Source organism: Aotus nancymaae, unplaced genomic scaffold (assembly GCF_030222135.1).
Source record: "Aotus nancymaae isolate 86718 unplaced genomic scaffold, 86718_ANA_hifiasm-v0.15.2.pri h1tg000155l, whole genome shotgun sequence".
Lineage (NCBI taxonomy): Eukaryota > Metazoa > Chordata > Mammalia > Primates > Aotidae > Aotus > Aotus nancymaae.
Window position 1 is genome coordinate 3649269 of NW_026988570.1, and position 72089 is coordinate 3721357.

The 72089-nt window shown below is 42.8% G+C and overlaps 1 pseudogene; it reads left to right on the forward strand.

The window, feature by feature from the left end:
* The first annotated feature begins 4282 nt into the window (after positions 1-4282).
* Positions 4283-58656, forward strand: LOC105732234 (protein ILRUN-like; annotated as a pseudogene).
* Positions 58657-72089: the final 13433 nt, after the last annotated feature.

Below are 72089 nucleotides of genomic sequence, written 5' to 3' on the forward strand. Positions count from 1 at the left end.
TAATCATGCTCCTTGCAATATGTGGGCCATACTTCACTATGAAATTATTCCCAGTCTATCTGAAATTCAAATGTAACTGGGTATCCTGCATCTTATTCCTGTGTTACAGTAGTACCCACTGTCATAGTCCTTGGTCCTGTGGACAGTGGTATTTGAATAGTAGGAATTATGAGCTCTTGCAATTGTTGTCACTATTAGGCTTTTTTTTTTTTTTTTTTTTTTGAGACAGAGTCTTGTCTTGCTCCATTGCCAGGCTGGAGTGCAGTGCCGCCGTCTCAGCTCACTACAACTTCTGACACCCTAGTTCAAGCGAGTCTCCTGCCTCAGCCTCCCGAATAGCTGAGATTATAGTCACGTGCCACCATGCCCAGCTAATTTTTGTATTTTTAGTAGAGACAGGGTTTCACCATGTTGGCCAGGCTAATCTCGATCTTCTGACCTCGTGATTGGCCCACCTTGGTCTCCCAAAGTGCTGGAATTACAAGCATGAGCCACCGCGCCCGGCTGATTTTGCCATTTTTAAGCTGGGAAAACTGAGAGCCAGAGGTTAAGTAACCTACCTAAGGTCAGTTAGATACTAAGTGTCTGTGCTGGAATTTGAACCCAGGCAGACTAAGCTTTTAGCACAAATGTAACCACTATGCTATACTTATATTACTGCTTCTAATAATTTATTTATGCGATTTGCTATACAAATAATTTTCACATTTCTTAAGTCTTTCATGTGTTATATACAGGGGCTGAGAAACTCAGTAATGAGTACCACTTTGCCTTCAGACAATGAGATTTATGTATTCATTCAGCACATGTTTATTCAGGACTCTGTGCTTTATGACCATATTGTTAGATTTGGTATCATGTTTTCTTTGGTAAATCGGGAACAGAGATTAGGTAAATTGCCTTTAATATCAAGTATGTCATCTGAGCCAGCCCTGGAACTCCTAAACCATCTCCTGTGTCTATGACAGAACCCGGTTCTGCTTGGTGGGTATCTATTATCTATTCAATAAAATGAGGAAAAATGGAAATAAATTCATACTATGACATGATGATCTTATCATCCATGCCAAGTATAGAAATACCATCCTTTTAGATCTTTAAAAACAAAAATGACCTTCCTATTGGGAGAATGTGTTATGGTATGTGGGCCTCACACTTTAGTGTCCATCAGAGTCCCCTGGGGGCTTGTGCACCACAGATGTCTGGGTCCTGCCCCGGAGTTTCTGGTGCAGCAGGTCTGGGGTGACCCTGAATATGTACATTTCTAGCCAGTTCCCAGGAGATACTGATGCTGCTGGTCTAGGGACCACGTGGGGAGAACCTTAGGCACAGCGAAAGGAAGGGTAAAATCAGAAAGCCTGGGGTCTGTGTCCAGCTTCCAGCCTGTGAACAAGGCCAAGTTACAGAGCCTGATGGAGTCTGTTTCTTCATCCCGTTAGGCTCTTGGAGCCCTTCTGAGAATGAAATGGCATAAAGTAAAAACAGTTTTTTTCTTGCTTTTCTCCTTCAGAGACACTACAGTTGTGCTTCTGCCGCACTCACAGCATCGTGGATTGCCTGTTTTGATTGCTTCCGCATGTGCCCACTTAGAAGAAGGCTCCTGACGGATGATGGGGTAGTGCAGGAATCCTGTTTGGCCTGATGCTCAGCCCAGAGATGCCTGTGACGAGGTGAGATGCACATTGTCTTTACTTGGCTGTTTCTGTAAGGACTGTAGGACTATACTCTTGTCTTTACTTGGTTTTCCTGGAAGCAGATCCTGAGACAAGGTGCAGTTTGTTTAGGAGGCGATCCCAGAAAACGCCGGTGGGAGAGCGGGAAAGGAAGCCGGAGGGAAGCGAGGCATTAAGAACTCCTCCAGCACTTTGGGAGGCCAAGGCAGGTGGATTACGAGGTCAGGAGTTTGAGACCAGCCTGACCAACATGGTAACATCCCGTCTCTACTAAAAATACAAAAATTAGCCAGGCGTGGTGGCATGTGCCTGTAATCCCAGCTACTCGGGAGGCTGAGGCAGGAGAATCGCTTGAACCCGGGAGGCAGAGGTTGCAGTGAGCTGAGATTGGGCCGCTGCACACTGGCCTGGGTGACAGAGCGAGACTCCGTCTCAAAACAAACAAACAAAAAACCAAAAAAACTCCTCCATCAGGCCAGTTACCACAGTGGTCATGGTGGCCTGGTACCGCTGGGGGAGCTCTGGCTTTCTTTAGAGGCTTCCCGGGGATCTTTATCTGTCACTCCAGCTGCCTGAGAAAGCCCTCAGGTGGGAGGTAGTTTAGCTAATGCAGACAGCAGCAGGGCCTGGGGTCCAGAGGTGCCCATGGCAACCTCCTCCGTCGGCGGGCCTCTCGCCAAAGCTTTAAGGCACCCACTGTTAGTGGCCATGTGCCACGTGCTTCACGTGCGCCAGGCAGAGACGAGCTCAAGAGCCTCTGGTCTTCACTGCGGGTGGCGAGGTGGCTAGAATAGTGCACTTCAGTCGTTCCGTGTCAGCCTCCATCCCTGGTAGCGCCTGAGTCTCCACGGAGTTGCCGCACTCCGAGCCAGCCTCAGCACCCGGCGCTTTCTTGCCGTCGCCTGGTTGTTTCCGCGGCGGCCGAGCTCGGCACCTCTCACACTCCCTGCCGCCGGAGGAAGAAGACTCTGCTTGTTCTTCATCACAGCACGGTTGCTATCGCACCCACAGCGGTGTCCCCCACGCGCCTCACTCACCACGATTTCGGTAGAGATCTCCTGCGGGGTGTCCGGGCCTCAGGAGGGCATCGTGCATCTCCCGCTGCACCCTCCCGGACTAGCGCAGCAGGCAGGCATCACCTCCCGAGGTTTAGCCCCAAGTTTTATTGTTTAATGAGGCACATAAATAGAGAAATTATCTTCATCACGACAGCGATTGCTTTCCCTTGGCAGGAAACCCACATAATACTACACCTTTGGGATTCCCCTTCCTATTTCAGAGGCAAGCATCATTATCTACGTTTTACAAAATAAGAAGCACAAGCTCAGAGGGGTTCAGAGAAGTTTAAACATGTGTCTAGTGGTTAAATGGTCAGGTTAAGATGACCACTGAGCATTTGAGTTTAAGGATTTATAAAAGCATGCAGACAGCGCGGAGGTGTGATCTGTGCGCTCTGGTCCCCACAAAGGCGGCAAGAACCCGCCTGGCGGGGCTCAGCCACAGGGCGTGAGGGCCTAGGCTCTGCTGCGCGCTCTGGATTCAGCGGTTACCGTTTCGCTGAGAGGGCCACTCCCAGGGGCTGCTCCAACCCAGGGCATGACATTGCAAGGGTGAAGGGGCAGCCCCGCTCTTGGGAGAGGCGCGGAATTCCATCAAGGCCACCCCGGTAGATCGGGCCAGCCTTCTTGGGAGCACACAGCCGTCTAGGATGCTTCTAGGCATCCTTCCCTCTGCTCCACTCAGGGTCTGTTGGTGTTCCACAGGGAGTCTCGAAAGTAGCCCTAATAACCTAAAATCCCCACCTCCTGCTCTCCACATCCTTGAGTGGGCCCCTCCTTTTTACCAGAGCGAATCTGTGTGATTGTGAACAAATTATCTGTGTGAATGGAATATAGAATTAATGATAAGTGACTTTTGAGATTAGGTTATGAAGGACTACAGCTTCCTTCTTGAGCTGTCTCTTTCTCTCTCTCTCTCTCTCTCTCTGTTACCTCTTTCTCTTCTCTCTCTGTTTCTTCCTATGTCCCAGCCCACTTGCTCGGGGGCAGGCAAGTGGCCATGTTTGAAGAGCACTCAAACAGCTCTGTGGAGATGCTCAGATAGTAAGGAACTAAATAAGGCCCTCGTGGCCACTGAGACCAGCCAACAATCACATGAATGAGTTTGGAAGGGATCCAGGAGCCACCAAATGGCTGCAGCCCCAGCCTATATAGCTTGACTGCAAACTATAATTATTGTTTTTAATTTATTTGTCTGTTAAGCAATTGTATGTTTCTATATGGGTAGAATTGAATTTTGCATTGTAATATAATATAAAGATCTTTTGTGTTTAATAGGTGAATTAACTTGATAACTTGATAAGGTGAATTAACTTGGTAAGATATTTGCTCTTGGAGAGGCAGGAGGTGGAGGAGCTGGCGGGAGTGGGAGGGAAGGGAGAGTGAGTAGCAGAGTGAGTTTACTCCCATGAGACTGTGAGAGGCTCAGGGCTTACCTAAAAGGAGTGGGGTCACGAGGCTAACTAGCAATGGGCCCCCTCCCAGTCCCTGGACAGGGGGCATGCGGCTCAGTTGTGAGGAGGTGGGGAAGCGGATATCAGGCCTGACACCATGGAGGGCATGGATGTGGACCTGGACCCAGGGCTGATGCAGAAGTTCAGTTGCCTGGGCACCACTGACAAGGACAGGCTCATCATTGAGTTCCAGAGGCTACTCAGCTTCCACCTCAACCCTGCTGGTTGCACCTTCCTCCTGGGTGGCATGAACAACTGGAACCTACAAGCTGAAATTGGCACCTATTATAACTTTGAGAGCCCAAACATCAGTGTGTACCCTCTATGTCCTTTGTTGAAGATGTCACCATAGGAGAAGAGTCAATATCTCCTGAGACTCAGTTTGTAAAAACATGGTGGATCCAGAATTCTGGTGTAGAGGCGTGGCCTCCAGAGGTTTGTCTTAAGTATGTCAGGGGAGACCAATTTGGACATGTGCGCATGGTGATGGTGAGTGAGATGGCTAGAGCCCCAGGAGATTACAGATATCAGCATACAGATGTGCAGCCCCAGCAGAGCAGGAATGTATCAGGGACAGTGGCAGATGTGCACTGCTACAGGACTCTACTATGGAGATGTCATCCAGGTGTTTCTGTGTGGAGGTGGACGGACTTTTAGGAGTAACGCAGCGGCTGTCATCTTTTGAAACCAAGTTCAACACACAGCCACATCGAAAACAACTTAAAAGACCCTGGGAGTTCTGAGTTCAACTCAACCAGCAAAAACACAGGGACTCCTGCTACTGACCAAGCTGAGCAAGACCAGAATAGATTGTCACAGAACTCTGTAAATCTGTCTCCCAGTAATCACACAAACAACTCATCAGTAGTGACTTACAGTAAGGTGTTCCATGGGTCTTACCCTTCGGCCAATCTTTTTTTTTTTTTTTTTTTTTTTGAGATGGAATCTGGCTATCTGGCTCTGTCACCCAGGCTGGAGTGCAGTGGTGCAATCTCAGCTCACTGCAACCTCTGCCTCCCAGGTTCTAGCGATTCTCTTGCCTCAGCCTCCTGAGTAGCTGGGATTACATGTGTATGCCATCACACCCAGCTAATTTATTTTATTTTATTTTTATTTTTATTTTTATTTTTTTTTGGAGATGGAGTTTCACTCTTGTTACCCAGGCTGGAGTGCAATGGCGCGATCTCAGCTCACCGCAACCTCTGCCTCCTGGGTTCAGGCAATTCTCCTGCCTCAGCCTCCCGAGTAGCTGGGATTACAGGCGTGAGGCACCAAGCCCGGCCCCCTTCTGCCAGTCTTAACTGGATGTCAGCAAGAAGAAAAATTAACAAAAGACAGAAGGCCTGACTTTGGGGGGTAAGGCAAGGGATTCCTCTGGATTGCAGACCACAATTGCGCAGACCCCTGGCTCTGACCCCTCTCATCCCAGAAGCAGCAGCAGAACAGACTAGCTTTGAGTAAACTCAGTATGCGTGTGTGAAAAAACAAAAAGAGAAAAGGTATTTTCTCTTAGTTCTGTCCTTTTGTTTGTTGGTTTTTCTACTTTGATAATTATTCTTTAGGTTGTTCACTATATTGTTGGGTTTCTCTGTTTTTTTGTGTATGTGTGTAGTTTTGATTTTTAGAAATGTTTGTGTTTGTGTTGTGATATCTGGGCTTATATTTATACCGTTATGTAACAACTTTAATCCTCCTTTTCTTTAACGGTATATTATTCCCACCTAAAATGTGCAATGTAATTACTGTTTCCTCTTCCCTTCTATCTCTGCTCTACTACCAAATATTAACCAATACTATCTTTCTTACTATTTACTTTTGTACTGTTAAATATGCTTAGATTTTTATTACATGTTTTGTTGGCTTTAAATAAAATCCTCTGACTCTCAGCTATTACTTACAAATCCCACAATAATTTCTTTCTCTTCTGTATCAGTGCACATCCATACCCACTTTTCCCCCTTTTTTCCCTGTTTTTGTCAGCATGTATAATTTTTACATATTTTCTCACTTCAACTTCTGAAACCCAGAAGTTGCAGCCTTAGTGCTGAAGTTAAATATATTTGATATTGATCACCAGTCCTTTTGCCCACCTCTCTCCCATCAGCTCTTGCTTGACTACTGTTCAGTCTCCTGGAAGTGTCTTCAAAAATGCTCGCGGGAATATTGTTTGAGCTTTTTCATGTTTAAAACAATTTATCTGTAGCTTTTATTTTTTTTTTTTTATTTATTTTTTTTTTTTGAGACGGAGTTTCGCTCTTGATACCCAGGCTGGAGTGCAATGGCGCAATCTCGGCTCACCGCAACCTCCGCCTCCTGGGTTCAGGCAATTCTCCTGCCTCAGCCTCCTGAGTAGCTGGGATTACAGGCACGCGCCACCGTGCCCAGCTAATTTTTTGTATTAGTAGAGACGGGGTTTCACCATGTTGACCAGGATGGTCTCGATCTCTTGACCTCGTGATCCACCCGCCTCGGCCTCCCAAAGTGCTGGGATTACAGGCTTGAGCCACCGCGCCCGGCCAGCTTTTATTTTTTGGGAGCAGCTTAGATGGATCTTGGGTCACACTTTCTTCCTTTGAGTATCTTATAGATGTTGTTTTATTATCATTTAGCATTAAATCTTTTTGTGACCAGATAAATGTGTTTTTTTAAGTGATGTGTGTGTGTGTGTGTGTGTGTGTGTGTGTGTGTGTGTGTGTGCCTTTTACTATGCCATGCTTCAGTGTTGATCATTCTGGATTAATGTTTTCCTAGCAAACAATGAGCCTTACATAGATGCCAGTTTTCTTTAATTTCAGGAACCTTTCTTGAATTACATATTCAAAGTGTTTCTTCATGTGTTTTTAAAAATAATGTCAACTTTTATTTTAGATTCAGGGCATGCAGGTTTATTACATGGGTATTATACTGTGTGATGGTGAGGTTTGGGATATGATTAATCCCATCATCATCTAGATAGCATAGTACCCAATAGTTTTTTTTTTTTTTTTTAGATGGAGTCTCACTCTGTCACCCAGTCTCACTCTGTCAACCAGGCCCGATCTCGGCCCACTGCAACCTCTGCCTCCAGGGTTCTAGTGGTTCTCCTACCTCAACCTGCTGAGTAGCTGGGATTACAGGTGTGTGCCATCATGCCCAGGTAATTTTTGCATTTTTAGTACAGATGGGGTTTTGCCATGTTGGCCAGGCTGGTCTTGAACTTCTTACCTCAAGCGATCCACCCACCTCAACCTCCGAAAGTGCTGGGATTATAGGTGTGAGCCAGTACTCAATAGATTTTCAATCACTGCCCACTTTCCTTCCTCCCACCTCCCTCTAGTAGTCTCCAATGTCTGTTGTTCCCATTAATATGTCTCTGTGTTCCCAATGTTTAGCTCCTAGTTGTAAGTGAGAACATGTGGCTGGGCATGGTAGCTCACACTTGTAATCCCAGCACTTTGGGAGGCTGAGGTGGGCGGATCACCTGAGGTCAGGAGTTCAAGACCAGCCTGGCCAACATGATGAAAGCCTGTCTCTACTAAAATACAAAAATTAGCTGGGCATGATGGCGGGTGCCTGTAATCCCAGCAACTTGGGAGGTTAAGGCGGGAGAATCACTTGAACCTGGGAGGCGGAGGTTGCAGTGGGCCGAGATGGTGCCATTGCACTCCAGCCTAGGTGACAGAGAGAAACTCTGTCTCAAAAACAACAGCAACAACAAAAAAAAAAAAGTGAGAACACATGATCTTTAGTTCACTTAGGATAATGGCCTCCAGCTGCATCCATGTTGCTGCAAAGTATATGATTTTATTAATTTTTATGGTCGTATGGCAGCCCATGGTGTATATGTACCACATTTTCTTTATCTAGTCTACCGTTGATGGGAACCTAGGTTGATTCCATGGCATTGATATTGTGAATAGTGCTGTGATGAACATACAAGTGCATGTGTCTTTTTAGTAGAACAATTTATTTTCCTTTGGATATATACCCTGTAATAGGATTGCTGGATTGAATGGTAGTTCTAAGTTCTTTGAGAAATCTCCAGACTGCTTTCTACAGTGGCTCAACTAATTTATATTCACATCAACGGGTATATATGTTCCCTTTTCTCCTTGCCAGCATCTACTGTTTTCTGACTTTTTAAATAATAGCATTCTGACTGGTGTGAGATATTATCTCAATGTGGTTTTGATTTGCATTTCTCTGATGATTTAGTGATGTTGATCATTTTCTCATATGTTTGTTGACTACGTGTGTCTTTTAAGAAATGTCTGTTCATATCTTTAGTTCACTTTTTAACAGGGTTAATTTTTTTTTGTTTGTTGAATTGTTTAAATTCCTTATAGAGTTGGATATTAGACCTTTGTCAGATGCATAGTTTGTGAATATTTTTCTCTCATTCTGTAGGTTGTCTGTTTACTCTGTTGACAGTTTCTTTTGCCGTGCAGAAGCTCTTTAGTTTAATTGGGTCCCACTTGTCAATTCTTGTTTTTGTTGCAATTGCTTTCAAGGACTTAGTGATAATTTCCCAAGGCCAATGTCCAGAATTGTATGTCCTAGGTTTCTTTGAGGATTCTTATAGTTTGAGTCATATATTTATGTCTTTAATCCATCTTCAATTTTTGTTTATGGTGAAAGGTACAGATACAGTTTCATTCTTCTGCATATGGTCAGCCAGCTATCCCAGCACCATTTATTGAATAGGGAGTCTTTTCCCCATTGCTTGTTTTTGTCAACTTTGTCAAAGATCAAATGGCTGTAGGTGTGTAGCTTTACTTCTGGGTTGTCTTTTCTGTTCCATTGGTCTACGTGTCTGTTTTTGTATTGGTATCATGGTGTTTTTGTGATTGTAGCCTTATAGCATAGTGTGTAGCTTATAGTATAGTATAGGCCTTATCGTGTATAATGTGATGTCTCCAGCTTTGTTCTTTTTGCTTAAGATTGCTTTAGCTATTTGGGCACTTTTTTGGTTTCCTATTAATTTTAGCATAGTTTTTTTTTTCTAGCTCTGTGGAAATGATGCTGGTAGTTTGATAGGAATAGCATTGAATCTGTAGATTGCTTTAGGTAGTATGGCCATTTTAACAATATTAGTTCTTCCAATCTGTGAGCATGTATGTTTTTCCATTTCTATGATTTCTTTCAGCAGTGTTTTGTAGTTCTTCTTGTAGAGATATGCTTCAATGTTGAGCACTCTGGACTCTTTTTTTCCCAGTGAACAGTGAGCCTTATGCGGATGCTAGTCCTCTTGAATTTCAGGAACATTTCTTGATTTCAATATTTAAATTTTTTGTGGTTTATTGTTTTGGTTTTCTTCTTTGGGAAAAAAATTTGTTTAGTTATCTTCATGTGTCTTCCAGTCATTCTATTTTTCTCTGTAATTTGCTTTATATTCTGACATTATCCATTTCATTGTATTCTCTTTTCTCATTTATAAACATATGTATACATTTCTAATGTTTTTCTTAGACTGTCTGATCTCCTTATGTGCCTTTAATTTTGTTTTTAAATTTGTAACGAGTCTTTTCTTTTACTTCTTTGTGGATGTCTTCCCCAAATTCTTGCATTTCTATTTGTAATTTTTCATACTAAAGTTAATTGCTTTGATACATTTTAAAAAGTACTTATTCTTTTTTTTTTTTTTTTTTTTTTTTTGATATGGAGCTGCCACAGGCTGCAGTGCAGTGGCGAGATTTTGGCTTATTGCAACTTCTGCCTCCTGGGTTCAAACAGTTCTTTAGCCTCAGCCTCCTGAATAGTGGTACTATAGGTGCACGCCACTGTGCCTGGCTAGTTTTTGCTTTTTTTGTAGAGACTGGGTTTCACCATAATGGCCAGTCTGTTCTCGAACTCCTGACCTCAGGTGATCTGCCCACTTCGGCCTCCCAAAGTGCTGGGATTACAGGCATGAGCCACCACACCCAGCCTAGAATACTTATTCTTATCTTTATCTCAGTGTTATGTAGTCCTTTTGAAAAATTTTGTTTTTCTACATATCCATAAAACTATTGAACTAATTGACTTTTTATGAGCTAGCTATTTGCCTGTGATCTCTCTGTGTGTGTGTGTGTGTCTGTGTGTGTGTGTGTGTGTGTGTGTGTGTGTGTGTATGTGTAGAGGAGTGTTGAGAACTGGAGGGAAGGAAGGGGAAGATCTAAGCTTGGTTTCCTAAGCTTCACAATTCAAAGGCTCTCTCATTTCTCCCACCAAAAAGAAAGACCACTTCTGCATCTATTGATCGCACATATGATTCTTTTTTCTGCTTCTATGAATCAAACATAGTCTAGCAATGTTTCTGCTACTGGCTGTACTTACTCCAGTATCCTCAACCATTGCTGTAAAGGAGGGATATGGTCTTTCCCTTCTATGTTAAGCCACTTACATCTATAGCACAGCATATATTTTTAATGGTACATTCTGAGTTGTGCCTTTGCAGGGTCCCTTTTCATCTGCTCAGCATCTGGGAATTATTTCTGTCAATTTTTCATTCTTCTTTTGCTTTTGTTTAATTTCCAAGCAGAGAGGAAAACTATGCAGACCCACATAGCTATGTAGTGGAAGTGCTCACTGACATCTCTTGACTGGTCTTCTCTGTAATCAACATAGCAAGATGACTGAATGAGATGAGACTAAGGTACAATTTCTGTTCAATGTTTAATTTCTTGTGACTAGCTGGTTGGTCAGTGAGACCACTTAGCTAGCAAAAATAGTAAACTAGTCTGACAAAATTGTTCTAATACGCACAATCTGAAAGTATTTCCACAAAAATAAGTATTTTTATTTACTAGTTCAGTTGAACAGCAGTATCAACAATAATAGTAAAACACCAGGGGCAATTGACAAAATTACAGTCTGGGAATTTTACTTTTCAATTTATGACCATAGTCAACCTTCTACATTTTGTCATAATTTTATCCATTCATGAAAGATGACAAAAACTGACTATAATGGAGTTTATTAATGTCATGAAATATTATGTTAGAGAAATACTAAATCACATATAGTACAAATGCTATGGTTGGAATGTGGCCCCTTCAAAATTCAAGGGTTGAAACTTACTGGCTGTAAGGTCTGGTCTTGCCAAGGACGAAACGAAGAAACTGAGGCCAGCACGAAAATAATCCAATGCAAGGGAATTTATTCAGGCTCCCGGACGAGGTTCTGAGGCCCGACAGGAGGGGCCGGAGAAGTCGCGCGGACTCCTCTCAGGCACAGGGTTTTATAGGGAGTGGAGGCGTCCAATTGGCTGTGCCCAAGGTGAGTGGGACAAAATGGAGGGGAGTGGCGCCCGGATGAAACTAAATGGAGGGGAGTGGGACCCGGATGAAACAAAATGGAGGGGAGTGGGACCCGGATGGAGGGGAGTGGGGCCCAGATAGGACAAAATAGTAGGCAGAGAGTGGAGCCTGGATGGGACAAAATGGTATCAGGTAGGTCCTGATGGGGCTTTTTTCCCGGGCTCCCGGAGCGGGGTTAGGAGGCGTTTCCGAGCTCCCGGCAAGGGAAGAAGGCGTGTCCGAGCTCCCGGTGAGGGTAGGGGGTGTGTCCGTGGGCCCCGCGAGGGAGGGGGGCGTGTCTGAGGTCCCCGTGAGGGGAGGAGGTGTGTCTGAACTCCCCGCCAGGGGAGGGAGTGTGTCCGAACTCTCCGAGATGCAGCCAGCCTTACACTGGCCAATGTGATAGAATTAAGAGATAAATCCTTCGATAGGTGATTAGGCCATAAGGGCTTTTCCTTTGTGAAAAAGATTAAGGTTTTCATAAAAGAGACTTCATGTAGCATTCAGCTCTCTTGCCTTCTTGCCTTCAGCCTCCAGAAGTTTGAGAAAATGAATTTCTGTTCTTTTCGTTTTTTGATGTTATGACCTGGTATTTCTATTCTTATATAAATTACCTCGTCAGTGGTGTTCTTTTTTTATTTTTTTAAAGAGATGGGGTCTTACTCTGTTGCCTAGGCTGGAGTGCAGCAACATGATCGTAACTCACTCTAACCTCAAACTCCTGGTTTCAAGTGATCCTCCCACCTCAGCCTCCCACAGAGCTGGGACTATAGACATAAGCCACTGCGCCCAGCTAATTTTGTAAGTAGTTGTTGTTTAGTAGAGGTGGAGTCTCACTAAGTTGCCCAGGCTGGCCTCAAACTCATGGGCTCAAGTGATTCTCTTGCCTTGGCCTCCCAAAGTGCAAGGATTATAGGCATGAGCACCCAGCCTAGGTCTGTGGTATTCTATTATAGCAGCACAAACACACCAAGACAGAAGTCACTAAACACACTTCTGTTAAGGCTGTTTTGGCTAGTCTTTTGTTATTTATTTATTTTTTTTAAGTAGTGCAACATGGCTAAAAGCATTGTGAAAGTGCTTTGAGGGTATTAGATTCAAATCCTGTTTGTATGGTTTTATTGTGTTTGGGCCCTAGGAATAAAGCTTACTCAGTAGAAGGATGTTTTCCAGTACAAAGAGTTGAATTTTGGGCTCTATGGTAGCATGGTAATAAAAAGTTATGGCATTAAATACAGTCCTAGGAATTGCTTTTTGATTTTTGGCCAAACCCAAAGGACCAGATTATAACTTATGTCTTCATCACTTCTTTGGAAACTCATGAGCCCCTCCCACAAATATTTCCACAGTAAATGGAAATCTGTCCTCCATAATAGCATACTTGTGGTCAGATTTTATGGTATTTAGAAGAGTATCTTTTAGAAATTCTTTGCAAACTAAAAGAGACAGACCTTTTGAGTAAATTTTTATGTCATTTCTTCTTAGAAGTAGGTATCATAATTCTTGGTCCAGGAATGAATGTAGGTAATGTCAATTCTCTGGAGCCCAGATTCTTCATTTTTCAAATGACAGAGACTACATGAATTGCTTTTCAATTCTCTCAATTTCTTAACTGAAAGGTGGGTGTAGAGCTATCTCAGAAAACAGCAGTTTTGTGGAATAATTTTTGAAAGTCATTGGGTAGGATGGATGACCACCTAAGCCCCATTTGCTTGTGCTAATTTTTTTCTTTTGAACACTTATTTAGGGATGAGCAATATTGGGGCCAAAATAGAGGTTATTGGGCAGATATTTTTATCTACTCTCAGATAACCCATGCTTGTGATTGCATGATTTTAATTTTATTCATCTAGGTAGTTAAAAATGCATGATTTTAGTTTTATTCATCTAGGTAGTTAAAAATGCATGATTTTAATTTTATTCATTTAGCTAGTTAAAAAATTTTCAGTTGTCTGTACTTAAACTACAATTGCTCCCAGAAGAGATTATGCCTTAAGCTTCTGTTACTGAAGGCTTATTTTGTCACTTAGTACTTTAGACCGAAATTATTGGCATTCAATTTTACAAGACTATTGTGGTTCAGAGATTGTGTCTTATAAATAGAGGGAGTTGAGTGAGGAGGAACAAGGAGTTGAAAGTCCCAAGTTTTTTGTTTTTGTTTTTGTTTTTGAGGCGGAGTCTCACTCTGTTGCCCAGGCTGGAGTGCGGTGGCACAATATCGACTCACTACAACTTCTACCTACCGGGTTCAAACAATTCTCCTGCTTCAGCTTTCTGAATAGCTGGAATTACAGGTGTGCACCACCACACCTGGTTAATTTTTTTGTATTTTCAGTGGAGATGGGGATTTGCCATTTGACCAGGCTGGTCTCAAACCCCTGATCTCAGGTGAACTGCCCGCCTTGGCCTCCCAAAGTGCTGGGATTACAGGTGTGAGCCACCTTGCCTGGCCCCAATTAATAATAAATGCAAAATTTTGCCAAAAAGCAGCTCAACTTTTCTCTTCATGACAGTAACCTTACGTTTATCTAGTATTGTTATATGACAAGCGTAAACGTCATTCCTTCCCCTTGACACTGTACAACCACCTGCTGGAAATTTGTTGGGATAATTTTGCAAACCTATAATATCTATGAGGAAAATATGCAATGCATCACTTGCACAAATGTAAGTGGTGGTCCTGCCTGATACAGAGTGTGCATTCCATGATCTCTCTTTTCCTCCCCTCTCTATGTAGATGATAGTTTATATAATCTGATAAGGGGATGATATTGTTTTCAAATATAGTGTAGAGTATAATAAATTTGATGTATAGTAAGTCCAACAGATCAGGAGACAATCATCGTTGAAAAGAGAGATTATTACTCACAGTTTCCAAGAGGAGAGGGCATCCCACACCACCAAAGGGCTGAACAGGGGAGCACCAGGGTCAGTCAGGAGGCAGAAGGAGAGGGAGGAACTGGACAAGAACCTTCATTGTGGTTTCTGTGGGAAGGAACAGGTGAGGCAGGGTAAGCAGGCTTAGGATTGGCTAGTTTGAAGAATTTCAGAGGGCTCTGAGGCATAGGGCTGGCCCTTGTTGTCTGGTTCTTGGTCTTAGGGTGATCAGGGCAAGTGGATAGTGGCTGGAGTGTGAGAGCCTGATAATGGGGATGGTTGGCATGTGCATTCTGGATTGGTTGGTTTGCATTTGGAACACACACTCAGTGTCAAGCTGCCCACTAAGAATAAGCTACCCTTGGGAGGGGGCAGACCCAAGGTTAGTCCCTCAATAGATCAGTTGATTTCTATCTGTCTGTCTAGCTTTTATATATGTGTAGTTGTGGTTTTAGTTTAGTTATCTCCTTCCACACGATGGTGTAAATTCCTTTTAATATAGTCTTTTATAAACAGAGACTTCTAATTTTGATGTATCCTATTTATCAATCTTTTTTTTTATGTTTTCCTTTTAAGAAATTTTGCCTACCCAAGGTCATGAAGATGTTCTCCTATATTATCTTCTAGGGGGTTAAATGTTCTAGCTGTTGTATTTAGATCTACAATCTACCTGAAATTGATTTTGTATATAATGGGAGGTAAGAATCCAATTTAGTTTTTTTCACTTACATACTCAATTTATCCAGTATGATGTAAAAATATTCTTTTCAGTTGGGGAAAATTGAAATCTTATAATGAGTTTTCCTGTTCCTGAGCATACCCTTCCATTGACTTAGTTTCTGTCAAATTGCATGGGTTTTCAGTGTGTCGAGAGACAGTGCTCCATATGTCTTTCAGGTTTATGTACATCTTATAAGCAAAGGCACCTGACTACCTTTGTTCTGGAGTGTCTTTTAGGGGTATGTATGTAGTGAACAGCCCTGGAAGATATTGTTAGTGTCCTCTGGAGTGAAGGAAAAGTTTATTTACTGTCTAGAATGATAAAGGTAATGTTTGCCTTTGAGGTAAAGGTCAGGAAAGCTTACTACCCATTATAAAAGATTTGCGTTCCCTAGGCTGAGAGTTCCTCTCCCTTAATGCAACCTACTTCAATGCAGGCATCTTCTGGCACTCTTTGTTGCCCTGTGCGAATTGTGACTTGGAAAACCAGCACAAATGCCAATACCCTGGCTAGTTTATTGCTGTAAGGATTAAACTATCTTTTTTCTCTGCCCCAAGGAGCTTATGTCTTCTGCCAGCATCCATGAAACTATGGCTGGCTAAGTTGTTACTTTGAAAGCTGGGTAAATTCCCAGACACTGTGACACCTGTCACTTCTGTTACTTCTTAGTACAGGAGAAGTACTGTACCTCTTTTATTAGATTTGCTCCTAGGTATTACATACTTTTGATGCTATTGTAATTTTTGTAAGTTAAATTTTTTTATTCTTTATCAGTTCATTTAAAAGAAATGCAGTTGATTTTTGTTTATTGTCTTGTGTTCATGGACTTTGCCCAATTCGTTTATTTGAATAGTTTTTTTCTTATAGGTTTTTTTATTTCTATGTACACAATCATGTCATATGTAAACAATGAGAGTTTTCCTTCTTTCTTTCAAATCTTTATCTATTTTATTTATTGTTGTGCTTTATTGCACTGCTCAGAATTTTCAGAACAATGTTAGATAGATTTGGTGATAGCTAGAGTTCTTGCCTCAGACAAAATTTCAATATTCAACCATTATATATGTTGAGTGTAGCTTTTTAAAAGTAACAGCTTTATGAAGATAAAATAAAATTAACTCTTTAAAAGTGTACAACTACATAGGTTTTAGATTATGCAATCACCCCCCAATATCTAATTTTAGAACATTTTCATCACCTCGAAAAGGAAACTCTCTACCCTTTAGCAATTACTTCTCATTTTCTTCTTTACCCAGCAACCACTAATTTTTATTTCTCAACGGATATGCCTATCTTGGACAAGTCATGTAAATGGAACAATACAATATGTAGACTTTAGTGTCTGGGTTTCTTTCACTTAGCATAAAGTTTTCAAGATACATCCATGTTGTAGCATATATCAACACTTGTTTCTTTTTATAGGCAAGTAATATTTTATTGCATGTCTATAACTATACTATATTTTATTTTTCTATTTATCAATTGATAGACCTTGGGCCATTTCCATTTTTGTTTATTATAAATAATGCTGCTCTCAACATTCATATACAATTTTTGTAGGGACACGTTTTCATTTCTCTTGGGTTTATATGTTCTTTTAAAATGATAGTCATCAAAGTGGGTGTGAAGTGGTATCTCATGATTTTGATTTGCATTCCTCCAATCATTAATGATGTTGAGTCTCCTTTCATGTACTGATTGCCCTTTTGTGTATCTTCTTTGGGGAAATGCCTATTCAAATCCTTAGCCCACGTTTCAATGGTCTATTTGTCTTTTTATTTTTGGGTTGTTAAGAACTCTTTTTACATTTGGATGCAAGTCCCTTATTAGATACGTGACTTGCGTGCACTCACTCATTTCCTCTCATTCTTTGCCTTATCTTGAAGGTGTCTTGTGAAGTAAAAAGTTTTTGTTTTTGATGAAGTCTATTTTTAAATTTTGTAGCTTGTGCTTTTAGTATTGTAACAAAGAAGGCTTTGCCTAATGTAGGGTCATGAAACTTTTCTTCTATTTTTTTTCCAAGAATTTTATAGTTTTTGCTCTTACATTTAAATCTCTGATTCATTTTGAGTTAATTTTTGTATGTGTGAAATCAGGGTCCAACCTTGTTCTTTTACATGTGGAATTGATTATCTCAGTACCATTTGTTGAAAGGAGTATTGTTTGTCACCCAAATTGTCTTAGTACTTTTGCCAAAACTCAATTGTTCATAAGTGTAAGGGTTTATTTCATGATCTATATGTCAATCCTTATTCCAATTCCATAAAGCCTTAGTACTATAGCTTTGTAATACATTTTGAAATTGGGAAATGAGAGAGAGTTCTCTTTGTTCTTGTTTTTCAAAGTTTTCTTGGCTGTTCTAAATCCCTTGTATTTCATATAAATATTAGGATCAGTTGTCAATTTCTGATTTTAAAAAAGCAATTGTTTTTTTCAGGGCTTGTGTTGAATCTGTAAATCAATTTGCAGTGTATTGTTATCTTAGCAATATTATGTCTTTCAGTCCACAAATATGGAATGTCTTTTATTTTATTTTATTTTATTTTATTTTATTTTCGAGACAGAGTCTCTATCACCAGGCTGAAGTGCAGTGCTGTGATCTGGGTTCATTGCAACCTGTACCTCCCGGATTCAAGCAATTATCCTGCCTCAGCCTCTCGAGTAGCTGGGACTACAGGTGCGTGCCACCACACCCAGCTAATTTTTGTGTTTTTAGTAGAGACGGGGTTTCACCATATTGGCCAGGATGGTCTCCATCTCTTGACCTCGTGATCCGCCCGCCTCGGCCTCCCAAAGTGCTGGGATTATAGGTGTGAGTCACTGCACTTGGCCTATCTATTTTCGTTCTTAATTTCTTTCAACAATGTTTTGTAGTTTTCCATGTACAAGTTTTGCACTTCTGTTGTTAAAATCATCTGAGTATCTTGTTCTTTTTGAAGCCATTATAAATGAAATTGCTTTCTCAATTTCATTTTTTACGTGTTCACTATAGGTTTTTATAAATATTCTTTACCATGTTAAGAAAGTTTGTTTTTATATATAGTTTGCTGATGATTTTTAATGGATATGTAACAGTTGTACATCTGATATGCTGTTAGAAGCATAAAATATGTAGTGATGAAGTCAGGGTATTTTGAGTGTTCATCACCCTGAGTATTAATCATGTCTATGTTCTGGGAATATTTCAAGCCTTCTAGCTATTTTGAAATGTATAATACATGTTATTAATCATCATCACCCTACTCTACTATTAAACATTAGAATTTATTCCTTCTAACTGTATGTTTGTACCCATTAACCAATCTCTCTCTATTCCCTTCCACCCACTGCCACCACCCACACACTCTTCCCAGCCTCTGGTATCTATCATTCTACTCTTTACCTTCATGAGAGCAACTGTTTTAGCTCCTACATAGGAATAAGAACATCCAACATTCATCTTTATGTATGTGGCTTATTTCACTTAACATAATGACCTCTGGTTCCATTCATGTTACTGCAAATGACATGATTTTATTGTTTTTATGGCTGACTAGTATTCTATTGTGTATATGTGCCACATTTTCCTTATCCATTCATCCGCTAGTGGACATCTAAGTTGATTCTATATCTTTGCTATTATCAATAGTGCTGCAATAAACATGGAAGTGCAGATATCCCTTTTATATTCTGATTTTTTTTTCCTGTGGATAAATACCCAGTAGGGGGATTGCTGAATCATACAGTAGTTCTCCTTTTAGTTTTTTGAGAAATCTCTATACTGTTTTTCATAGTGGCTTTACTAATTTACATTTTCACCAACAGTGTTTGAGTTCCCTTTTCTTTGCATCCTTGCTAGCATCTGTAATTTTTTTTTGTCTTTTTAATAATAACCATCCTAATTGGGGTGAGATGCTGTCTTGTTGTAGTTTTGATTTGCATTTCTCTCATGATTAGTGATGTTGAGCATTTTTTCATAAACTTTCATAAGCTTATTGTTGGCCATTTGTTTGCTTTCTTTTGAGAAATGTCTATTTATGTCTTTTGCCCCTTTTTAATGGGATTTTCTTTCCCCACTGTTGAGTTTCTTGTATATTCTGGATCTGGATGTTAGTCCCTTGTTGGATGAAAGGTTTGCAAATGTTTTCTCCCATTCAACTGGGTGTTTCTTCACTCTGTTGATTGTTTCCTTTGTTGTGCAGAAGCTTTTTAGTTTAATGAAGTCCCATCATTCTATTGCCATTTTTCTTGCCTGTGCTTTTGAGGTACTACCCCTGATATCTTTGCCTAGACTCAAGTCCTGAAGTGTCTCCCTTATGTTTTCTTCTAATCATTTTATAGTTTCGAGTCTTACATTTAAGTCTTTAATCCATTCTGAGTTGATTTTTTTATATAGTGAGAGAAAGGGGTCCAGTTTCATTCTTCTGCGTATGAATTTTTACAGCACTGTTTATTGAAGAGCAAGTCCTTTCCCTGATATATGTTTTTGGTGCTTTAAAAAAAATAAATGTTTGTTTTTACCAAGTGTTTTTGCTGCACTACTGATATGATCATATATTTTTCTTCTTCATTCTAATAATGTGGTAAGATACATTATTTTATTTGCAAACATCAGACCAACTTTACATTCCATGAAAACTCCAACTGGTTGTGATTTTAAAAAATATTTCTAGGCTATACTTTTAAAATATTTTATTTTTTTCATCAATGAGAAAGCATTTTGCATTCATGAAAAAGCTTGGTCAATAATTTTCATCTCATATAATGTCTTCAGATTTTGATATTCATGTTTCCCCCACATTTAATGAGTGAAATGCAGTCTCTCTTTTTATATTTCTTGGGAAATTTTGTGTAATATTTTTGTTATTTCTTTCATAAAAATTTATAGAAATTCACTGGTAGAGCCATCTATGCCTGGGATTCCTTTGTTAGTAGGGTTTAAGTTTCATATTTGATTATCTGTCTTTTTGTGTCCCTGATTATTTTACATAAATGCCAGATGAATATGTATGCTATGTATAATTGTTGTATGTAGGGATTACTTATACAAAGTGACTGTCAAATGTGGAAAGATCCAATAAACCAAAGAACTAAGCAGACAAATCTAGTTTGTCAACGGAGGGCAATTTATTAGAGAACTTATGGATGAAAGTGTGGTCTCAAGAGGCTGCAAGAAGGGTAGATTTCTGCACCATTACTTCCCAGACTCAGGGCTTATATACCATAGGGAAGGGGGTATGGGCTTTATAGAGACAATTGAAGGCAACCCTCCAGAATAGGCAAGGATGCTGTGTGCTATGGCCTATAGTCTGTGTGACCACATCAAAGGTGCTTGGATCCAAAGGCAGGATTTATGTTGAGTACATGTTCTCACACTAAGAACATCAAGTAAAGTAGGAACCAGGAAGCATTCATGAGACTGGGACTAATCAGAAGTCAACATGGCAGATTAGCATCCACAATGGAGTCACTTTTGTCTCCACATTAATTCTAGTTAATTTCAATCTCTGTGTGATGTTATCTTCCTCAAGAGAGGATTTACTTTTGTTTCTTACAGAGAGGTGGGTCCTTTAATATAATCAGAGTGAGCTGACTTCAACTTGGGCCTCATTCTTTGGGAGGGTAGTCTATTTCTGGCACCCCTATCTGTAGGGTGTACCCCTTCCGAGGTCCAAACTGGAAGCTTGGCTCTCTATTAGGGTCCCTTGTTTTTACTGAAAGAAAACAGCCTTCTTTGCTTTTCCCGCCAGTTCCTTGGGATTGTGTCAAGCTACACTTAGTTTCTCAGCAGCTGCTCTCTGTCCTGACGCTGTGCTTCTCGGTCTCTGTCATCTGACTGGCAAATGTCTCTGGGAGAAAAAGTCAGATGGCATGTTGGGCTGACTTTCCTGGGTTTCTCATCTATCTGGGATCTTCACAAAGATATTTATTTTATTATCTCCAACTTTTCTAGTTATTTGCAATAAGGAGGTTGACCTGAAACAAGTTAATTCCACCAAAGTCAGACGTAAACATTCCATGTTACCTCTTGAATGAAAGCATGAATGAAAAGTAGCTTTAAAAAAGTAAGTACTCCTGTTATTAATACTTATCAGTGCAAGTCCGACAGCCTTGGGGAAAGATAATTTAAAAAAATTTGAGTAGTGAAATTTTAATTTGCACCTTGGGTAATGCATATTCTAAACTGAGAAAAGTAATATCCATTAGTAGAATGTGTTTATCCAAAAGTAGAGACCCCTCATTGCTTTCTAGCAAGATAAACAGTGATTGCTGAACTTTGAACTGGATAATAAGAAATTGGTACTAAGCACTATACTCATTATTTACTTTTACTTTTGTGCACTTTTATTTCTCAAAATGTACCCTGGGACAGTTGGAGCATAAGTCGAAACAAATCTAAAAATATTCTTGTGATAAATGAATCATACACCAGCTGGTTGCTATGTTTTTGTTGACAGGAACCTGATGACATGTATTGTGGCTTTATTTTCTAAATAATGATGTGCTTTTGTTCAATATAAAAATAACACCACCAGACAGCAACTTTAAAGCATGAACTTTGGGCTGTTTCCAGCAGTACTGACAAGTTTACCTTTACCCACTTGCCTTCACCTTTCCCATCTGATAGAGTCCTGCCTTGCAATTATGGGATGCATCCTCAGGTTATATATTGAGTCTATTGCCTTAACCTGAAATCTTTTTTATTTTTTTTATTTTTATTTTTATTTTTATTTATTTATTTATTTTCAAGATGGGGTTTCACTATGTTGGTCAGGCTGGTCTTGAACTCCCAACCTCAGGTGATCTGCCCTCCTTGGCCTCCAAAGTGCTTGGATTACAGGCTTGAGCCACCATGCCTGGCCTTAACCAGAAATCTTAGACTCTCAAACATAGTGTTTCTCTACTGAGCTAATAGGCCCAGCTTGTTTAAAACCAGGTGCTTTCATGTCATTAGTAAAAACCGAAATCTTATTAAGATAAATTATTTATGATGGGTGATGCAAATATTCAGTTCAAAGTGGTTTAAATTATGTGTACCTTGAGTCAACATACAGGAGCCTGAGTTACTTTTTGCACACTTATAGTTTCCTTAACAGAATGAACTTCAGTGAAAGGAGGGAAAAGAAACTTAATTTATATTCTGGGGAATTAAACACATTGATCTTTACCTAGTATAAGCCCAACAATTGTTTAAAGGGAGACAAATCATGCTGTATGTAGCTCTTCTTCAACTATCATAAACTAATGATTAGTGGTGATTCCAAAAGTAAATGTAGGCCGGGCATGGTGGCTCATGCCTGTAATCCCAGTACTTTGGGAGGCCAAGGCAGGCAGATCACCAGAGATCAGGAGTTCAAGACCAGCCTGACCAACATGGCAAAACCCCATCTTTACTAAAAATAAAATAAAATAAAAAAATTCAGCCTGGTGTGGTTGCAGGCACCTGTAGTCCCAGCTACTCGAGAAGCTGAGGCACAAGAATCACGTTAACCTGGGAGGTGGAGGTTAAAGTGAGCCGAGATCATGCCATTGCACTTCAGCCTGGGTAACAAGAGCGAAACTCTGTCTCAAAAAAAAAAAAAAAAAAAAAAAAACAGGATTAAATATAATGCTATTTAAATTTTGGGAACTTCTGCATTATGTAAAGTGTTTGTTTAATAAAAGTGAAGTACCCTTTAAAACTGTGCTGTTTGATGCAGTGGCCAATTGTCACCTGAGTGACTTTGAGCACTTGTAATGCAGACTGTGCACTGAAGTGGACTCTAGGTGTAAACCTCACACCTTATTGTTATTCACTTGAGTGAATGACAAAAACAAGAATATAAAATATCTCGTTAAATATTCTAAATATTTATACGTTGAGGTGATGTTGCTTGTACATTAGATTAAATGCAAAATATTGCTAAATTTAATTCTACCTGTATTTCTTTCTATTTTTTAATGTGGTGACTAGACGATTTTTATTTCTATATGTGGTTTACATTATTATTTCTATTGGTCAGAGCTGTTTGAGAAGCTTAAAAATATTGGAGAACATTTAAGAATGTAAAAGTAAATCTCAGGCTGGGCGTGGTGGCTAACGCCTGTGATCCCAGCACTTTGAGAGGCCGAGACAGGCGGATCTCCTGAGGTAAGGCATTCAAAACCAGCCTGGCCAACATGGTGAAACCCCGGCTCTATTAAAAAAAAAAAAAGTTAATCTCTCCAGGTCCAGTTTAATTGTGAAAAGTGGAATATTTAAATATCTAGACACAAGAGAGAGATCCAAGATGGCTGATGACTAGCAGCTCGGGCACGTACCTCCCAGTGAGAGCGCAGAGAACGAGAGGACGCCACACTTTCAGACGAATATTTGTTGCTCACAGACCAGGAGATTCCCAGTGGAGGAGCCCCACGGGTCGCCAGGGCGACTCTGGTGGCCGGTGTGGCGGTTTTGCTGGCGCCTTAGCGCGCCAGTTCTTGGTGCAGAGTCCGGAGATTCCCGGGCAGAAAAGCACCATCAATCTTAACACCGCTATTTTGGCCGGCGCAGTGGATTGCTCAGATTTCGGCGCTGGGAATCAACAAGTTGGATGTCAGCTCAGAGACCTAGTTAGAAAGTCGGTAATTACAAAGACGACAGACAGATAAATATATAATGAAGGGAAGAAACCAGCGTAAAAAGGCAGAGAATACTCAAAATCAGAATGCCTCTCCCTCTACAGGGGATCGCAATTCCTCATCAGTAACAGAACAAGGCTTAATAGATTACGAGTGTGTTCCAGTAACAGAAGCAGGTTTCAAAACGTGGGTGATAAGAAACTTCTGTGAATTAAAAGAACTTGTTCTAACCCAATGCAAAGAAACTAAGAACCTTGAAAAAAGGTTTGACGAAATGTTAACGAGAATGGACAATTTAGAGAAGAATATAAGTGAATTGATGGAGCTGAAAAACACTACACGAGAACTTTGCGAAGCATGCACAAGTTTAAACAGTCGAATTGATCAAGCAGAAGAAAGGATATCAGACGTCGAGGACCAGCTCAGTGAAATGAAACGAGAAGACAAGAATGGAGAAAAAAAGATGAAAAGGAATGAGCAAAGTCTCCAGGAAATATGGGACTATGTGAAAAGACCTAATTTACGTTTGATAGGTGTACCTGAATGTGACGAAGAGAATGAATCCAAGTTGGAAAATACTCTTCAGGATATCACTCAGGAAAACTTTCCCAACCTGGCAAGGCAGGGTAATATTCCACTCCAGGTAATACAGAGAACACCACAAAGATATTCTTCAAGAAGACCAACCCCAAAGCACATAATTGCCAGATTTACTAGGGTTAAAATGAAGGAGAAAATACTAAGGGCAGCCAGAGAGAAAGGTCAGGTTACCCATAAAGGGAAACCTATCAGACTTACAGCAGATCTCTCAGCAGAAACCCTACAAGCCAGAAAAGAGTGGGGACCAATATTTAACATCCTTAAAGAAAAGAACTTTCAACCCAGAATTTCCTATCCAGCCAAACTAAGCTTTATAATCGAAGGAAAAATTAAATCTTTTGCGAACAAACAAGTACTTAGAGACTTCACCACCACCAGGCCTGCTTTACAAGAGCTTCTGAAAGAAGCACTATACATATAAAGGAACAACCAATATCAGCCTTTCCAAAAATATATCAAAAAGAAAAGAACATTAACACAACGAAAAATTTACACTAACTAATGGGCAAAACAGCCAGCTAGCATCAAATGCCAGTATTAAACCTATATATATATTCTAATTGGATAAAAAGCCAAAACCCATCGGTATGCTGCATCCAGACCCATCTCACATGCAACGATACACAAAGACTCAAAACAAAGAGAAGGAGGAAGATTTATCAACCAATCAGAGAGTAAAAATAAACAAATAAACAAAAAGCAGGAGATGCAATTCTCGCCTCTGATAAAGTAGACTTTAAAGCAACAAAGAGCAAAAGAGGCAAAGAAGGACATTACATAATGGCAAAAGGATCAATGTAACAAGAAGAGCTCACGATTTTATAGATCAACGAGACAGAAAATTAACAAGGACATTCAGGACTTGAACTCACACCCGAAACAAGTAAACTTAATAAACATTTACAGAACTCTCCACTTCAAATACACAAAACATACATTACCACCTCACACCTATTCCAAAAGTGACTACATGATTGGAAGTAAATCACTCCTCAGTAATCGCATAGCATTTCATAGGTTTAAATGAAATATTGGTTGGCTGCTTGTTTGTTATTTTCTTCCCTTATTCCTTCCTGTCTACATCAAGTATAATTATTGGTATAAAAGAGGTTTTCAATACCCATTACTAAACTGCATTCTAGCCTGGGCAAGAAAGCAATACTCCCATTCTCTCTCTCTCTTTCTCTTTCTTTTTCTTCCTCTTCATTTTTTTCTTTCTTTCTTTCTTTCAAAAAAAAAATAATAAATAAATATCTAAACACAGATGCTCCCTTCCTGCAAAAGGGGCTGCGGGCACCCTGACTCTAGCCCACAGAGACCCACTACAGGTCCTCACCTCCAGAACTGTCAGATAATGAGTCTGTGTTGTTTTCAGCTACCAAGTTTCCAAAAATTTGTGACAGCAGCCAGAGGAAACTCATGCAAACACAGAGACTGAGACTCTCAGAATGTAAGAAACTTAACCAAATCACAGGTGTTTGAGGAGCGTCCTGTGGCTCAGACCTAGGCCTTCTAATTTCCAGTGTAGTGATATTGATCTTACACCACTGATGCAGTGAAAGTAATAAACCGAGAGAACTTTGTAAACTGAGGTCACAGCTGTCCCCTCCTCTCAATGTACTGAGGAAAGCCTCCTGAGAGAAAAAGCAATCAAAGATCAGATCAGTAAACTGCTTTTGAAATTTAAGATGTTATGGTCTCCGTTAAAAGTGTTCTTGTAATAAGACACTTAGGAAACGTGTCTTTCCTTTAGTCAGTGGGTGGGAGGAGAGTGAAGTTTGAAACAGACTTTAAAAGAGATGAATTTTAATATTAATGACTTATGCACTCATGACTATGAGCTCAGAAACGAAGGTTATTTGGGGAAATATTCTTGAAGAACAGTCGCAAAGATTATTGGAAACCATTGCCGGCATTATTATGCAGAATTCTTGCCACATTCTTTTAACTCTTCATGAGACAAGGAAGAATGCCTGGTTCTCAGCACTCACAGGGTTTATAGCTTGATCAGTTACAGCGTTGCAAGAATGGGCCCACAGTGGAGGAATCTCTGTGGGAGTACTGACTGTGTGGTTCTGTGTCACAGACTCACTCCCACGTTCTGGGAAACTACTTGACAATGGCAAGTTGGTCAAAAGCCAGGCTGAGGGCAGCTTTTCTTCTTCCCAGCTCTCTCCCTTTCCTGTCCTTGCGGGTCCTTCCATTCTTCCCTCCTGCCTCTGGCCCTTCTTCTCCCCTACATCCCATCTGTTAGACCATCCCATCTGTTCCCCTGGCCAGTCCTCTCCTGATATGGCTGGAAATGCCTGCTGGCCTGTGACAGGCTCCACCTACTCAGGACTCTACAGGTCCTAGTCTCCAGCCACCTTCTCTTCTGTGGCATTCATCAGCTCAGTAAGGCACTTTCCAGGCCATCAGTTGCTCAGGTCAGACTCCGGCCCTCGCCTCTGCCCTGTGCCGATCCGCTGTCTCCTTGCCACTGGCCTTGTCCCTTCCAGGCCCTTCTCCAGTGATTGTGTGAGGGGCCCTCAGCTTGGTGTGCCATCCAGCCCTGTGATCTGGCACTCTCTCTCCGGTTCATGTTCCCCTCCCACCCTGCCTCTCTCATCCTGCTTTCCAACTTGGAAGATTTATTTGCAGCTGCTGGGTTGCTTCTTGCTTCAGGGCCCTTGCCCATGCCTGTACCTTTTGCTAAGAATGACTTTCCTTTAAGTACAGGGCCTGGCAAGGAAATTCCCACTGGTCGTTAAGACTTATCGCAAGCTTTATGTTTCCTAGAAAGCTGGCCCTGACCTAGACCCTCCCTACTGGGGGAACTGAGGACCCTGCCGCTCAGTGTTGGCGCTGCCTCTGCAGACACCTACTGCTGCCTATGGCCTGGGCCGATGCTGGCCATGCCGCCTCCACTCTGCTGGGTGACCGCCCGCCTATGCTACACCTCACGGCTAAAGCATGTGTCTGTTTATAGCAGAATCGCATATCACCCTCATGTGTCTGGGGACTGACATACCTATCACATGGGAGTTGCTCAGTGGAAGATAAGCAAAGTCATCCCAGCCACGTGTCAAGAGATTTGTCACTAAAAGACCAGATCTTGCAGACACGAATGTTTGGAATATTTGTCCCATCATTACATTTGTCTAGAAATACAAGAGCATGGGAAAAACATACTTTTTTTTGTTTTACAGATAACTATTGTTTTCTTTAAAATGGCAAGACAGCCGGGCACAGTGGCTCATGCCTGTAATCCAGCACTTTGGGAGGCTGAGGTCAGGAGTTTAAGACCTGCCTGGCTAATACGGTGAAACCCTATCTCTACTACAAATACAAAAATTAGCTGGGCATGGTGGCTCACATCTGTAGTTCCAGCTACTTGAGAGGCTAAAGCACAAGAGACACTTGAACCCAGGAGGTGGAGGTTGCAGTGAGCTGAGATCACACCACTGCACTCCAGCCTCAGCAACAGAGTGAGACTTGATCTCAAAAAATAACAGTAATAATAAATAAAATAAAATGGCAGAGAGTTGAAGAGAAAATGACAAAAACTGGATTACTAATCATTTTACATAAAATCTTCCAGCAAGGAAATAGTTCAGGGAAGTATTTTTCTTTTTTTTTTACTTCTAAAAAACTTGTTATGGAAAAGTGCAAAAATACACAAAAGAAGAGGGAAGAGTGTAATGAAGCCCTAAGTAATCACAACTTTTTTGCGACAATTGCCAACAGGTTGCTGATTTTAATTCATTCATCTCCACACCTTTTCTTTCCTGGAGTATTTTTAAAAATCTAAAGACAAGCAAATCCTAGACAGTATATCATTTCATCTGTCACTATTTCAAGATATATTAAATATGAACCTTTTTCTTGACATAATTACCTTTATCACAGTCCCCAGATCAACAATAATTCCTTGGTATCATATAGTACTTGGTCCATGTTCAGCCTCTCCTGATTGTCTCCAATATATCTGTTTAGAGTTGGTTCATTTCACTTGAGATAAAAATAGGTCTGCACATAGCATTTGGTTAATTTTTCTCTAAAAGTATTTTTTTAAACATTCATTTTAAAATAATTTCAGACTTACAGAAAAGTTGCAAGGATGCCATAAAGAATGCCTGCATCCCTTTCACCTAGATTCATGAAAAATGCTTTTGTATATTTCCAAAGAATAACTAACCACAGAGTTGATAAAATCCCAGATTTAACATTATACAATGACATAATTTAATCCACAGCTCATATTCAAATTCTGTAAAATGTTCCAGTAATGTCCTTTACAGTGATTGTTTTTCCCAGTCCAAGATCCAATCCAGAGTTACGCATTGGATTTGCTGTCCTTTCTCTTTAATCTTCTTGGATCTGGAATTGTCTTTGTGGTTTTTGACCTTGACATTGTTTTCAACTACAGGCCAGTTATGTGGAGAATATCCTGCAATTTGGGTTTTTAGGATATATTTGCATAATTAGATTCAGGTTATATGTTTTTGGAAAAATACTTCAGAAGCGATGTGTGATCCTCTCAGAGTATTTTATCAGAAGGCATTTGAGGCTAGTGTGTCCTAGTATCGGTGATGCAAGATCTGATCACTTGGTGAACATGGCATCTGCCAGCGTTTTCCACTACAACGTTTTTATTTTTCACTTTGGAATTCATAAGTAATTTCTGGAGTGATATTGTGAGACACTGCCAATATCTGTTTCCTCATTAAACTTTCATCTACTAGTTGTAGCATACACGGATGATTTTCTAACTTCATTATGCCATCTATATTTATTAGTTGGTTTTCTGTTGTAAGGGCAAACTTTGCGTTCTCCATTGTCTCTTTCTCTCCCTCTTTCTATGCGCGCCTTTCCATTCATTTTGTTTGGTGGATTATAACCCACTGTGCTTACCACTCAGTTGCCCCGACCTGGCCACTGGACTTCTCCTGTGTCTCGTGCCATGCCCCCATCACCTTGAACATTTGTACTTTCTGGCACAAGGAGATATTCCAGAATCATCTGTGCTTTCTGTGCTCCATCCCTGCATTTGGCCTTTTCTCCAAGGAATCTTGGTGAAAGACTGAATTTTAACCACCACTTCTACAATAACAGATGGTGCATCTAACGTTTTTCAACTAATAATATTTTAAAGTTAAGGAGATTCCACTTCACAACTATACAGAACAATTTTGGTTGAGGTAAAAAATAAGCTGAAAAGAAACACCCTTCAGATTAATAGTATTTGTTAATTGATACTATATAAAATGTAAACTTTTCTTAAAACTCTGCATATAAGCTTAATACCATTTACAAGATAAATAATCCAGAGTGGCGTTCGAAGCCTTTAATTCCTGCTTCATTTTCTTAATGAATGGGCACTTAGTTGTCTGGCAAAATTATTTATCAGCATCACTGAAAGGAACTGTTGTCTCCTGTGGAGTGCCTCGCTGCAAGGCAGCATGATTGCGCCTTAAATTGAGCCTGGAAGCTCAAAAATCTTTTGCTTAGCTCTACCTCTTGTTCTTTGCAAGCTCTCTCCCACGCTTCCCTCAATAGAAGATGGAGCTCTGTTGTTCAGATTATACCATAGCAGTGCCTCTCCAACTTAAGTGTTTCTAAGAGTCACTTGGAGTGCCAGTGAAAACTGCAAACTCCTGGCTCCCTTCCATAAACATGCAAAGCTGGGGCGGGGCCTAGGAATCTGCATTTTAACAGGCACTCTAGGAGATTTGTGGGTAAGTGATCCATCTGGAGTCATTCGGGGAGAATGACTATTCTAGTGTCAGTTAGCTTGCTATGAATGATGGAGGACCTTTAGTCATGGAGGACATGAAATAGTAATTTGCAGTTAGAAAGTCTGCATGTGGCTACTTGGAATTAGCTCATTATATCTGCATCAGCAGCCACATCTGAATAACCTAAGGAGAAAAGGCCTTTTCATATGAATAGAGATTTTCTACAACTTGATTTTAAAAGGATGTGAAACCGTGTGGTTTCAGAATAGAGTGAAAACTGATCACAATGACGTTGATATCAGAATGAAAAATGAACTATAGTGACATCAGTGTTCTCAAATGAAAAGTTTGGCAAATATCAAAGGGAGATGAAGAGAAGAGACAGCTCCAGAACTCTGTTCAGCAAACTGCAAAAGGTAAACACTTCTCACTTCATTGCTTTCAGTTTTCAACCTCTGGTCTCTGTCTGAGATCTGAGATGAAGTGCACATTGGAGAAGATTTTGAGGATTTGGGTTTTTGTTTTTTTTTTTGGTAGAAAAATAATAATATGTGACATGAAACATAAAGGAGGAAAGTGGGTCATTAAAATTGAAATGTTTAACAAGTACTGGATTACATAGGAGTATGAATTGTAAAACTCTTCCTCCAGAATCCTGCAATCTACCTTTGGAAAATTCTGGTGTCCCCTGTCCTACAACCACAGTGCAAGAGTTAATATGGTTGTGGTGAGTCGCTAATGTGCTCACCAGAATGTTCCTGCCTTTCTGGCACATGGTAGGATTGTACTTTCCTGTCCTCTTGGTATTAGTGATGGCCATGTGACTTGCTTTGGCCAATGCTAAAGTATGAGTGGAATTGACAGATGCCAATTCCAGGCAGAGCTTTAAGAATCAGTGCATAATTCACCATGCTTACTTCCTCTGCCATGGTAAATGGAAATGATCCAGATGGTAATAGCTGATCTATTAGTCAGCCCTGGTGTAGGAGGAAGATGTGGAGTAGAAGTCCCAGCCAGCCGCCATGAGTGAGAAATGGGTCACATTGTTTTACATCACAGATATTTGGGAGTTGTTTTCTATTGCATCTGACCTAGCACATCCTGAATGATTCAGTCATTAATGGCAATGGTTCATAACCTTTCCACAATGAGACCTCTTTTTACTTCAGGGACTTGAACATATCCATGACTAAGAAATTATGTGTTGTGTGAAAGCTACTCTGAAGGTATTTTAAAATACATTTTTTATTTTGCTAACCATAATAACCTTTACATATGTTTGAAAATCCATGAGTGGTAGATATCAGTGATACACAATTCTTGGTGGACATATAGACTTGGGAGCTCTTTGCAATGATTTCTTGGTTTCCCACTGGCCAGGTAAAATAAGCTACACTTTGGGAGACAAAAGAACTCACCTTGGGAGAGTGTTTTAGAAAATGCAACTCACCATTATATACTGTATGATTTGGGGTTGGCTAATTTCCTTCCCTTATGGACTTCAATTGTCTTAAATACAAAGCAATGGTATGCCGGCCCTCCACTGCCTTTACAGGGTGATTAAATGATAATGTGACAATAAGTAAGAAATTGTTTTAAAAGAATACAAAAGATATTTTAAAGTGCATAGTATTATTTCCTGTATTAAGTCTGTGTGTCGCCAAATGTCATTTAATCCTTATCTTTTAAAAGACGCAGGAAGCAAGTGGTTTAATGGCAACGTTATTATAGACTATCTGTTTGAGAACAATTGATTCAGGTTCATCTATTCTTTCAAAATATTACTTCATGAATCTAAAATAAATATCCAAACTTTTGAAATACAAGTGGATAAGCAAAGACTAAAAATAATTTCAAAAAATTAAGGAAGACAACAAGACAAAGTACAGGATGTGCTTCCAGAATTAAAGCAAAGTAATAAAAACATAAACACAAGTGAATTCACTTACATGGGTGTGTATGTAGATGCATACACATATAAACATCAAATTCACTTTCTCTTCTTTTCAGAGTATTGTTAGTGAAATACCAGGGGTTCTGTGTAGCTCATGCTGCTTGCTGTACAGAAAGCCAATCCCTGACACATGTTTTACAGGAGAAGAAGGTTTTAGTTGGGTGCTGTAGCTGAGGAGATGGGAGAACATTCTTCCATCTGTCTCCCCAATTGACTAAAACTGGGAGTTTATATAATGAGTAAGAAATATAACCATGTGTGGAAAAATAGGAGTTAGGGATGGGCAAGAAAGAGGAATTGATCAACAGAAAGGAGGTGGTCTTGTAGGCAGTCATGAGGGGTGAGGGGTCTGGCATCTCATTGTCCAGATGCTGTGGTTGGTAAATTTCAGTTTCTTGATAGTATTTGGGAAGCCTGATGGTTGGTTTCTTGAGAGAAGAATGCTCAGTTAAGACAACTGTAACTTCCTCAAGTTTTAAGATTGGGAAGGTCAGTTTCTATGTTTATTCAAAAGAAACCATAAACATCACTTGACATCACTTATTGGGCCAGTTTAAGTGTTTTCGTATATATGTGTGTATCATTCATGCACACAAACACCCACTCACAGGGTTGATCCTCTGTATCTGCAGATTCCTCATCCATAGATTTTGCCAACTGCAAATCAAAATATTTTTAAAAATATAATAAAAAATAATACATATTAAAAAAACCGGTACAGTATAACAACTGTTTACATAGCATTTACATTATATTAGATATCATAAGTAATCTAGAGATGCTTAAACTATCATAGGATGTGCAAAGTCTCAAAGGATATGCATAGATTATATGCAAATACTATGCCATTTTATATAGGGGACTTGAACATATGTAGATTTTGTTATCCATGGGGGTTCCTGGAGCCAATCTCCCATGAATATTGAGGGAGGGCTATCTGTATTTTTTGACATATGTAACAAATATATATATTTTTTCTGATAAATATGTTTCTGATATATGTATTTTCTTGTATATATATTTTATATGTGTGTGTATCACATACAAATCAAATTTACTTTCTCTTTTCATTGCTCTGTAAAGAAGAGAAAGTAAATTTTGATAGCAGTTGAACAATTAAGTACATTTTAAAGGCAAAAATTTAGGATTTGAGCTTTACATTTTTGCAATAGAAATTTCAAATTGGAAATGTTAACACATTAACACAATGTAAAAAATTAAACTACAGGTAGAAATGATCTAGGAAAAGCTGAGTTTCCCTAGAGCACACATTTGGAATTCTAAGTTCTTGGGATTTTCAGTTCTCAGCTTCCTGAGGCTTCCTGAGGCTGCAGCAGAGCACAGCCAAGCAGAGCTCAGGTTGCTGGGGAAGGTCTGGCCCGTCCTCACCACGTTCCCCATCCCTCTTCCTTCAAGAAGCTTATGTGTCCTGTGTCCCAAGTCTTGGGGATTCACTGATGACAATGTGATAAGCTCAGTGTGCAGTTAACATTTCATCACATTTCATCCAGCCCACACCTGGACACACCCTAGGTAGTGTGTGGGAATTAGTGAGAAAAATAAAAGATAAGTGAAAAGCCAAAGCTCATGATTTAGAGAACAAGGCTGAGAAAAGCACGGGTCTCTTACCCACATTCTCCAGGCCTGTGCCTGTGTCCAGCTGTGTCCAGCTGTGCGCTCTGGTTCAGCGTTCAGTGAGCTCCCAGGGCTCCCGCTTTCTCCCTCAGTGCAGCAATAAAACCAGAGTGCAGATGGCCTGACACAGGTTCCCCCATGATGTTTTTCCAGTGCTGAGCTCTAATAGGTGTGAATGGCTGCCGCCCAAATCGCAAACACTTTTTGGGAAGTCTGCACCTCCGGCTTTTTTTGGCTGAAGAAATGCACTGATTTCTGGACCTGGTCCCTTTTGGCATGCTCATTTGGGTTGACCTGAGGGTGGGCGGGATCATCTAACATGGACCATATGTTTATTCCTTAGTGAAAAGTTTTGGGGTCAGAAAAAGTAATCCTCTGTATCTAGGGGGCATTGTTCCCTGGCCATGCTTGCAGAGCTTCCCCCTTAATCCCTCAGTAATCCCCAAGGGGCAGTTAGCTCACCCACTGTCCTCATTTCCACCCAAAAAGTAGGAGGAGTTTTACTTCTCTCTAAGGCTGATGTTTCTATTTCCAACCCTTGGGACATGCACAGACAGCAGATGGCCCTGCCAGGTGCATGATGTGTATAGGAGGGTTTCCCACTCACCTCCGTCCCAGGGGTGAACCGACCACTTCTCTCAAATACAAACACCGTGTGGCAAAGATCACTGAAGGTGTCAGCCTTGACTTTGTCAAAATCAGAGTGTCTTTCTTTGTTTTTTTTTTAAGACAGAGTCTTGTTCTGTTGCCCAGGCTGGAGTGCAGTGGTGTGATCTTGGCCCCCTGCAACCTTCGCCTCCCAGGTTCAAGTGATTCTCTAGCCTCGGCCTCCCAAGTAGCTGGGATTACAGGTATGTACCGCCATGCCTGGCTAATTTTTATATTTTTAACAGAGATGGGGTTTCACCATGTTGGCCACGCTGATCTTGAACTCCTGACCGCAGGTGATCCACCCACCTCAGCTTCCCAAAGTGCTGGGATTACAGACGTGAGCCACCATGCCTGGTCAGAGTGTCCTTTTTGCTTTTGAGATGTCTCGCTCTGTCGCCAGGCTGGAGTGCAGTGGTGTGATCTTGGCTCGCTGCAACCTCCACCTCCGGGTTCAAGTGATTCACCTGCCTCAGCCTCCCAAGTAGCTGGGACTACAGGCGCATGCCACCAAACCCAGCTAATTTTTTCTTTTTTTGTATTTTAGTAGAGACGAGATTTCACCATGTTGGCCAGACTGGTCTTGATCTCCTTACCTCGTGATCTGCCTGTCTTGGCCTCTCAGAGTGCTAGGATTACAGGTGTAAGCCACCACGCCCAGCCCAGAATGTACGTTTTTGAAATATTTCTACTACATTTTGTCCTACATGACTTGGACTCACCCTAGTCAGAGGGAACAGATTTCCTTTTGATCATGACTCAGCTTTGTACAGGTTTGGGGACAAGGTTAGGTCAAACAATGCCCCTTTTAATGACTCAGTCTAATTGGCTTTTTTTCTTTTAATGAAGGAGAATTTACATCACATAATTTTACCAATTTAACCACTTAAAAATGTACAATTCAATGACTTTTAGTACATTCACAATGCTATGCAGCCATCACCATTATCTAATTCCAGAAAATGCCCAGTTCATTTGTGGTGTTGGGAGGGTGGGGACGGGGCAGACGTCCTAGCTCAAACCCAAAGTGGTCTATTCCTTTGTTCTGGTAGGACAAAACTGCCTAGATTTTTCTACCTGTATAGAGGGCAGAACTTGGCTAGGAAAAGCAAGGAGGGTGTGGAAAAGTGTTGGGGAGGAAGTTGGTCCTAGGAGCATGGCCAGGTAGCGGGTGTGGGAGGCTGCTGCAGCCTGAGTACCCCAGCAGGACACCTGCCACCCTGACGACCTCCCACCTGGCCCCAGGAATTCATATCTGAGTCCTTCCTCCCAATACGTGGGGAGAGGAAAGGCGAAGAAGAAGAAGAGGAGGACGGTGCCAAGTGAAAGCAGAGCTCACTTTCGCCTGGCATCTGGGGCAAAGGCAGGACTCTGGAGTCCCCTTGGTAGCAGACACAAAGTGGGAGGCATTATCCTCCATCCTTGGGGTTGGCCCTTCAAGGTTGCCACCCCCAGAGCAGGAATGGCTGCATTGCCCCCGGTAGAGGGGCCTGAAGTGAGAGCAGAGAAACTAAGCCTGATGACTGGTGACAACTGAGCAGCCTTGTCGACAGATGCACCGAAACTCCAGTCTCCCTGGGAGGGAGACCCCTCTCCAGACTGTGAGCTGCTGTGCACTAGGTCGCACCTCCTACTCATTTTGGTTGTTCTTAGTGAGCAGAATGGCATAATAAGAACCAACATAGGTTAGAGGAACCAATGCTTGAAAGCTTGAGGGACTCGGCAATGTTTTGGAGGTGAAGCATTAAGCTAGCATTTCCCTTTTGCCTTTCCATATGGGGAAGCCTCCCCCAGGGATCTGCATGTTGGGAGGGGTGGGGGAGAGAAGAGGGGACAAGGGAAGCAGGTTACAGCAGCACGGATCACCCAGGGACTCAATCCATGACCTGCAGAGAAGGTGGTGTTGCTGTGGGTGTAGGCAAACATGGTAGGCTGCAGAATTCCTTTTAATATCCCCTGCAGACAGGAATGCAGGAAGGGCCTAGGGTTTTGGCGCCTTGCAGGGCCCTGCTTGCAGGAGCTCAGTGGGCCTCGGGGCATGATGTAGCCCATGGATGTGTGGGTATAACAGTACTGACCTCTGTTAGAGAAAAGCTTGTTTGCTTGAATATAATTATTGCTTTGCTTGAGTTTGTAGATTATTCATTTAAAACAGCCCCAGGAAGACAGGACCTTAACAGAGAAAAAAGAAAAAACACTGACCAAGAACTCTAGAAACTGGCTGACTGGCCAGGTAAGACTAGCTTGAGGGTTCCTGCAGAAGGCCACATGAGACTGACCAAGACACTAATGACTACGACGCAGCTGAGACTGTGGACATCACACAAAAATGCTTTGATCATCATTTGTACTCCCCTAATTTCTCATAGAAAGCCCTAATTCGGAGGTACAACTCGGCGAGGTAATCTTTGAACATGAGTACACTGCCTCCCCTGGTAGCCAGCTTCTCAAATAAAGCTAACTTTCTTTTTCACCAAAAACTTGTGAATTTCAGCTTTCAAGCCACTAGTGGCTCAGACTTGAGTTCTGTTCCACCCGCCCTGCCCCGCTGGCTGCTGTGACTGAGGCGGGGAGCCTCGTGGTGTCATGGCTGAGCACTTAACTCAGCATGCAGACGCCCTAACTTCTGATCCCTGCACTGCCCATACCAGTTTTGTGTATTAGGCAAATGACTTAACTCCTCTGAATCTCAGTTTTCTTATCTGTAAAATAGGGACCTGTAAGAGTTGGTGTGTGGATTACACAAGTTTATACATGTGCTTAAACTGAAGAGGGAGACCCAGGCATCTCAGATCAAATTCCCCTTTTCATTCTTACGACTGTAAACTTCCTCTTTTCATTCCTAAGACTGTAAATCAAAAAGCCTTTTCATATGTAATTCCTGAGACTGTAAACTGCGACCCTTTTCATATGTTAAGCTATAAACCGAAGATTCTCCCACGTGTAACATCTAAAGTATAAGCCTGTATAAAGACGGAACCTTCCTTTGTTAGGGGAACTTGACTGTTAGGCAACTATGCCACCTTGCTCCCGGCCGAATAAACCTTCCTCCTGTATTTGCTGTCTGAGAGATCCATTTCCCGCTGCTGCTCCTGCTACAAAACGTAGGCCGCTATGGGCTGAATATTTGGGTCCCTGCAAAATTCCTCTTGAAATCCTCATGCCCAGTGTGATGGTGTTAGTGTCAGGCCTCCATGTGCAAGCCTGGACCCAGAAAGTCTCAAGTTCTGCCTGCCTTGGCTGATCACCCCTGCCCCCCCAACGGTTTGCCATTATCCCTCCCTGATCGCCCAGTAGAGCTTCCCCTCACCCCACCCTGCCATCTTAACTGTTACTATAATAATGTGGACACTCCTAACCCCACCCTGCCATCTTAACTTTTACACCTTACCCCACCCGCCATTGTAACTGAACTTATGGTAATGTATACTCCTTGCCCCTTCCCCCACCACTGTAACTGATCTTACTCCGTAGCCCCCCTGCCCCCTCCCAAAAAGATTTACCCCAACCTATAAAGCCAACTCCTATCCCACCGCCCTTCGCTGACACCCTTTTCAGCCTTAGTCCACCTGCACCCAGGTGAATAAACAGCCATGTTGCTTGTACAAAGCCTGTTTAGGGGGTCTCTTCATTCAAAGTGTGTTTTTAACAGTTAAGAGGCAGGGCCTGGGGAGGGGATTAAACCCTGAGGGTGGAACTCTCATGAGTGCGATCGATGCCTCTGTAAAAGAGACATGATGAAAACTGTCTCTCACTGTTTTGGACTTGTGAGGACACAGTGAAGAGACAGCCACCTGCAAACCTGGAATTTGGCCTGGCCAGACACCAAATCTGCTGGCACCCTGGTCTTGGACCTCTTTCCAGAACTGGGAGAAATAATTTATGTTGTTTAAGTGGCCCAGTCTGTGATAGCAGCCCAGACTGACTAAGACACCTACACATAGGACTAGCTATTATTATTGATACATACAGGTGACAGGGAAATACTGGGTAGAAGAGGGTGGTTCCCCGGCAAAGGCCTCACCCTCAAGCCTGACCCTTGACCCTAAATGAGGACAGGAATTCCTGTTTTCACGCCCCAAAAGTTGCCTTTTGGTTCACCACCCTCACCCCCCATCCTGCCCCATATAAACTCGAGATCTTAGCAGGCACACAGATAAGCAGCTGAACGTCAAGACTAGCAGACCAGAGATGGTCTGGATGCCGAGGAAAGTTCAGCTGGAGGCAGTGGAGAAGAGTCCAGCTGCTGGATGGCCCTACTCCAGGGGAAGACCACCTTCCCACTCCATCCTCCCTTCTGGCCCCCATCCATCTCACTGAGAGCCACCCCCACCACTCAGTAAAATCTTGCACTCATTTTTTGAGTCCATGTGTAATCTGATTCTTTCAGGACACTGACCAAGAGCTCTGTATACAGAAGTCTATTACGTTGGCCCTCTGCCCTTGAGCTGATTGACACACAAGCTGTCTGGAGCCAGCAAATCTGAAAGAGCTTTGTAACATACACCCACTCTGGCTTTGGTTGTTGCAGACACCCACCCCTAGATGCTGCCATCGTCGGGACGGAGCCCTGAAGTGTTCACTGCAACCTCTGACTTGCCCGTCTGCATCTGCATCCTCCCCCTAGGGGTTTGAGCTGCGGTGACCAAGCAGGTGAGACACACCCCTGTAGCACGTCCTTCGAGGGGAATCAGGGAGCTCTCCCTTTTCCTTATCACTACTATTATCCACTGTGGCTACCTTTGCACGTGGGTCTACCATCAAAGTGGGCAAGACAGGGCCAGGCAGAACCTATGAGACCCAGGGATCTTGATGAAGGAACCAGGGATGAAAAAAGAAGAGGTTTGGTGCCTGATCTTATTTCTGGAGCCAGATTTTCAGGGCATTTGAGTTCAGTTCATAGAAAGAGGATTGAGGGGGTAGGGATCTGGGGGAGTATGTCAGGAAGGAGAGGGCTCCTTGTTTGAACTGGAGGAAGCAGTGAGTGGTCCAGGGAGGGGGTGCCCGTCTTACCCTCTTGAGGGAAGATGCAGAACATCCACAGCCTTGGTCCTCCAGTTCCTCTGGGAGTGGGGAAGATGTGGCCAGGAGCTAATCTGCTGCTCTGGGGGAGAAGGATGGAGGATGGCAGGTTCCCTCAGTAGACAGAGAAAGGCTACTGTGGCTGCAGAAGGTGATGGGGGGTGCTCCTGGGAATCTGGACAATGCAGGAGGCAGTGGGAGCCAAAGCTGCACTATTTCTCTGGTCAGAGGAGGCTTTGCAGCTCAGACTATTCATGGGGATGTGATGTAAAATAACTTACTAACCGAGATCTTTAAGTCCCTCTGAGGCACGCTCAGGAGCATCACAGATAGATGAGTGGCAGACTGTGCAGGTTTGGGGCTGTAGGAGAGCACCAGAGCTGGTACCTTTCCCTCTCTTGCAGCAGAGGCAGATGAGAGCTTTGTGTCTCTTTCAGCTATTCTTAATCAACTCTCTACTCTATCACTTGTAAAGCATTCCCATGATCAAACCCATGAGATCTTTTTAAAGAATTCAGACTATTTTATAGTACCATGTATATGTTAAATGCATTTTGCCCCTTATGAATCATAGATGTAGGACACAGCTTCCCTCAGCAGCAATTACAGCAAAATGGGAATGATAATTTACTGTGTGAGTCTGAATCCCCACACAAAGCTAGAAAGGTGCTACTTAAATACCCACAAAGAGAAGAGAAACAGCATTATTACATATTTGATAAATTATTCAAGAAGCCAGTGCTCATTAACTCCTTACTCTGGTGATTTCTGGTTTCACATTCATGGATTTGAAGCGCCATTTCCTGACTGAAAGCTTAATCCTGAGAGCACGCAAAAAATTTTATGCTTCCCTATGATCTTTGAGAGAATGAGCTCAAATGTCATCCTCTTTTCTAGGCACCTGTGTTAGTCAGGGTTCTCTAGAAAGACATAACTCAGAAGATGGGAGTAGTTGATTAAGGAGAATTGACTCACATGATCACAAGGTTAAGTCCCACAGTAGGTCATCTACAAGCTGAGGAGTAAAGAAGCCAGTCCCAATCCTAAAACCTCAAAAGCAGGGAAGCCAACAGTGTAGTCTTCAGTCTGTGGTTGAAGGTGCGGGACCCCTGGCAAAACACTAGTGTACATCCAAAAGCCCAAAAGCCGAAGAACTTGGAGTCTGATGTTCCAGGGCTGGGAGACTCAGCAAGTCCGCTTCTCCCACCTTCTTCTGACTGCTTCATTCTAGCCTCACTGGCAGTTGATTAGACGGTGCCCACCCACATGGAGGTTGCGTCTTCCTCTCCTAGTCCACTGACTCAAATGCTAATCTCCTTTTGAAACACCCTCACAGACACACCCGGGAACAATACTTTGCATCCTTCAATCCAATCAAGTTGACAGTCAACATTAACCATCACAGCACCTCTGCCTTCTCCCACCACAACTCAAGATGGGACAGAGGAGCGTTACTTTTTTGGGATGGAGGCTGCCCTTGTGTAGCTGGGCTTGTGACTGCCCAGCTAACACTAGACAAATATAAGTATAGCCTATTTCCTGGTACCCGCTCTTGAGGAGCTTATTGCTCTTTGTCACAGACTGCCCTGTTTGTGCTCCCCACAACATTCATGTTGAAACCTTAACCCCCACGTGATGGTGTTTGGAGGTGGGGTCTTTGAGAGGTAGGTAGGTTTTGATGGAGTTAGCAGGCTGGAGGCCCCATGATGGGATTAGTGTCCCTAGAGGAAGAGGAAGAGACCAGAGTTCTCTCTGCTCTAAGCCATGTGAATGTATGGAGAGAAGCTGCCATCTATGAAATAGGAAGTAGCCTCTATCAGACATCAGTTGTGCCAACACTTTGATCGTGGACTTCCCAGCCTCAAGAATTGTGAGAAATACATATACACCATGGAATACTATGCAGTCATAAAAAATGATGGGTTCATGCTTTTTGCAGGGACATGGATGAACCTGGAAACCATCATTCTCAGCAAACTGACACAACAGAAAACCAAACACCGCATGTTCTCTCTCATAGGCGGGTGTTCAACAATGAGAACACATGGGCACAGGGAGGGGAACATCACACACTGGGGTGTGTTGGGGGTTGGGGGATAGGGGAAGAACAGCGAGGGGTGGGGAGGTTGGGGAGGGAAAACACTGGGAGAAATGCCTGATGTAGGTGACGGGGGGATGGAGGCAGCAAAACACCATGGCATGTGTGTACCTATGCAACAATTGTGCAAGATCTGCACATGTACCACAGAACTTCAAGTACAATAAATAATAAAAAGAACTGTGAGAAATAAATGTTAAGCTCTCCAGCCTAGGGTATTTTCGTTATAGTGGCCCAAACACACTAAGATAAGATATCTCTCAGGAATCTTTCTCCACCCCTAAGTGTGGAGGGAAGGTCAACAAGATCAAGATCTGAGCCTTCTCTAAGCATATCTCCCTCCAGAAGATCTTCACACACTTTAGACTTCTCTCTCTCTCTTTTTTTAATTTTTTTGAGACAGACTCTTGCTTTGTCGCCCGGGCTGGAGTGCGCGATCTCAGCTCACTGCAACCCTACACCTCCAGGGTTCAAGGGGATTCTCCTGCCTCCATCTCTGGAGTAGGTGGGATTACAGGCACCTGCCACTATGCTCAGCTAATTTTTTTTGTTTTATTTTTAGTAAAGACGGGATTTCACCATGTTGGTCAGGCTGGTCTCGAACTCCTGACCTCAGGTAATCTATCCGCCTTAGCCTCCCAAAGTACTGGGATTACAGGTGTGAGCCACTGTGCCCAGCCTGGACTCCTCTTTTGAAGGTTTGAGCATGTGAGTGACAGGAGCCCCCTCTGCCCCACTCCACTGCCAGCAATCTCACTTCTGTCTGTACATTCCTTTCCCAGCAGCACCAGGGGGACATCCCATCCCCAGTGGCTTTGCTGAGTTCACCAACCAAAGGTACTTACAAATCCTAAAGTGAAGGAGCACCTTTCCTTCACCCTGAGGGTGAGTCGGAAGGCCCTCGTGGCCTCTGGGTGTCAGAAGACATGCCATTCCCAGGCCTAAGCTGACGCAATATCTTTTTCCCAATGTACCCCTGGTTTTTAAATATATTGAGTCCGAATTTGATAACACCTCTGGCAGGATTTATAGCAGTATGTGTCCTGGTGAGGGTTCTTCATGTAGTATTTGTCCCTCAAGCACTTATTGTGAATGATGCTGTCAAATAAATAGAAAGATGAGAAGTATAAATACTGCCTTCTGGAGCGGCTGTGTATGGCAATGGTGTTTCTCTGACACCATTATTGCCTTGCCTGCTGGCACTTACGAAATCCAGAGCTCTTTTGTAAGCCTTTGCCTTGTTCAGGGTGTGGAGCATTTAATTTCTGGAGTATTTGTATACCACAGCCATAAGCTTAAATATATAACTTGTGTACATATTTTAAATAACATGAAATTTTAAAAACGGTTGATGGGAACTTAAACATTTCAATTCTGAATGATGTTTCATTGCCAGCCTTTTCAAAATTTATTAAGAATTTATTAATATTCATTATTCATATTTTTATTATAACATGAAATATATATTTGTCATATATACTTATATATATTATATTTCATATATGAAGATTAATATGATATATTTTATACAGTTCATATATGAAAATTAGTCTATATGAAATAAATATTTCATTATATTATTAATTTCATTAATAAATTAATAATATTTATTATTAATATTCAATATTCATTTATTATTCAAAAATTATTGTTACTTAATTTCCTGGCTTCCTTTCTTTTTTTTTTTTTGGCTCATTCTTTTGCTCCTCCCTCCCCAAGCTGGCTTCAGTCATCCCTGGCTCCTGCTGTTTCTGGAGGACAGTCTTGTTTTTCCACATTTTATCCCTTTGCTCATGCAGACTCCCCCAGCCTAGGCATCTCTGACACGCTCTGTACTCAGGGACCTCATTTCAAGTGCAGACTAAAGGCTTTAGATTTTCCTCACACCCCGAACTGTCTTTGATTTCTCGCTTCTTTGTGCTTAGGCTCTGCTGACATTTTTGATACTTAACAGTATACTGGCCATGCCACTTCCATGCTGTTGCCTGTGGTATCTCACTGTCTCAGGCTACGAGATGGGAAATTAATACCAACATGAAAATCCAAGTCTTAATTGCTCACCACTGAGCCCCCACCTCCCCACAGAGAGCCCCGTCACCTTCCCTTTCCCAGTTCTCTGTGGTTGCCCAGGGGAGGTTTACACATAGCCAGGCACTCAAAAAATGCCCCTCTTATACTCTTTAATAACAGCATGCTTTGCTTATAGCTCTTTTAAGGAGCATGCAACACTATATCAACACTGAGGCTTCTAAATTCCTGGACCATAGGGATGAGATTTTCTTCATCCTGCTATTTCATACCCAGCCCAGCACGGTGTCTTATATGCAGTGGGTAAGTAGTAAACATTTATTTGAGCTTTCAGATGGTAGGAGGACTCCTTGACTTGGGCTTTTTTAGAAAATGAAAATAATCTTTCTACTCTGTCAGAGGAAAGAAAAGGGGATTAATTACGGTAGCTTTGATAGGAGGACATTATTTAGGGAGTTACAAAGCAATCAGTCAGTGGAGAATTGCACAGTGGGCAGGGCATAAGATGTGAAGAAATAGCTGAAAATACTGAAAGAGAAGGAGAAATACCACAACAATATTAATCCCCATTTAGGAGTTCAGTTTCTCAATAGATGAAAAAGTAATAGATTCTGAGCCCTGGAAGATGCACTTTCTTTACTAAATTAACTCATATTGGTTTCAGCATGTTGAATTGTTACAGGAACATCAAGAAGTATAAATTATAATACCAGAACCAACATTATTTTCTAGAAAAAAAAGTGAGAAGTTAAAATTGATTAATTCATCTTTCCCTGTCCTCATCCATTTATCCATCCATTCATCTATGTATCCATCCATCATCCATCCATTCCTTCATTCATTATTCCATCTATCCTTTCTCCCTGCCTCCTTTTCCTCTCTACTCATCCCTCCATCCATCATTCATCCATTCCTTAATATCTCCATTCATTGCTCTATCAATTTTCCTTCCATTTCCCCCTCTTTCTCCCACTACCTATCCCTCCATCCTCATATCCATTTGTCCCTCCACTCATTGCTCCATCCTCCCTTCAGCCCTCCAACCATCCCAACAACTCCTCCATCCATCTATCCCTCCACTCATGATCCATCATTCGTCCATCAGTTCCTCCATCCATCCATCCCTCCATTCATTGCTCCATCCTCCCTTCATCCTTTCAACCAATTCCATCAATCCCTCCATCCATTCATACCACCATTCACCGCTCCATCATCCATCCATCTGTTGATCCCGTATAGGCCTCATCAAGATGTTTACAATTACATAGTATTTACTCTTATAACAATAAGATTACTAAGGCTTTAGTTCTTGTGACCTGATTGCTGTACTCCTCCTCAAAGGTTGTACCAGGCATTTCTGAACAGCCTCCAGCATGGTGCTCAGATTTATTCAACTCTCGGCCATCTTCGGGGGCAGTGGTTGATCTCTGTGTGATGGCTACCTGGTTGTCTGTGCCTGCTGACCACTACTGCTACCAGTGAAACCGTTTCCAGGGAAGAAACATATACTTTGACTTCTGAGTCTTAAACATTAGTCAGTTATTTTCTTAATTCCCCATAACATCACTGAGTCAGGCCCTGTGTTGAGGTTTTGGGGTAATCTGAGGGAAGTGCCTTACAGAGAATAACCTTCTGGTAAACATGGCCTGATGGAGAGCTTCCCTGACTAGTATCCAGCCTGATGCCTAAGGCAGAGTGAGCCCAACAACCCCATGATAAAGAGCATGCTCTGAACTCACACCCCAACGCTGAGACCCAAACACACGCAGGCCCAGAGAGCAGAAGTGCTTCCCCCTCCCACCTTAGTGTAAGGCAGGGGAATTCGATCTTTTTTTGGCTTCCCTGGGCTACACTGGAAGAAGAACTGTCTTGGGTCATATATAAAATACACTAACACTAACAATAGCTGATGAGCTAAAAAAAAAAAATTGCAAAAAAAAGATCTCATAATATTTTGAGGAAGTTTACAAATTTGTGTTGGGCCGAATTCAAAGCCCTCCTGGGCTTCCTGTGGCCCATGGGCCGTGGGTTGGACAAGCTTGGTCTAAGGCATATTTTGTGTAGCATTCTGTTCTGATTTGTAGCAGGCTTATCAGGAAGTTAGCCAGTGGGGACATCCATTCCCTCAGGAAAGCCCTGCCTACATCTGCTGGGATGTGGTTTTATCCTCGGGCCCTAGTTAGACAACGAAATCACCCCAGGATGGTGTAGACCAACTTCAGTGTGGGCTTAGAACATTTTACCTCCAAACACTCTCTCCCATGCCACAGTTTATCCTTATCTAAATTGTAGTTCATCCTTCATTTTACACTCCTATATTGGTTTTTAAGCATTTATATACTCAGTGATTATTTAAAGATTTCTGAGACCTAATAAATAAAATCTGTTTTCCTCAGCCAATTAAAAACATGAAGAAACAAAGAAACCTGCAGATGGAGACTGAAAAATGGCAGAAGGTGCTTCGGGCCATTGATTCCTCAATGCCTGCCTGCCCCACAGTCCTAAGGCCGCCTCGGGCCTCCTTACTTGGGGCCTTCCCAGAATCGCTGGGGCTTGGGGACCAGAGACACTGGGGACAGGTGACTTTCAGAAGGCCAAGTGGGATTAGGCTGCACATGGCCTGACTGTCTTTCAAGGCTTCCGAAGCAGTGTTGTCTGGGGTAATACCCGAGGTTCGTTGCCTCATACCAAGAAAATTAAGGACATGAAGATACACAAGGAGTGAGTTTAAGAGTGGAGGATTAGGTCAGACATGGTGACTCATGCCTATAATCTCTGCACTTCGGGAGGCTGAGGCAGGCAGATCACTTGAGGTCAGGAGTTCGAGACCAGCCTGGCCAACATGGTGAAACCCCGTCTCTACTAAAAACATAAAATATTAGCCGGCTGTGGTGCCATGCACCTGTAATCCCAGCTACTTGGGAGGCTGAGACAGGAGAACTGCTTGAACCCAGGAGGTGGAGGTTGCAGTGAGCCGAGATCGTGCCACCACACTCCAGCCTGGGCAACAGAGCAAAACTCCAGCTCAAAAAGAGAGAGAGAGAGAGGGAGAGAGAGAGAGAGAGAGACTCGAATGGGAATTCCAGCACACAAGGGAGTGCACCGGATTGAGAAGGCACTCAATCCGGTGTCTGATTTACAGAGGGCCCACAGATTGTTGGACCAGGTGTGTGACATTTACATAGTGGGTGGGAAAGCTCGTTATCACACCCTAATCTTATTATGCAAATGGACCCTCCACTTGGCTGGCACCTTGTCTGCTCTCTACTGCATAAGTGGCTGGCAAAGAGAAGGGAAGATGAAGCCACCATTTGGATCATGCCTAGTCTCAAGTAGCCTTTTCCTAATGGCACAACTGCTGGCATTCATCTGTGAGAGCTTCCAGCTTGCTTGTCCATGTCTGCAGCTCAATTTTATAGGCTGCTCTTTGTTAGAAAAGAAAATGATTTTGGGGCTGCTTTTCATTAAAAGGAAAACCTTACTGAGGACTTCCTTACCCTCACTATCTGCCTACATAATTTCTTCAGTGACTGAGAATGTGGAGGGAGGCCTGGCGCTTTACCCTTGTGGCTAGGGAGAGCAGCGTCCTGGTTTGTCTAGGAAGAAGGTGGTTTCCAGGAGGCAGCACTTTCAGTTCTGAAACTGGGGCAGTCCCAGGCAAATCTGGAGAGTTTCGTAATACTGGTTATGGAACACCCTCCGCATGATGGGAATGATCAGAAATGGGGAAAGATAATTCTAGTCCTAGTTTTCTCTATATGTTAATTCTCTGACACTGCAGTTCTCAAACGTCAGCTGCATTGGCATCCTCTGGGGGACCAGTGAAAACACTGGTGGCTGGGCCCACCTTGGAGTGTCTAGGTGGGGCCTGGGGGTCTGCACTTCTAACAGGATCCCAGGGACATTGCAGCTGCTGGCCTGGAGCATACCCGGCTGAGGACTGTGCTCCGACGCATGGAGAAGAAATGTTAGTTCCGCAGCTGCCCACGTTCGGGGGAGACCCTTGAAGGCTCTTCAGACAGTGCCACCCATCTTCATTGAGCTGATCCCCAGATCTCACTCACTCGTTTCTCCTCCTTGACCCGCTGTGATGATCAGTGTAGACTTCAGCCCTCAGAAGCTCACGAAAGGTCAGTGCCATTATGTAATTAAATTTATGGCTCCATCAGAGTGTCTGGAATGAGATTAAATAGAATCAGTGATATTCCAATAACAGATGCTTAAAGATAGCCCAGTAATAAAATTCCCCAAGCATAGAGATGTCCACAATTTAAATATAAGTTAATTTTTTGTGAAGAATAAGTCACCAACTACATCACCTGGCAACTTAAACTTAGTCCAAAATCAAATTATTTTACCCTTATAAGTTAAAAGTCCAAAGGCGCTGGAGTGAAAATGCAGCATTTTCAGTTTCTTACTCTGTTCAGTCTTTGCCAAGGGTTTCTAGATGCTGGTTTGGTGTCCCTTGAGCAGGTGCACTGCTTCTCAGGGCTTTTCACAGGCCCTAAGCTGAATTAGTTTAACCTCAAGTCTCTGATGTCTTTACCTTTGAAAGTGTCAAAGGGCTCCTGGGACTCACAGACTTCACAGGCCTTACTTGACATATTTAGAAAACGAACCAATTTCCATCCCTAAGTGGTTAATTCAGGTAAAATTATGTACCTAGGTTTGTAAAGACCATAGCAGAGACTGAACAATATCTGAGCGAGGCAGGCACCTTGTTCCTTGCCCCATTGCGTCCCAGGCACTCATTCTGTCAGGGGCTCAGAGAATGTGGTCCAGGGCTGGCTTCACGGGCCCAAGCTGTGCATCGCACCCAGGAACTTAGAGACCCTCACTTGACTTAAAGTTCTGCTGTTGCTCTCAAAATCTTTTATGGTTTTAAAGGGCCTAAATTTTATTTTGCAAGGAGCCACACAAATTATGTAGTCTATTTTGCCATGGTCTTTGAACTCAAACCAACTGGCAAGGGAGCTCCCATGGTGAGGTTAAATATGCCAGTCTGCTGATTCTACTAGGGAGGAAAATTCTGCAGAGCAAAACCTGTCTTCTCTGAGTAACATTTGAGACACTGCTCCCATCTTGCAAAGATGAGAAATCTGCTACAGAGTGATTCTTGATCACCTGGCTTTGTGTGTGGTAAAATTTCCTTACTATCCTGTTCATTTCCCCTTTGAGCCCCAAGCTTCTGTAGAAGTACACAAAGCCAACCAAATGAGAAAAGCAAAGGCTATTTATCCAGACCTTGGTCTAGCATGGAGGTCAATTGCTGTCACTTGCATTTTGGCAGAGACTCAACGGCAGGCAGAGGAGTGGAAAGCTTCATGGTAGAAAGAAGGGAAGGCTCCAGGTGTGCCCTGACTGAAGTCTGTTGGTCTGGGGGAGCTGCAGATGGCTAATTAGAAATAGGGCCTCCTGTGTGATGCACTGAAGGGCATGTTTGGCTTTCTAGGGTTGGTCCTATATTGAAAGTTGGTGTTACAAGAACATCAGGAGTTTGATCTAGATCCTTTTGCTCACTGCACAGAAAGCCAATCACTGAGACAATGACTGTTGCTAGGGAAGAAGGCTTTTTATTCAGGTGACGTCAACTAGGAGAACAGGAGATAAGTCGCAGATCCTTCTCCCACCTGAGTAAAATTGTGGTATTGATGTAGCACAGGAAAAGATGTAGCTGCAAGGGAGAAGGAACTAGGGAGGTGTAAGAAAGCAATCAAGATGAATTGCTTTTTCACTGGGTTGGCTATCTGATTGTCTGGATGCGGTGATCCGGTGAGTTTCATACTCTGTCGGATGAGGTAAATGTAACTTTCAAGTGTTAAGCCTGGGAAAGTAAATTTCTATGCTTATCCAAAAAGTCCCACAAATATCAGTTCCCTGTGACAATTGGGCAGGTTTCATAGGGACAAAAAGAGGAAATTTGTTAGTCACTAATCCAGTGGTGTCCGTTTGGGGCTGATTGTTACAGGGCGTATGGTTTAGCTCCCTGGATTATTGCTAGAGACAGTGGCTTGACTTCCCACCAGCCTGACATAATAACAGGCTGGCTTCCTGGTCTGGTTATTATAGATAAGGGGCTGGTCTCCTGGACAGGTTGTGGGTTAGAGTTCTCCTTTCATAGATGATCAGGCCATTGTCCCTTTGTATATTCATGCTCTTGTTTCTGATGCTCGAGAGCTGGTCTGAGACTGAGCTTTATATCCTGACATTGTTTTCTGTGGGCTTGGTGGCTTCTGGCATAGCCCAGGTCTGGGAAGCCTAAAGCAGGCCTCTCCTTCTGTTGAAGTGTGTTCACCTGGAGAACTACCCTCAGCTGATTCCTGAAGTCGTGCTTTCCAAGACTTAATGTGACTAGGCATCACCTGAGATTCTTGTTTCAGGAGGTGGGCAGGGCCTGAGACTCTGCACTTCTAAAAAGCCCCTGTGGTCCAGTGCTCCTGCTCCGAGGACCACAGTTGGAGTAGTGAGAGCCCAAATGCACATTGTGGGTCTTAAACTAAAGTTGTTGCTGCTGCTTCAGAAGTATGTTCTCTTAGCGATCTCAAGAGCACTTCATCATCCCTTGCATCTCCAGTCTCTAAGTGGCATTTCTGTCTGCTGTGCATTATTGTTTTTATTTTTGCCAGTGTGAACTGTACCTCTGGTGTGCAGTTGCCCACCAGGCTGCACATGGCAATCCCCTGGAAAACTTGGTGCCTCTGCCCTACCCCAGGCAGAGGTCCCATCATGTCTGAGGCCCACGTGCCTCCCATATGTAACCAGAACTTGGAGGACCCACTCCAGTGTTTCTCTTCACCCACTGTCTTCAGCCAGCCTCCAGGAGTCTGTAAGAGTTAAACTGCTTTTTAGATGTATTGCCTTCCTTCTACATACATGGGTCATGCACAGGGCTGGAGACACCTACTGGAACCAAAGGCCTTTCTTTCTGAGGTTTTTCTTTGCCCTCTGGCCCAGGTCTTTCTGTTTGTCTTCTAATACACTGCTCAGATTTTGCTCAGTGGAGTCTCCCACAGTGGGAGATATGCAATCAGTGGGCCAGGGCTTGCCACAGCATTCACTGATCCATAAATCTTGTCCACACTCACCTAGTTGGAGAATCTTCTCTTCAATCAATACCTGCTCCAGGCCAGAACTCATTATCCTTTTGGGTCCCATTTAATAGCCTTCACTGTTGTTTGCCTTCCCTATGGGTCCAGATTCTATGCAGGTCTTGGGCATGTTTATTCGGGGGATAGGCAATACCTGTGCCCCATCTATCATAACTGAGTCTACTGAAGCATCATACAGCAATTATTTTTATTTTTATTTTTTTATTTTTTATGTTTTAAGATGGGGTTTCACCATGTTGGTCAGGCTGGTCTTGAACTCCCGACCTCAGGTAATCTGCCCGCCTTGGCCTCCAAAGTGCTTGGATTACAGGCGTGAGCCACCATGCCCAGCCTATTTTAATTTTTATTATGGGAAAGTACAAATGACATAAAATTGATCATTTCAAGCATTTTAAAGGGAACAGTTCATGGCATTTAGTGTAGTGATAGATTGTGCAGCCATGGCCACTATATATAGTGTTCTAGCACATTTTCATCACCCCAAAGGAAACCCTGGCCTCATTAAACAGTTTACTTTCCATCCCCTCCTCTCTCCTGTCTCTGGCAACCACTAATTTGCTTTCTGTCTCTATGAATTTACCTATTCTGGATATTTTATATAAATAATATATAATATGGTCTTTTATCACTGGTTTCTTTCATTTAGCATAATGTTTTCAGACTTTATCCACATTATAGCTTGTATCAGTACTCAATAAATAGCACCTCCTTTTCCTATCCCAGTGTGGAACCAATAGGGAGATAAGACATGAGTCTGCAGTGAAGTACAATGAAGGACAGAGAATTTGTTAATTGATTTGTCTGTACAAGGCCACAGACATAAAATACATTTAAAAAATTACTTGGCTGGGTATGGTGGCTCACACCTGTAATCCCAGCACTTTGGGAGACCAAGGCAGGTGGATTGCCTGAGGTCAGGAGATCGAGACCAGCCTGGCCAACATGGTGAAACCCTGTCTCTACTAAAATACAAAAAATTAGCTGGGCATGGTAGCGTGCACCTGTAGTCCCAGCTACTCAGGAGGCTGAGGCAGGAGAATCGCTTGAATTCGGGAGGCAAAGGTTGCAGTGAGCCAAGATCGCACCACTGCACTCCAGCCTAGGCTACAGAGCAAGGCTCTGTCTCCAGAAAAAAAAAAATGACTTTATTGAGATCAACTTGATGTACCATACAACTCACCTACCATAAGTATACAATTCAGTAGTTTTTAGTATATTCACAGAGTAGTGAAACCATCACAGAATTAACCTTTCAACTTTGACACTTCACCTCCCAAAATGAAATCCCATACCTGTTAGCAGTCATGACCATTTACCCTGACATCCCTGCCACCCTCTCTTCTGAAACCCCTAGTTTACTTTCTGTCTCTGTAGATTTGCCTGTTGCAGACATTTTAAATAAATGTAATCATATAATATGTGGACTTCAGTGACTGGCTTCTTTTACTTAGCATGTGTTTTCAAGCTGTATCCATGTTGTAGTACCTATCAGTACTTCATTCTTTTTTATGGTCAACTAGTATACCATTGTATAAATGTACCTTTTTTTTTTTTGAGACAGAGTTTCACTCTTGTCACCTAGGCTGGAGTGCAATGGTAGGATCTCAGCTCACTGCAACCTCTGCCTTCCGGGTTCAAGCGATTCTCCTGCCTCAGCCTTCTGAGTAGCTAGGATTACAGATATATGCCACCATGCCCAGCTAATTTTTGTATTTTTAGTGGAGATGGGGTTTCATCATGTTGGCCAGGCTGGTCTTGAACTCCTGACCTCAGGTGATCTGCCCACCTCGGCCTCTCAAAGTGCTGATATTACAGGAGTGAGCCACAGTGCCTGGCTGAATGTATCATTCTATACTTATCTACTCATTAATTGATGGACATTTGGGTTGTGTCTACATTTGAGTTATTATGAATAATGCTACTATGAACATTCAAGTATATGTTTGTGTGTGAACACTGGTTTTCATTGCTCTTGAATATATACCTAGAAAAGGAATTACTAGGTGAAATAATAACTCTATATTTAAATTTTTGAGGAACTGCTGGACTATTTTCTTTTCTTTTTTTTTTTTTGAGACCGAGTCTTGCACTGTCACTCAGGCTGTAGTGCAGTGGTGCATTCTCGGCTCACTTCAATCTCTGCCTCCTGGGTTCAAGCAATTCTCCTGCCTCAGCCTCCCAAGTAGCTGGAACTACAGGCATGTGCCACCACACCCAGATAATTTTTTTGCATTTTTAGTAGAGACAGGGTTTCACCATGTTGGCCAGGATGGTCTTGATCTCCTGACCTCGTGATCCACCTGCCTTGGCCTCCCAAAGTGCTGGGATTACAGGTGTGAGCCACCGTGCCTGGCCCACTGCTGGACTATTTTCTAAAGTTGCAGCATTTTACATTCCCGCGAACAATGTAAGAGGGTTCCAATTTTTGCACATCCTTGCTAACACTTGTTACTATCTTTTTAAAAAATTTATTACCACCCTAGAGTTGTGAAGTGGTATCTCACTGTGGTCTTGAATTGCATTTTCATTTGCATTTGCCAATGGCTAAAGATACTGATAGCCACAGAAGGCAGCCAAAAGCTATGACAGGGGCCGGTCCCTGGTGAAATGCCACCTTCAAGCCAAAAGCAGCCTGAAGGCTGAAAGACCAGACTGCTGGTTGGTCCCAGGTTCCCTCAACTCAGACCAAGAACTTCTGTTCCTGTTTTCCCATCCTTTCCCAATTGATTCTTACTGAAGAGCCTTTTAAGCAATCAAATGTTGCCTTTTCCAATATTATCTATGGTCTGATACTCACCTGTTCTGAGCCAATAAAAAGCCCGGGATTGGCTGGGCACAGTGGCTCACACCTGTAATCCCAGCACTTCAGGAGTCTAACGTGGGTGGATCACTGAGGTCAGGAGTTTGAGACCAGCCTGGCCAACATGGTGAAACCTCGTCTCTACTAAAAATACAAAAAATTAGCTGGGCATGGTGGTGGGCACCTGTAATCCCAGCTACTTGGGAGGCCGAGGTAGAGAATTGCTTGAACCTGGGAGGTGGAGCTTGCAGTGAGCCAAGATGACACCAATGCACTCCAGCCTGGGTGACAGAGCAAGACTCCATCTCAAAAAAAAAAAAAAAAAAGCCTGGGACTCAGCCTCACAAGGAGGAGAGAACCACCAACTGCATAGGTGGGGGACCGTCCCCCAAACTCCCTCTCTGCTGAGAGCTGCTTTCATGCCTCAGTAAAATTCTTTTCCGCCCTCCTTGCCCTTCAGTGTCCAGCATATCCTCATTCTTCTTGGGTGTGGTATAAGAGCTCGAGAACCACTAAACTCGGGCACAAGCTATAATTCAGGTGAGCAGGGACATGCCAGCATGGCCAGGCATCGCTATCTAGGGGTCCCTGACTTGCAAAGTGACTGAGATGAAAAATCCCACATCAATACTGAAGATATTTTAATGTGCTTATTAGCCTTGTGTATATTGGCTTTGGAGAAATATCTCCTCAGATCCTTTGCCCATTTAAAAATTGTGTTATGTGTCTTTTTATTGTCTTTATTATTGAGTGGTAAGAGTAGTTTAGAGTTATTGTGATTTTAGTATCATATTGAAGAAGATTGCCTAAACCAAGATAATGAAGATCTACTCCTATGTATTCCTCTAAGAGTTTATTTTGTTGTTGTTTTGTTTTGTTTTGTTTTTCCTCATTTTGTTTTTAGTTGTAACTCTTACAGTTAGTTCTATATCTACTTGGAGTTAATTTTTGTTTATGTTGTAAGGAAGAGTTGCAACTACGTTCTTTCGTATGGGGTTATTCAGTTGTTCCAGTACCACTTATTGAAAAGAAATGTATATTTCCTTTTGCAGGGAGCAAGAGAGATCATTTGATGAGGTCAGAAGAGAATCTGGCAGTCTGTTCAATGGAAATATGGGTAGAAATTTAAGAATAACTCATATAATGAAAAAGAGAATAGCCCATGAATAAGTAAATTCTCTATATTTTATTTTCTTTAGCTGTTGGTAAATATTTACTTTGTATCAATAAACTGTGTGGCAGACGCTGTGGATTGTCTAGCTCAACCCATTCCAGTTCCCTTCGGATTTTCATCACCTTGGAAGGTGTTGGAGATAGACTTTCCAATTTCATTTAAGTTCTACCAATAAAGTGCATTTGTGTGAGACTTCGATTTGAAAATGAACTGAATAGGAGGAGATTCAGGGTAGGTTTTGGCAGAGACAGTATGATCCTGAAACCTGCAGCTGTAGGTGTAATTTCCTGTTTTCTTGAAGAGTTTCCTGATACAGTGACTTTCTGATCCTGGCAAGGGCAGAGTGATTCGGGAGCTGGCAAGTGTGGAAGCAGCTCCTGAGCTCTGCAGCTTCTTGAGGGTGGCACAGGCAGCAGCTCCCTTGGAAATCTGGGTTATGCGATGTGTTTCTGAGAGTCCTGGAAGTTTGCTCTCCAATGATTCTACAAATAATTTACAAATATCTTTCTGCTTAAATTAGCTAAAGAAGACTCTGTTATCTGCAATTAAGTAAACTGATAAATGGAGTAAAGGTAATAGAAGTGGTGGCAGGAAACACTCCAAAAGAAATGGGAATCTGGGGCTGTCCAGCCTGGAAGCATTTGAAAGCAGAGAGGGACCAGTTGCCATTAGAAGATGGAGCATTGGTTGTCCTTGGTATCCCCTTAAAGAACATTTCTCATCTCTAACTGATAAGATAGGACCCATTCTCAGACCCATCTCAAGTACCATATGCCCAGAAATGGTAAGTTTCCTTCAGTGTGCAGCCAGCTGTGAGAGAGGATGTCTTTGATGTCCAAATGCCTTCTCTTTCACTCTCCAACTTAATCTACCACCTGCCTTGGAAATTCTGCTTCCTTAATGCTTCTGAATCCATTCATTTTCTTTTGTCTCCATTACAATACTTTTGTCCAAGTCACTACTGTTTTCACCTAGGTTACTAACATGGCCTGGCTGACACTGGATAACAAGTGTCACCTTGTTATTCACCTTCAGTCTAAGGAGGCTGGTCCTTTCTTGCTGGAAGACCGTGTAGTAGCGACCCGAAGTAGTGACTTCAGGGATGTTGATTCTTCCACCATAACAGAAATGGAGACCATACTGGCATGCCTCAGGAGTTAGTTACAACATCACATCTGGGAGTAGAAGGCTCACCTGCTAAACAATTTGTCAGTCTGCGAGACTTAAATTACCAAGGATAACCAATACTCCATCAATTTAAGTCTGTGAGACTTAAATTACCACCTGCAGCCACCTGGAATGAAGAGCCTATTGAAAGTGTGGGAGGGATGAGAAATAAGAGGAATTTTGGTTATGCTGTGATTTTCCACCTGGGCTAAGGAACCTTAATAATTAAACTAACCCAGTAATTCAACATCTTGATTTAAGACATGTAGTTTCTATCACTGTCTGTGTTAGTTTGGATTTTCCCCAGAAGCAAATTCTAACATAGTAGTTTACTTGAGAGGAAAGGCAAGGTATAGGGATGAGAAAGTAAAGGGACAGTGGCCAATGAAGGGTACATTTTCAAGTGAGTTAACCCTCTAAGCAACTGCAACACAATCTCACAGGAGAACTCTGGATGGCAATTTTCCATCCAGAATGTGCCTCAGAGCTTTCTCACCCTGGAGCGAGGACACTCAGGCATGGATACAGGCTGCTCCCAGGGGTGGCACATTAATTAGTTGGTACTTTCAGATTTTCTGTCCTTGGCCCTTCTTGCTATCCTCGCCTTCACTTTCTTGGTCAGGACACTAACGTGGAGATTCCGCCAACAGCTGGGTGTGCCTATCCTGTCTCTACATTCAGAAAATAAACAAAGGATGGGTTAAAGACACATTGTGACATGGTAAGATTTAGGTCAAATCTCTTTTACAGCATGACCCACCTAAGAAGTCTTGTTCTGACCAGTGGACCACCGTGGTCCTCTGAGTCTCTGGACTCTGAACCAGGTTTCTGCCCATTTTACAGGCAGAATGGGCTGCATTGGCCACAAAAGGCCTGAGACACAGAGCCCAAGGGGATGCTCTTGGATATTGAGTTGGCATGCACAAAATGGCAGGTGTTGAGGGGCAATGTGTGGTGCACCAGTAGAATCGGATACATTAAAAAACGGTTTTCTCATAGTTTGTAGCTGCAGATCAGGCCCAGATACAGCTTAAAATTGGACACAGAGCCTGCTTCTGTAGGCTCCTGACAGTTGAGTTCGCAGCCTTGCTACATTTTTTTAGGTGAAAATCAGTGCACTGATTGTCAAAGAGTGTAATTGAGATCATCTGAAGGGTCATATTTGATAAGATTAAAATGAGTCATATTATCCTGAATCCTCCAATCCCATTGAGCCCTCCAGGATCATATGGGTCATCTTATCAAGGATTCTGCATTTCATGAGCTAGAATGTACACCTGGGAATTGTTATGCTTGCTTGACTGCCAACTGAAAGCTGGACACACCAACACATGGAGAAATTATATTGCTAGAGGGAGCACTAGCATCTTGAAAAAGAGCTCCAGTGCTCATCCTCTGTAGGCCAGAGAGGAGGATGAGAATTGCTGCCAACAAAATGGACTCCCTGATCACAATGGGGTGATAGGAATCCAGGGGAACCGAGGTCACTGGCAGCAAGGTGAGCCAGGCTGGCATAATTAGCAGGCTTTGAGCCACAGGGATCTTTGGTGGTAAAACATCCGTGCAGTCCATGAAAGTTATACTTCATCTATGTAACTAAAAGATCTAGGTTTGTCAAGAGAAGTTCAGACTGGAGTCACCAGAAGGGAAGGTCATAAACATTCTCAGTTCACAATCAATGTTTCTTGAATGCATGGGGGAATCAAAGTACCCTTGAGAGGGGACCCTCTGGTGTGAGTAGTATGAGTCTCTCTCATCCTTTGTGAAAGAGACCTGCAGCCATGTCCCAGAAGAAAGAGAAATAACCCCAAAATGGTTGGCTCCTGGTTCAGAGTCCAGAGACTCAGAGGACCACGGTGGTCCACTGGTCAGAACAAGACTTCTTAGGTGGGTCATGCTGTAAAAGAGATTTGACCTAAATCTTACCATGTCACAATGTGTCTTTAACCCATCCTTTGTTTATTTTCTGAATGTAGAGACAGGATAGGCACACCCAGCTGTTGGCGGAATCTCCACGTTAGTGTCCTGACCAAGAAAGTGAAGGCGAGGATAGCAAGAAGGGCCAAGGACAATTCATGGCTGTGTCCATTCCCACCAAAATTGTGGACCAAAGACATTAGTGGGAGGGAGACAGATATCAAGTCTTTTTTTTTTTTTTTTAAATTTTTAGAGACGGGGTTTCACCATATTGGCCAGGCTGGTCTCGAACTCCTGACCTCAAGTAATCCACCCACCTCAGCCTCCCAAAGTGCTGGGATTACAGGCATGAGCCACCGTGCCTGGCCCGATACCAAGTATTAAAAAATTCAGGAGTGTTGATTCTTCTTACCACCCATTTGCCATGACAGTTTTGTGTGTGTAGGAGATATGTGGATCTTGGAAGGGGATAGCAAATTACCATAAACTTAAATCCTACCTCAGGGGAACAGCTGTACTAGAACAATCATTTTAGGAAAATAAATTGGCATGGCTCCTGGTATGGTGTGCAGTTACTAACCTGGAAATTGTATTTTATCCCCTTCTATTCCATTAACAGAAAACACTAGAAGCAGTCTTCTTTCCTCTGGAAGGCGTAGGTGCTTGGTTTTCTCATTGTCCTACAGAATATTGTGCTGGTCCACTACACTGATAAGCATCATGCAGATGCCATATGGGGCTACATGGTGCCAGTGACAGGTCTGAACACAGCCATACCCCTCAACTTCCTTCAGATGTAACTGTTCTCTTTTGAGAATATCTCTTTGGTTGCTATTGGGTCCTGATAGAGACTAACCATTAGACATCTGTCGACCATTTAACCTGAACTTCCTTTCATGAATTGACTATTACCTGAACTATAAAGCCGTCAAGTTGGGTACACGGTTAGCACTCCATCATCGTTTGGAGGTGATATGGGTATGAGATTGGGCTTGTGTGAATCTTGTAGGAACAACTAAATGGAATATATGGCTTACACTCCCCCATGTGCTTACCCCTAAGGTACCATCTTATTCTCAGCCCACAGCTAAGCCTCCATGGACGCTTCCCCATGACCAGTCTAATCAAGGAGGAGAACTTAGAACTTGGTTTACAGATGGTGCCATAGATATGCTTGCAGCAGTGAGAATGGGACTGTCATGACTTTATATACTTGTTCAAGTGTAGCACTGGAGGAGAGTAGACAAGAGAATTCCTTCTACCTAAGCAGAATTAAAAGTGGTGACGTTGTCTTTTCCTGAAAGAAAAAAATGGCCCGAGGTGAGAATTTACTACAACAATTCATGGGCTGTGACTTATTATTTGGCCACATGGACAAAGGTTTGGAAAGAAAAGGACTAGATAGTAAGTGACAAAAAGATTTGGGGAAGAGAATGTGTATAATACTCTCAAAATGGGCCGGGAATGTGAGAATATTTGTGGCCCAGATGATTATTCACTAAGGAGTCTCCACTTTGGAGGAAGTTCCTTATAATTAAGTAGACCAATTACATGCCTCGTAAATTTCAATCAGCCTCTTTCTTCAGCCATCCCGTGGGTTTCTCAGTGGAGCAGTGGTGGATAAAGTGAAGTGAGTGGCCCTGAGCAGGATTGGAATGCATGGATGCAGCAGCATGGACATCCCTGGAGCAAGGCTGATATCTACCACCAAAGCTGATGACTAACTTAGAGCATCCATGACCCACTCTAAGCCTCTGACACAGTACCAGATCCTGGGGCCAGGGAAATCAGCCAGCCGTTTGGAGGCAGTGAGGCTATATTTTCACCTTTCCATTATAAAAGGTCAGTGATTCATGCTTAGTGAAATAGGCATTAGTACTGGAGGTGATGCTTCTGCAACACTGAGAGGGAACTTACTGAATGACTTATTCATGGTAGTGATATGCCACAGATGTTGTTTCTGACCAAGAAAATAATTTTACAATCTCCTTCCCCTTTCCAAGCCTAGAGGATCTGCTGATATTCAAAGGGAACCTCATCATTATATAATGTTGACCTTTTACGATGGTGTAATAATCCATAAGAGACTCAGTTATGGCACCAGTTGGGGGCCAACACCATGGAAGTCTGGGATGCTATCCTATAGGATTCAGTATGTACTCTTAATCAGCAATTGACAGATGATGTTTCTCCACAGCCAAAAGATAATCATCCTGAGCCCATGGTAGAAATGGAAGTGGAGCCTCTCACTAATGTAGCTAGTAACATACCTGCACTTTTTTTGCTTTCTATTCCCACAACTTTGGTCTCCAATGGGAGGTTCTTGCCCTTCAAGGAAGACTTTACCACAAGGGACACGACAGTGGTGCAATTGAACCGGAGGTTGAGACTGACACCTGGCTCCATGCATCACAGGTGAACAGGCTCAAAAGAAGTTTCCCATGCTGGCTGGGGTGGGCAATCCTGATCACCAAGGGAACTCTGTCTTTGCCATCACACAGGGCAAGCAGCGGTGAGATTTCCTGGAACTCAAGGATCCTCAATGTGCTTTCCAGTACTGCAAGTGTAGCAGTGAAAGTTAATGAGAAAACCATAACAAAACCATGTAAATGGGACTACTAAGTACTCACACCCTTGACAATGAAGGATCAGGTCATCCCACCAGATGGAGAAGTTTCACCTGCTGAGAAAGTGAACACAACTGGAATGGGTGGTAGGAACAACAGGCAGTGGATGCCACCATAGCTTTGCTGTCAGTATGAGGACTGCGGCAGCTACCTGAAGTCCAGTCCCTTCCTATTGTACAAAGTGTGCATTTCAGCATTGTAACTAAGTGACACTACCGTGAAGGAAGGATCCCGAAACCAGAGGAGACCTTGAACAGTCCCAGAAATCTAAGGAGAGCTTTGAAATTCCATAGGCCTTGCCAATGGGCTACTTTAGCCAATTTAACTTAAATTTTGAAGAACAGGGTGGTTTTGCCTAACATTGTCAGAAGCATGTGAGCCAGGAGTGACTCCATCTTGAATAGGAGCTGGGTAAAATGAGGCTGGGACCTGCTGGGCTGCATTCCCAGACAGTTAAGGCATTCTAAGTCACAGGATGAGATAGGAGATCAGCACGAGACACAGCTTATAAAGACCTTGCTGATAAAACAGGTTGCAGTGAAGAAGCAGGTAAATCTCACCAAAACCAAGATGGCCATGAGAGTGACCTCTGGTCATCCTCGTTGCTGCACTCCCACTAGCTTCATGACAGTTCTCAAATGCCATGGCAACATCACATAAAATCAAGAAAAAAACATAAAAATGGGCAACCAGCAGCCCTCAGGCTGCACTGACTATGGAGTAGCGATTCTTATGTTCCTTTACTTTCTTAATAAACTTGCTTTCACTTTACCGTACAGATTCTCCCTAAATTCTTTCTTTTGCAAGATCCAAAAACACTCTCTTGAGGTCTGAATCAGGACCCCTTTCCTGTAACAACACTAAAAGGATAAGGTAGCAGCATTTGCTCTGCCATTCAGACTAGGTTTTGGGGGTCATTCAGAGAGTGATTTAGTTCATGACAAACAGTAGATATCGCCCCCAAAATCTGAAGAAATACTCTCAGTGTTGGGTCCCCTTTTTAGTGGTGGGAGGAGCTAGGTACATCACTTGCTTTTCCTTTTCCTTTGGGCGATAATCCAATTGCCCCCAAATTCTGAAAGATCAGACACCGAAATGGGCAGGTGCCTCTATTTTTGTTGCATTTATTTTCTGTCCTCTATCACACAAGTTCTAGAGTTCTATCCAAAGTGTCCTAGAACCTGCCATTTCTTGCTCTCAGGGTCCTAGCCAGGATGCTGTCCCTGCAGGGGCCATGCTGATGTCCTGCAGGCTGAGCCCTGAGGGCTGTGAGAACCTCTCAAGTCTGGTTAGGGCATGGGATGGGAGATGTATGGTATTCATTATTAGATTGTCCCATCTACTTTCCCTCTGATGGTCACTGCTGCACTCCTGGCTCTTCTCTTCAGTGCGATTCTGAAGCCCCTCCCATGGGCATTCCAGTCCAGGGAGAACAGCCAGCACAGATCCTTTAAAATGTCCTGCACTTTCCTCCCCAGTATATTCCTCGGGGCCTGCATGAAGGGAACCTCTCTGGGGAGCAAGAGTGTGTGTGTGGGTAGAACAAACAAGCTACATGCAGCCCAGCATTCCAGTCTCCCCAGGCCTTTGATTTCCCTCATTTTCATTATAGCAAGGAATGCATGGCCTTTTGATACCGTTTGCCGCAGGCCAGCTTTCAGCCGAGGTCTGCTTCGGCCATCCCAGCAAACTGACAGATCTCCAGCCATCTGTGCATACTGCACACCCAACCACCCTCTTGGTAAATGCAACCATAGCATAGATTCAGCCCAGTCTAACGTTGTTGTGTTCCAGCACGGTTAACTGAGCCCTCTCAAAATCCACTTCCACAAGTGTTTCCCAGAGCCTGTGTGTGTAAAAAGCACATTTCTGTATCTCCTTTGAATTTTGGGTAGAATCCCATTAGGACTGGTTGTTGGAGGGGAGGACTCAGTGGCCATGATCTTGGTAGACTTTGGACCCTGGTTCCTGGTTTTTCCGAACCCAGTTGTGCAGTTCTGTAAACTTCAAGGTATTCTCCTTATACATTTTCTTTTCCTATTAAAGTGAGCTAGAATCCTAGCAAATACAGAAATTGGTGTTACCGGAAAGGAATCCGGATCCAGACCCCAAGAGAGGATCTCACGCAAGAAAGAATTCGGGGCGAGTCCATACGGTAAAGTGAAAGCAAGTTTATTAAGAAAGTAATGGAATGAAAGAACGGCTACTCCATAGGCAGAGCAGCCCCAAGGCCTGCTGGTTATCCATTTTTACGGTTATTTCTTGATTATATGCTAAACATGGGTGGATTATTCATGAGTTTTCTGCAAAAGGGATAAGCAGTTCCTGGAACTGAGGGTTCTTCTCATTTTTAGACCGTATAGGTTAACTTCCTGATGTTGCCGTGGCATCTGTAAACTATCATGGCACTCATGGGAGTGTAGCAGTGAGGACAACCAGAGGTCACTCTCATCACCATCTTGGTTTTGATGGGCTTTGGCCGGCTTTTTTACTGCAATCTGTTTTTACCAGCAAGGTCTTTATGACCTGTATCTTATGCTGACCTCCTATCTCATTCTGTGACTTTGAATGTCTAACCTCCTGGGAATGCAGCCCAGCAGGTCTCAGCCTTATTTTACCCAGCACCTAATCAAGATGGAGTTGCTCTGGTTCAAACACTTCTGACATTGGCACTAGAGAATAAGCTGCTGACTATGGACTTTCAGTGAGACAAGGAGTGGCAATACTTGGAATTAGTCATTGGCCCAAGATGAGAAAAAGGATGGGAGGCTCTTAATTGTTTTCCAAGATGTGAAGCCGGCCCACGTTGGGGATTGAGGCAACACAGCTAGTTAAATGTGCACTCCCAGGGGATGGGAAGGCCACAGAGGGTAGTCATTGGCCCAGGATGAGAGAAAGAGTGGCTACTCCATAGACAATGCAGCCCCGAGAGCTGCTGGTTGCCCATTTTTATGGTTATTTCTAGTCCATTTATAGCCTTAAAATAAATGATGCCCTCGGAAAGAAAAAGATACGTCATCATCATCAAAAACAACAAATTGCTTCTAACTGAAGGTGACTCCACAGAATTTTGTTCATTGTAACAGCAAAAGCAAATGGAGGGGTAATAATGCATTAGGTTATTGTGAAGATTCACAACCTCAGGAGAGGGACTTGATGCGATTGCCAAACTGGTGGATTCGACAGAAGCGGGATGGAGGGCCCAGGGGAACTCTGGGTTCCCAGGGGCCAGAGCTAGCACTTTTGATGACTTAGGAAACAGCAGCTGGGAAGGCTGCTGGGAGGTGCCACTGTCCTCTGGGCTGATGGTCACAGGGGTCTAGTATTTCAATATTATAAAAGTCCCCTGGGGATGTAGGAGCTACAGTTCAAAACGCTGGAAGAGAATACATATTTTTTTCTTTTTTTCTAGTTTTCTTTTTCTTTTTTTGTTATTGTATTTATTTGAGAATATATATTTTAAAATTCAGAAACATTTTTGAGAACTAATACGTGTTTGTTTGTTTGTTTGTTTGTTTGTTTTCTTAAGACAGAGTCTTGCTCTTTTGCCCAGGCTGGAGTGCAGTGGTGAGATCTTGGCTCACTGCAATCTCTGCCTTCCAGGTTCAAGCGATTCTCCTGCCTCAGCCTCCTGAGTAGCTGGAATTACAGGCATGTGCCACCACACCCAGCTAATTTTTGTATTTTTAGTAGAGTTGGAATTTCACCATGTTGGCCAGGCCAGTCTCGAACTCCTGACCCCAAGGGATCCACCTGCCTCAGCTTCCCAAAGTGCTGAGATTACAGGTGTGAGCCACCATGCATGGCCAATACCTAATGTTTTGCATATAATGTCCCAACAGTACCTTTTGGGAAAATCCATGGCTTCCTCCCTTTCTTCCTCTCCACGTGTGTTACTCACAGTCCCAGATGTTTCTCTAGGGACAGTCATGTGGGAGAATGTCAGACACTGCAACAAGAACACACTTAAGACCTAAATTTCCAGGCTGCAGACACTCACTTCCAGGGCAAGGCCACATAGACCAAGGTTGTTTGCTGAGGTCCAGGGCTGCCATCACCTGAGAGAAAACATCGATATTAAAAATATAAAGTTAAGGCTAAACAGAAATAGTCTACTTAGCAAAGAAAGTCCTTGTGTAGGAAATTGAAGGCGTTTGCCCATGTGATGGATGAGGCTCCTAACAGCTTTTACATACTTTTAAATTAGAACAGTAAGGCAAGTTGATAAAATAGAGAAAACATCACCCATAATTCTATTACCATAATACAATTTAAATGTTCTTGTACATTCCTTTGTTCCCATGCTTGGGTGCGCATTTTACCCAGTTGCATAAAGCCCTTCTACTTTTCTCTGCTCAACAGGGAGCTGGACATTTTTCCCTGTTGTTATTTACTAGTTGTCATTATTTGAATCCCAACTCTAACATTCTAAAGCTTGTAAGAGACTTTATTCACCAGATTCCAGGTAATGGTTTATATTAGTCCATTCTTGCACTGCTATAAATATCTGAGACTGGGCAATTTATTAAAAAAAAGAGTTAATTGGCTCACAGTTCTGCAGGCTGTACAGGAAGCACAGAGGCTTCTGTTCCACTCCTGGGGAGGCCTGAGGAAATTTTCAATAATGGTGGAAGGCATGCAGGGGAAGCAGGCACATCTTTCATGGCCAGAATAGCAAGAGAGAGAAGGGGCAGGTGCCACACACTTTTAAACAACTAAATCTCCTGAGAACTCTACCACAAGAACAGCACCAAAGGGGGACATCAGCTCCCATGATCCAGTCCCTCCCACCAGGCCCTGCTTCCAACACTGGGGATTACAGTTTGACGTGACATTTTGGCAGGGACATAGATCCACACCATTTCAGCTTAGATATAGTTTGTTAGGGGAACCTTCCCAAATCTTGCTCCAAATGGACTTCAGATGCTTATGTGACCTGACTTTGCTGTATTGAGTATGTTCAACTTTGCTGTAGAGAACAAGGAATAGATGAAAGAGCGAAACTGACAAGGGGTATTAAGCACAGAGAGTAGGCGAGCTCATGAGGTGAAGGCATCTCAAAGAGTGCGTTAGGGTAAGCAAATGAGTGGGAAGTGGCTTGTGAAGTAAGGGCAGATTCATCAATGTGTTCAATGGTGAATTAGTTACGGGAAAGATGCGTTGAAGACAGAAGGTTTACATGGAATATATGATGGTGCAAATAGTATTACTGATCATGCCCTCACTGGACTGATGGCTCTGTCACCCCTTCATCAGCCCAGAGCGTGCCAATCAAACTGTCCAGCAGGCTAATTGGCGACTTGTAGCTATAACCAGTGCAGTTCATCTCTCAGAAGAACAAGTTGCTGTGTTTCTCCAATAGGACACCTGTGTGCTCTTGGCTCTAGGTGCCCTTTGTCTGTGGGGCCCTGATTCAACTCCAGATCTGGTCTTCGTCACCACCCCATCGACAGGGAAAACTGATGCGGGAGAGGAAGACAGGACATGGGAACATGGTGCTAACCAGGCCTTGTGCTCTGGGCTTCCCCCGAATGCTGCTTTGCTGTTAACCTACCCCATCTCTCACCCCTCACTGCTCTATGTGTGTTTTAAACACGTTTAATAAACCATGAGTTCATCATAAGATCATCAGATGACATCATACCCTGGAGACAACTTTCATTTACCTAACCTTGCACTTCCCCAGTAGTCCTAGTGAAGCTCTGCAGTTTCAGATACATTTCCTTGTATGACTACAAGCTGGAACTTCCACTGAGGAGGCAGAAAATTATGGTTCAATGCCACCAAGACACAATTTAAAAACAGCTTATCTTACTTAATTTTAAGTACAGTATGCACAGAAATTCCCAAATGAGTTTAAGAGATGTGCATGGCACGCTTGCACAGATTTCTCATCTGAATCTACATATGCTTAAAACTCTTTTTACTTGGTTTAGGGGTTGGTTCTGGAGGCGCCCTTCAGCTCTTTAAATACCAGAGTTTAGCTCCTTGTGGAATGCCCAAGGAAGCGACAAAGAATGAAAAGAAGAGCATGGCTGTCCTTACTGAAGTGACGACAGATTTCTAAAAGTCCTTGCAGAGGATTTCTGTTGTTGCCACCTCTAATTAGTACTGCTGGGATTAAACTTAATAGGTTCTGAAGATAAAGGTAGCACGAAGGAAAAACAAGCACATTGACAAAGCACATTCAGAATCAGCCGTGGGACAGCCATCATGCCTACTTGTTGCTAAGCTAGCTTCAGGCACTTTGCTTTGGAAATTAGCAAGGTAAATGAATGTAAAATAAATGAGACGTCTCTGTGAGGCTCCTTTTCTGATCTGCACTGAGAGCTGGTGGATGCATGGCCCCAGAGGAGTCTCAGATGCTCAGTGATTGCAGAGGCCTACAGACCCTCAGTGCTCCAAGTGTTTGCCTGTGTCTGGGTGTGCCCAGCCAGAGCTGGGGGTCTAGGGAAGCGTAAGTCATCACCATCACCTTGACCACCAAAGACCTTGCAAGCTTCCTCATGGTGGCACAAATCTAGCCAATACAACACAATTCTCAAATAACGCTTGCCAGTGATTTGAAAAATGGGAAGATACGGTATCGGTAGGATGGTCAACCCAGGGGCTGAGGAAGGTGTAGGCTGTGAAGTGGAATTTTGAGATGGAGCCTTCAGCCTATGTAGGCGACATGCGAAGAATATTCATCTTGTTGCTTTTTGCTTGAAACAGTACACAAATGGCTTGCTTTTCTCTTTTCTTTTCTTGTTCCTGACATTGACCAGAAGTAGCTTTCTTGGCTTGTTTTATAAGATCTTAGGACTTGAACATCTATTAGTAGTGATTAAAATTTCCCCATGTTGTAATAAGGGTGATTCTGAATTTGTATGGTGCTTGAGATCTCACAAAGTGCATTTACCTTGGAAAATTTACCTTTGCACTATCTAGAGCTGAGCAGTGTCCTGAGTAGGAATCCTTGTCTGTAATACCCTTCCCCACCTCCTACCCCCTAGATGTTCACCTGCATGTCACTATCTCTGGTAATTAATAGCTGGCTTCCATGTGTCCAGGCCCTCCTGGGTCTTGGCCATATGTTTTCAAAGGTCCGGCTCCTGGCATCTGTGCTGAGCTTGGACCCCCTCCCTCTTCATTTCATGTGCTCCACCCACCCAGCCTTCCACACTGCCTCAGGGCTTCCCCTGGGGGCCTTCCTTGCCCTTCCTCATCAGGCCAGGCATTGCCATCTGAAACAATCTCAGACGCAGTGTGTCCCCCTCCCAGAGCTTGCACAGCATGTGACTGTTTATCTGTGTGACTGCATGTGTGTGATCAGTAGCACGTGAACTAGTGAGACGTGAGGATTTCAGAGCTAGGGTCCTGTGGCAGGTGTGTGCAGACAGAACTTCTGGCTCTACCAGGTCGCACCGCAAGTATGCACGCGTTCACTTCCGCACCTTGGCCTCACTCATTTCAGGGCCAGGACAGTGCCTGCCCCATTGAGTTGCTGAGTTGATGAGTGAGGCACGTGGAGCACTAGCAGAGCGCCTGGTGCCCCCGTGTGTGGGTCTTGCCCATGTGCTGGGACCTCCTGTGTCTCTTCACCACTATGTCTCCAGCAGGTATCACAGCACCTGGCACGGGGCAAGCTTTTATAAATTTGTTAAATAAAAGGATGAATAAATGAGTTCAAGGGGAAAAAATATATTGGTCCCAAAAGGCAAAACATATTTCTAAAATTTAGAGAACTACTTTACCGAACTGAAGAAAAGATACTCCTTGTTTCCACGCCAGCACGTGGAAAGCTGATGTACGTGGGACACAATACCATGTGTGCAGTGTGCTCATCTGTTATTCTGAAGACAAATAAGGGCTCTTACTGTGGAGTTAGCGGGGCCACACGGGGTTGCAGTTTCTGGGCGTTGTTGCTCTTGCTGCTTAATTTCAATGTACAGGATGTTTCCCACAAACACCAAAAACGTTTTTAAGATGGACCATGTCATACTTATCACTGTATCTCTAGTGTCTGGTTCAATGCAGCAAACTTCGAAATATGTGTTTGCTTGAATTCCAATTTCCTGGTGGATACAAGGCTTGGAAACCAAGCCTCCTTTGGCTGATAAAATGAGAACAGAATCTGACACTTAAAAAATTATTTAAGCTTTGCCAAGTGGAAAAAAATAGTGTATTCTCCTACTGCTGAGCATCTTGGCTAACTTAATCACTGTTCCTGTCACTGAATCTCCCTTTATTCCTCTTGGGACTTCCTGATTGTTAAATCTATTTCATAATAAACACAAGTGAATTTTGGTTTATTGTTTTTCTTGTTTACATTGAGAATTAATTTTGAGCAGAAATGATCTACTTTATGTTATGTAGATGAAGTTAGGATGGATGTTATTTTCCAATAATTTTATGGTTTGAAAGAAATTCAATTTTGTTATGTAGAATGCTTTCCTAATAATGAAAAAAGAAAATTACAGCTTCAATTATCAAAGAAAGAATCATGCAGAGAGTGGTTCATGTAGACTTCTCAAATTTAAAAAGAAATCCAAGTATTACTGTTTCTTAATTATGTAGTCTCAAGATGAATGCTGGAATAATTTCTTTATTAGAAACTCAGCCTTTGTGAGAAATTCATATTTTCATTATTTTATTTAAAAAGCTTTTCAACATTTCCTACTGCAAATAAATAATAATTAGCCCCAGGAGATCAGTGCCTCAGTAGCGCATTAATGTCAATCTCAAAGCTGACAAAAATAGGACCAATACTGAGGTCATCTGGCAGTACCACTCACTTATTTAGCAAGTCTGCTTGTTGTTCTGGGTGAGCCAAACAGGCAAGACCCCTGCTTTCAGGACTTTCACAGTCTTGAGGGGAAAGAAAAAAATAAAATCAAGCAAACAGTCATCCAGATACTTTTATAACTGCCTTTTCCAGTAAGTATGCAAAGTGACAACCAGAGGGTGTCTTGAAGGCTTATCAGGGGAGCGTCATTTGGTTGGGGGGGGTGAGGGTGCCTTTTGGGGAAAATGACTTTTAAGAGACTCAATGGTCCCAGCAGGAGGAGAGGGAAGGAAGAGTGCTACAGGGAGCTGGATGTGCAAGGGTCCTACGGTGGGCAAGCTTGGTGGGCTGGAGCAGAGGGAGGCAGGAAGTGTGTTTGAGGGAAGACCACAGTGGCGTGCTGGCTGTGTGGCAAGGTCTGCAGCATGTCTGTTCGTATCTGTTTATCGCCAGGACTTGCCACTGGCTCTAGATCCCTGTCTGTCATTCATACTCGAGATTGGTCAGTTTCTTCTCTCTTGTGGGTGGCTAGTGACCCCCATGGAAGTAGGGCCACTCATTCCTGAATGTGAGGTCAATTGTCCTCTTCCCCAAAACCAGATTATTTCCCTTTGGTTAGTGCAGTGGTGTTCAACCAAGGGTCAGTTTTGCACCCCAGGGGACATTTGACAATGTCTGGGCACATTATTGGTTGTCAGAACTTGGGAAGGGGAAGCTGGTGGCATCTAGTGGGTATGTTGCTAAACACTGTACAATGAACAGGACAGACCCCACAACCAGCGATCACCTGGCCCAAAATGTCAAAGGTCCCAGGTTGAGAAACCATTTTAGAATGCATTTTCAAACTGTAAGATGTGACCTGCTAGTGAATTATGAACTGTGGGAAGTAGAAAAGTTCCTTTTTAAAGTTTCCTTTCTTGTTAAAGAACAAGGGTGCTAAAAACTTTGTTAAGCCTGATCCTACGTAGCTGTTAGACATGCCACGCTTACAGGCATGTAGTACATTCTATGTCCTTGTACTTTAACCAAGATATCTGTGCTGGACGTGCTCACGGGCATGTCCCAGCTCTCCATCGCTTTTACCTGTTTAGAAAAGTTTTAAGTTGTTAGCCAATTGGGTTTTAGTTTAGGTTGTGAGGTCTGGCTCCAGCCAGTAGAGATCAGATACAGCAGTAAGAATGACTGAAAATGCAAAAAGGATAAGTGTATCTCTTTTCCTTTGTTCATTGTACTCTCATGGCAAGATGGCTAGTGAGAGTACCCTTCCTGCAGTCCAGGAAGTAAAAATTGCATTGCTAAAAGATCCTTTGTCTCAGTGCTGATTTTAATTTGCAGCACTAAGCATCTATTTCCAATAAATCTCTCCCAATTAATGAAATAGAGAACAAACAAGGTTGGAGTGCATTACATATTGTATATATGTTTGCATTTTATGAATATCCACCACACATACTTGTATATTTCTGTATATTGAGTGGCATTGTAAAAGGCATTCCTTAGTGCAGATTGCAGTTTAAAAAATTGGGAGGTCATTGGAATAGAGAACCTACCAACATATTTTAACTCTTCTTCCAGCTCCACCACGAATCTGCCCTATCTTGGCAGAGTTGTATCCAGAGCCCAGGCCTGGCCTCAACTACAGCCTCTGCCGGCTGTCCCATTGCAGTGGTGAGGGTGCAAGTTAGAGTTTAGGGCTGTTCACTCTCTGGTCTGACCACCCTGCCCCATGACTCACCCTTCACTCTACCTGCAGCCAACTTCTTCTTCCAACTCTCCATAAACTTCGTCTTGACTGTTCCCTGTCTGATACATCACTCACCACTTTAACTGGTCAATTCTTACTTAACCTTTGAAGACAAACCATCAGCCCCCAGCTCCTGCGTAGAGCCTCATGGTCTTCGGCCTTCGTAGAGTTCACGGCCTCTGTCTCTGTTGTCTGCAAAGGATTTTGTGCATGCCTCTGATATAACCGTCATCTGGGGTTCACGGCTGCTCGACTGTGAGCTCACTGTGGGCAGTAACTATATCTGACTTCTCTTGCCATCTTTGGAAACTAAAAGAGTGCCTTACACACATGTGAAGTGCCCAGAAGGCATTTGCCTAATACATTCGTGAATAGAGATTGTTACTTAAAGTCCTTATATTACTAATTATTTTGTAAACTGAAATATATTTTTGTGAGAAAAAACTCTCAATATAAATACTTGATTTTCATTAATGTGCATTTTCTTCCACTTTCAAGTTTGTTAATTCTGTTTTCTTTTTCTGATTAGTTAACAAATACATGCCTATTAAAGACAACTTTGAGTAGACCAGAAAGATGTAAAGAAATCCTTCCCCATGAATAATATATGGAGAATGTATAAAATGGGTTATATAATTATATATATAGGTATATACATTATATTTGAAGTATATATAAATATGAAAGAATATATTTTACATATACATGTGTATATGTACGTATGTGTAGATATGTGTATACATATGTGCACATCATGCAGCCTGGCTTACCACCCCTGAGCTGAGCAGCGCCCCTAAAATTTCGGTACCTCGCTCAGGGTCAGGCTAGACTCTGCTGCCCCCGTGTGTTCCAAGGAAGAACTGCAGAAAGAAATAGGAGCGCTCGGCCATGCCCACAGGTCCGTGAGGTCCGCGTTAATGTCCCTGGTTTTTGAGCCCAAGGAACAAGTATTTAACCATAATCGCCACTCTCTATAGCCTCTGTTAACAGTCTAAAGGAAGCTGGAAGTTCTCTCCTGAGAAGAAGTAACTTCAATTCGGAAGGACCCGGGCTTCTCATGTTTCTTTTTGTACCCTGACCGCCGGGTATCGTCTTACCTGCTGCTACAAAGAACAAGTCCCGCAAGTGAGGCTCAGATACTTTCAAATAAAATATCCAGGCTTGGCGGAGTACCCCAGGCTTGGCGGAGTACCTCACGCTTGTAATCCCAGTACTTCGGAAGGCTGAGGCCTCCTGGGAGGATCATTTGAGCCCAGGAGTTCGAGACCAGCCTGGGCAACATAATGACAACCCCCTCTTTACAAAAAAGTAAAATTAGTCGGGCGTGGTGGCACTCACCTGTGGTCCCAGCTACTTGGGAGGCTGAGGCTTGCTTGAACCGGGAAGTTGAGGCTGCAGTGAGCCATGATTGCACCACTGCACTCCAGCCTGGGTGACGGAGCAAGACTCTGTCTCAAAATAAA